Raw genomic sequence first — 72089 nt, forward strand, 5'->3', positions numbered from 1 at the left:
AGTGGGCAGAAGAGCTGAAGTCCCCAGGCAGAGCATCAGCTGATTCTCTACTCAGGAACTCCAGCGATAGGAAACCCCTGAATTGACCAAATATGGGACGTTGGGAGTAGCGCTTGAATGAGTCCCGAGCAAAGCGCTAGCTGATGCTCTGCTCGGGACTCAATAGGCAATGTGACAGCCCCTTGTGGTCATGTTCACGAACAGCACATCAAGAAAGAGATCAGTCACGTGGGGCTGTGTCGGAGCGTGATCATTATTAGAAAAGCTCCAGCACTTCCTGAATAATTCATGAAGTTTGAACTGCAGCATTCAGTAAAGAATTTTAAATGAAAGTACATTAGTAAGATACTTCGTTTCACATAAATATATTATTGCAATACAATTTTTGGTCCCCGGATAACCCCTTTTTTAGCAGTTTATTAAAAATGTCCTATGGTTTTGTGTCTACAGCTAAGATGGATGGCATTATGAATGCAAGATCAGACTACAGAGTTTGTTTGGAGAACACACACACACATATATATATATATATATATATATATATATATATATATATAGGAGCGCTTTTCAAAGTAGCTTAATATCTCATTTTAGATGAATGAAAACAAAAAAAGTTATTTGTGAAGGTGGACCTTCCCTTTAAGACCATGTTCTTCAGGCTAACATTTGCACAACTATTATGTGACCCTCTACATAAATCAGTAAGAAAGCAAAAAATGTAACATTTCTAATCATGTGAGAACGTCTAGGAATTATTGGACTGTTCCATCCCTAGGAAGATACTTACACTGCACAGATATCACATTCCTTGAGAAACTGCAATTTTCCGTTGACATTTGGCGTCCGCAGCACCAAGCCAGTATGTGTACAACACCAACAGGTTATCATGTTCTTCATCCCCAAAGGTCCTCAGAAATCTTCATCACCAATCACTCCTTCCATGTCTGCAGGCGGTAAGGACTCATAGAAGCCAGATTTCCATTTACTGTCCTTTAAATTGTTTTATCAGCTCCCCCCTTTCCCGTTCAAACTCTGGAAGAGATTTAACAAAACTAGTGCAAGGGAAAAGTTGAGGTATGACCGATGGCATTAGGTTGCTGCATTCCTTTTAAAAGGGCCTCTGAAAACAGTTAACTGAAATTTGATTGGTGGTTACCGGCAACAGCTACTTTTTCCTTGCAACAGTTTTTTTTAATAAATCTCTGAGGCACAGGAGCATAATATGGGTGCATTCCTGTGCCTGTATTACGGACGCAAATCCTAGTCCGATTGCAGGTTAATTCAAGAGAATAAACAAGCTGTAATAGGGGGTAAAAAATATGCACATATTACACTCACGTGAAACTGGCCGTATGCGTTGAAAATAAAGGGTTTATTAACAATTAAAGCAGTTTAGTTTTTATTGATGTATAATTCAAAGTTCAGAGTATGTGGTTCTCTTCTAAATTCCAGTAAAACGCTTTGACAAGCTATTAAAATGTGATATAAATTGACTAATATCAATACTTTGCATTAGCAGGTAAATATACATTTGTAGCAGGTCTATGGCTTAATTGGCTCTATAGTTCCTGCTTGAATATTAGACTACAATCACATTGTGTGCATTTTATTTTGAATTAAAAATGGATTCAACAGAGAAATTTTAAAAAGTTACTTTGATACGTCACAGAGAAATTAAGAGTTTGTTCGGTGGGAGTACGGGCGCTAAAACCCAATAAAACTAACGTCCATAAGCGCTTACCCGAGCTTTCTGCCCTTTCGGATGTGTAACAACGGACAGCTCACTAATCAATAAAAGTCAATGGGTCTATTCACACAAGTTTTTTTTTTCATGGAGCCTGTGTCTGTTGCAAGAAACTCACCGCATGTCCTATTCTGTGCACCAGACTCGCCCATAGAAGTCTACGTGTGCTTGGAAAAAAAAAAACAATTGACAGCACCAAATAACATCCATGTCCTGTCCTGTATTTCTTAGAAACTGATCAGTGAAACCCCCCCCCCCCAAAAAACACATTCTACAAGCCTGTCTTTAGCCTAAGGAGAGCCAACCACAGCCAAAAGGTGCAAATCTCTCGACCAGCGCTTCTCAAAACCTGGACTCCCACCGATCAAAACTTCTGATATGTCTCGGACATATCAAAATTTCTGTGAAAGTGCAGTAAATTTTTAGGCTTTCATTCTTATTTTCACCTATGGGTATGCCAAAAATCTAAAAAGGCTCAGGAACCCTATTTAATGTGTTGCCTTATTTTTTGAATTGCATTGATTGAGCATTCCTTCCCCATCCAACTGTAAAGATGCTTAAAAAGTTTTTTAGGGACTTGCCTATCCTTATGATAGGTCATGAATATCAGATCAGTGGGGGTCCGACTGCTGGTACCCCCACCAATCATACACATCCATAGCGGCTTAACTTTTTAAGCATCTTTACAGTTGGATGGGGAAGGAATGCTCAATCAATGCAATTAAAAAAATAAGGCAGTTCCTGTCCCATTCAAGTTAGTCGCTGTGGCCCCTTCAGTCAGCTGATCGGTAGGGGTGCAGGGAGTTGGACTCCCACTGATCTCATATTAATGATAGGTCAATCTATATAAAAGCCCAGGAAAACTAAACCAAGACATTAATGATAAAAGTAAACAGAAAATAAAGCTGCCCACAGTATTGGTCAGTGTACAGAAACTTCTGCGCGTTTCTGGAACAAACAGTCATGTAGACTGGTAAATGGAATGGCTGAGGGGAGGAGATTAACCAAATAGAGGTGGAACTTAACAATACGTGTGCTACTGCAGACAGGGTAGAGGGGGGGGGGGGGGGCTCCTGCTGCAGCCAGTTGTCTAACAGCCAGACAAGATTGTAAGGCATAAGAGGGGGTAAATGACTGATCGCTTGAGACACATCATGAAGAATTCTTTATATATTGCTCAGTTTAAATTGAAAGGAGACAAAAATAGTATCAAAAGGAAAGCAGGTGATTAAAGGAGGAATTGCTGGCAATGTTTTCATCTTTTTCTGATTATTCCTTTAAAATAACAATTTGTAGTCAGTCTAGAGTCTATAGACTACCGTAAACTCATGACTACTAAATGGCAATTTACTTGACTATAGAGGAAGAGGTGAGGGGAGTGGGCTGCTGTGCCTACTCGAAAAGTGGAAAGGACACAGCTGTTACTACCAAGGAGAACTTCATTATTACCACTGCTACCTTGCTCAGATTTGGTCACACAGTTTGGCCCCATGCACGCGACCATAGAATTTGTCCGTAATTACGGTCCGCAATTACAGACCCATTCATTTCTATTGACCACGGACACCTTCCAGTATATTTAGGGGAAGGTGTCCGGGCCATAGAAAGCCTCCGCGAAAGATAGGACATGTCTTATCCTTTGCTTTTTATGGACCGTGCTCCCATACTTTGTATAGGAGCACGGGCCGAAAACGCAGTTGGCTGTCTGCTGATTACAGGCACGGCTGTGTGCAATGGGCATTAATCTTGTACAATGTCATTTAAAAGGGGTATACCAACCGAAGACATTATGCCATGTGTGCACTCGGCAGAAGTCTCATAGTCAAATGAAGAGAAATGCACATGCAAAACTAGCTCTTGCGGTCATCCACTACTATCTGCCCCCTAATATCATAATTCAGGAATCACAAGATCCTTGCTCTCCCAATAGGTATTGGTCTATAAAAGATTTCCAGCATATCCTGTTCCTAATCTATGCCTGTGCAGATGGCTCCGGTAAAAGACTACCTTGAGGGTCATAACCTGGAGGTTCACCTAGAGCTTAGTCTTTGCCTCCTCATATGGGTTCTAGGTAAATACCAATGAAAAACCTTAGACTCCACGGTTTGAAGAAGTCAGCTCTTATCTAATCGAAGTCCAGAGGTTCCAAATGACAGAAATGTTATACAGAAGAAAAGTAATACAGAAGAAGATTTTATGTATATTTAAACTGTTAAATGATAATAGCCAGTGGGTATACACAACACTCCATTCAGAAACTCTCTATGACAGGAATATCTATAAAAAAAGTTTCTCAGAGATGTATAGACAAAATAAACTTCAGCTTAGAGTAGGTAGTAAGATGTATGCGCTCAGCTAGCAGTTCACATAAAGTGTTCAGGATGGAGAGAAGTCTCAAACTCATCTTGAAAATGGGAATCTGTAATCATTTTATTAACTCACAGGAAGCTGCCAAACATTAACAGCTGCAGCTACCGAACATGCCCAAAATAATTGTATTACAACGGGTAAAATTTGCTGCAAGTCTGGAAGAAATCTATGAGAGGATAGGACATGCTCTGGATTTATAAATCTTCAGCATGCCATTAAACCTAGAAATGAATGGTAAAAGTAAACAAAACTTAAAACTTGCTCACATTGTCAATCTGTAGGGCTTTCTGCATGTTCCTGAAACAAACAGTGTTGTAGCAATCCTGCAGAGAACACATGGGGTAATCTCCTGCTGTTCTGTTCCATTTTTGGCTGCTGAACAACTGAGGGGAGGGCTTAACAATGTGTCGTCCTGCAGACAGGCAGAGGCTCCTGCACCAGCCAGTTGTCTTATAGCCAAACAGAGGAGTAGGGGAAACGGTTGATCTCCTGGAACACGTACAGAATAATTCTGTATATATTCCTCAGTTTAATTGCAACATGAGACAAAATAGGATCAAAGCAGAGGAGGATATTAAAAGGGGTTATCCGGGGACCAAGAATTGCATTGCAATAATATATTTATGTGAAGCTAAGTAACTTACTAATATACTTGAATTAAACATTCTGTACTAAATGGTGCAGTTCAAACCTCATGAATTATTCAGGAAGTGCTGGAGCTTTTCTAACAATGATGATGCTCCGACACGGCCCCGCATGATTGAGCTTTTGTTCATGAGGTTTGAACTGCACCATTTAGTACAGAATCTTTAACTAAAGTATATTAGTAAGTTACTTAGTTTCACATAAATATATTATTGCAATGCAATTTTTGGTCCCCGGATAACCCCTTTAAGGAAGCAATTACTGGGATTTTAATTTCGATTTTTCGTGTTCCTTTAAATCCAGGTGGATATTTACCAGTGTGATGGGAATGCACCCTGACAGTCTACAACAAATGCAATAGGTCCCACAGTGTGCAGAAGCCCACCGAAAGGTACCTATAAGGCTAAACCTAGGCTTTTTGTAGAGAGATTTTCCAATTTTAACAAGTGACAGCAGAAGTTCACATAATTAGACTGATTTACAGGCAACAAGCTGTACCTCGATTGTTAAAATTGGACTCTCATCACAAAAATTCCAGGTGTAGCCCTGGCCTAATGAGGGGAGATTTATTTCTAAACAAAAAAAAATGAACTATTTTAGCTATAATCTTCAGCTTTTTGAAATAATTAAACGGTGATTTGACACCATAAAGTTTACAAGTGTTTATAAACAGCACATTATATAGTGTGTGGAGTGATCTTCACAGCCTACGTGCTCCAAACTACCGATTATTCAAAAACGCAAGGTATGGCAAATAGATCTTGACCTTCATAAGGGATTGTGGAAGCCATTTTTACAAGTCTGGTAAAGTCCTACCAGAATGACATTAGCAAATTTATTTTTTTGCTGCTTTATTAATGTGTATTGTTTTAGTCTAATCTATACTTGTTTTACTATTAACAATTACATATTGCAAACAATATTGGATTTGTCACAGAACAAAACATTGAATATTAACGACAGTGAAACAATCGAAAATGACCCCAAAGGGCTCAAGTTAGCAAAAAATAGGAAATTACTAAAGGAAAACACTTACCAAGTATACTGTATCAGAACTCAAAATAAACTGAGGAACACCTGCTTATGGCCCACTTCTTTCTTGTTAAGGGCATTTATGGCAGCTACTGCTTCTGCATAATTTAGCATGCGCACAGTGGCTATGCCCTTTTCAATATTTTTGAGATTCACAGAGCTCACTTTGTAGTCAAGAAAAAGGTCTAAAATTTCAGCAACTGTGACGGAAGCAGGCAAGTTCCTAATAAACAGTAAAGTTACTTCACTGTTCTTGGTTTCGTCACCTTCGTAGGCCATTTCCTCATCACAGCAATTTTCATTGTCCAGAAATTCCTCTGCTGGATCGTTCTCAATCAACGGTGTTGCAATATCTGATCCGAATGTGTCTTCTGATTCTTTATTTAAAGGTGGGACACTTTCCGAATCACAACACATTCCTACCTCATTGGAGTCCAGCGCTGTCTCTCCATTGGTTTCGACTGGTGGTTCCTTCACACTGGAAACAGGATTGGGTAATGGTTCTGAAGTAAAATCAGGTGCGTCATCTGCTTCAGTAACAATGGGGATATCTTCGTTAGCCTTCTTTAATGCCTTCATTTGTTCCTCAGTGATGCGGCTCAATAGGATTTTAATCCCTAGAAACGTTTGATGATTTACTTTTTCAGCATTAGATGCCTCTTTGTCATCTGTGAATTTTACCAATGCTTCCCCAAGACCGATACCTTTGTCGTCATGTAACAGATAAACGTCTTCTTCTTTTACAGTTTGCCCAGAAAAGAATTTCTGGACATCAGCCACAGTTACATCAAATGCAAAATTTCGCATATATATGTACTTTCGTTCTTGTCGACTTGGAGACTTTCTCCTAGTTTGTTTATCTTTACAGATTCTGACACTCATGCGTTGAATGAACTGCAACATATCCTTTTTGGAGATGGGTAATATAGTTATAGTGCGGCCTTTGAAGTCTTCACCGTTTAAGCAGATTGCTCTTTTATAACCCTTTTCGGTAGTGAACATGACAAAACCTTCTCTTGTTCTATTACCCTCTTTGTCAACTAGGAAGGTAATCTGAGAGTCTTTCATGTCATAATCATAAAATAACCTCTTGATTTCATTTTTCTCAGCTCTGTAGCTCAGATTAATAAGATGCACATAGTAATCACGTACATAAGGTGATATACGTCTAGTTCTTCTTCTTGGTGATCTGGATCTGCTCCGTCGTCTTTCATAGCTAGATGAACGTTGAGGAGAGCGCTTTCTCTTTGAAACAAGTTCTCCACCGTTTTTGGTCCATTCAACCTCATTAGAAAGCTTGAGTGCTACTTGTGAACCACAAATGGGCATATTGTTAAGTTTCAGTCCTTCACTCGCATCTGCACTTCTTCCAAACTTGACAATGGCATTGCCATTCCTCACTCCATTTATGAACTTCAAAAATAAGACATCTTCAACAAGAAGTCCCCTGAAAAATTCTCGGATTTCCACTTTTGTAGCTTTGGTTGACATTCCATGTATGTATATGTATGAAAACGTTGCCAAAAATTTCTTTTCAGGACCTCTTGGATTAACATCAGAGTTACTTGAAGCACTTGTTGACGGCTTTAGACCTATCTGGTATATCTCCAATGCACGTCTCATTTCTTCTTCATTGCTGTATGTTAGATGGACATATGAATCCTTCAGAAGACGTCCCGACAGGCTCAAGGCGTACCGGGCATCTTCATATGTTGCAAACACAATATAAGCCTCACCATATTTTCCACCTGTGATATACACACCTCCTCTGGGAATATTCAATCCGCAAAAGAACTGACGAATGTCAAAAGAATCTGCTACAGCAGGAAGACCCTGCAGCCGGATGATTAGCGACATTTTCCAGTCAAAAGCAATTATACCTGCAGATAGGGAAAAAAGCGCATTACACCTGTAATTTTCTGCCAAAAAGAGAATGGACACGTACTACGGATAAAAGCTAGTCTGACATTAGAACCGATGTTCACATAATCTAATATACAAGAGAAAAACTTTGATATAAGAAGTCAGGAGATATAGGTTTTCCATTAAGGACCAAATGTATATGTGATGACTTCAAACATATCACACGCTATGCGGTTTAAAAAAAAAAATACCTTCTAAATCCCTGTAAAAAAAAGTGTATTAAATAAAGCGAATTCATATTTCAATAGGACCTAAAACAATAAGAGACACAAGATACTTTATCTGCATGTATACACAGCGATTTTTGTTAGGTTGGAATTATTAGATTGGCTTAGACACTAGATACAGAAATGGTAAACATTGGGCCTCGGCAGAATTCGAGCCATTACGAGAACCCAAAGCAAAACTGCATAGATTACATGTGGTTTTGCAGTGGTGTGGCTCTCTACTATACATCACTTTACAATGAAAACGTACCCTTAGAAAAGTGATTTACAATGACTATTAGGCTGGGTTGGCAAAGTGAAGGAGAAAATGATCCAGCGCTGATGTTGGTTAAAAGGGAAAAACAAGTCCCATGTTTATTTAAGGAAATTATTAAAATCGGAAGGGAGACGCAGTCCCAAGGCAGAAAAGTAGGAGTAGTTAGGGTGAATGCCATGACTAAGAACGCAGACCGCGTTCGAAACGCGTAGGCTTGGGCATTCACCCTAACTACGCCTCGTTTACGTCTGAAAATAGGTCGTGTGAACCCAGCCTAACACTTACTAGAAGCTGCAGCACATCTGTGTGTGTCTTTCGCCTGTCTCAATCTACGCCTGCTCTCCTCCTCCCCCTCCCCATAGATTCCAATGGGCAGCTGTAATCTACTCCCTCAGTGAGCTCAAAGCTCGACAAGATGAGAAGGCAGTAAAGTGAGTGAACAGTTTAGGATGGGTGGGGGGGGGGCATGATAAGTAGAGAAAGTAGAATTTTTATCTAATAAGATATAACAAAAAGTTTCTTATATTCACTTATACTTTTGATTTACGCAAAGTTTGTTCAAAGGGAGATGCCCATTTAAGTTATAGGCAACAGCTTCTTCATTCTTACGAGCGCATTTAAAATAATCTAGCTCAGAGAGTAAATCATCAACAGGAAATTTTTTAACAGTTTTAGCAGTCGCGATCATCAGAAAGATGCCTGCTGTGACCCCTTGCAAATTATATTAGTAACTTTAGGGTATGTTCACATGTCGATGATTCTTGAAAACCATATTCGCATTGTAGTTACCCTCGATTATTGCATAAAGATTTCCTCAAATGGGTAAATACACAAAGCAATCATGTGAAATTAGCTATAGATGGGGCATGTTCTGCAACATTATATAAAATTCAGAGTGAAACTTCTCTTTTGGTGTAGAAAATGTCCCACATTAAAAATACTCACAATCCACAATGTATGATTTCTGGTTTATTCTATACTTTGCCCAGAAGCTGAACCAATCTTGTGTAAACTTCTGAAAACAATAAGCAGCACTAAAGCTTTGTTCACATTTGCACTTGGAGCCTCCATCGCTAATTCTGTCAGATTTGACGAGAGAAGTAGTGCTGCACGCAACACAAATTTTTCCCCTTAAAACGACAGACACCACAACGGCACCAATTGAAAGTTAATGGAGTTAATCGGCCTTCATTGTTTTCCATCCTAAGATTATGTTTATATTAGCGGCGTGGCTTACGTTTATAAGGAAAGCCGCGACACAAGTCTGAATATAGCATAACAATCAAAGGAACAAAAGTAAAAGCTCCAGAATTCGGTCATTACACTAACTAAAAAAACAAGTCTTCATGTTTATTTTCCATGTTTTAGGTTATCATGTTTTGCATCTTTTTTAACAAACCAAATATAAAAAATGGTTTCAAATAGTGAAAAGGCAGTGGTGCCACAAGCAAAAAGTGTACATATTTAGGCTAGGTTCACACTGAGTTTTTTGACGCGGAAACCGTGCAAAAAAGCTCGTCAAAAACGGCCCGAAAATGCCTCCCGTCGATTTCAAAGGGAGGCGGGGCGATTTCCTCCCGCGAGCGGTAAAACCGGCTCGCGGGAGAAAGAAGCGACATGCCCTATCTTCGGGCGTTTCCGCCTCTGACCTCCCATTGACTTCAATGGGAGGCAGAGAAAGCGTATTTTGCGGCGTTTTATGCCCGCAGCGCCCAATGGCCGCGGGCAAAAAACGCTGCGAAAATCAGCGTGCAGGGAGAGGGAATTCTGCCTCAAACTTCCAAACTGAATTTTGAGGCAGAAATTCTGCCTGCAAAATACTCCGTGGGAACATAGCCTTACTCTGGGAAAACCACACACTCACAGATGTTTCCATTTTGGTTTGTGGCGTTTAAGTGGCATTTTTGTAGTGTATTCTAAAAGCGATCAAATCATTGCATAGCAAAGTCCCATAGTGGGACTATATAAAAAAAAAGTTAAACAAAAAATCACAAGTAAAAAAAAAAAAAAAAAAAAAAAAAAAAAAGACAGAAAGAAGATTTTTTTTACCCTAAATGTAAAAACTTACACAATTGGTATCGCCACAACCAAAAGTTCAGATGTACACCAAAAAGATAATAAAAACTACAAGTAGTCCTGCAAAAAATAAGCCCATACAACAACATCGGCGGAAAAATAAAAGGGTAATGGCTCTTAAGAATACGGCAACACAGAAACTAATTTTTAATTATTAAAGGGGTTATCCGGGGATCAAAAATTGCATTGCAAGAATATATATATGTGAAGCTAAGTAACTTACTAAAATACCTTAATTAAAAATTATGTGCTAAACGGTGCAGTTCAAACCTCATGAATGATTGAGCAAGTGCTGGAGCTTTTCTAAAAGTGATGACGCTCCGACACGTAGGGATGTCCAGATACCAGAATCTGGACCTTGATACCGATATTTTGTGTAGTATTGCGATTTCAATACTGAAACGATACTTTGCCAACAGTAATATATATATATATATATATATATATATATATAAATTCTTCCATTTTCTGATGTGAGGCGCGTGGTGTGATGAATTTTGAATGTGCCTCACATTAATAGTAATTAACCCCATCATGTTTCTCAGTCATAATGGGTTAATGTGTGAGGTACATGATGGGGTTAATTACTATTAATGAGGCACATGGAGGTTAAACTCATCACACCTCGTGCCTCACAATAATTGATGGAAAGCAGTTTATTTTTATTTTTTATTTTTTTTACAGAGTACACATCATAAATGATCCCAAAAAATTGTTGTGCAGGTTATTACGGCCGCGCCAATACCGAATACGTGCATATTTTATGTAATGCTTACTGTAAAAAAGGTGTATGTGTATTTTTTTAAATTTAACATTACTCTATGTTTTTACTTTATTTTTAAACTTTAATGTACTGGCATATATCTATATTACAGTACATTAGCCTGTGTACGGATAGTACACAGACAGTTGAAAAGTCATACCTAAGCATGCTCTAACAGGAAATATTGTAAGACAGTCCTGGGGTCCTTCAATAGACCCTGGGCTGTCTGGCCATAAATGGTATGTCCCTCAATTGCGTCACAGGGATTCCTGTGATGCGATCCAAGGGGCATCCCCCCTTCTCATTTACCCCTTGAATGCTGTGGTCAGCTTTGATCGCAGCATTCAGGGGAACAAAGGCGGAGATAAGAGGTTTCTCTGATCTCCGCTGTTAGAACGGGTCTGCGGCTGTGTAATACAGTCATTGCCCCGCTCCTGACATTAAGTGCACGCGCGCTCAGCATGATGTGATGCGGCCGGCAGTGCACTAATGAGCAACGGTGCAGGCATTGAAGACAGAACATGGGGGTGTTTTGCAGTGCGCCCGCCACGTTGTCTTCAGTGCCGCCGCTCATTAGCACAGCGCTGGCCACATCGCATCATCCTGACGGCGCACACTTATCAGGACTCAGGAGCGGGGCAATGGCTGTATTACACAGCCGCAGCCCCGCTCTCATACATTCATGTATTACAATGCTAAGCTGTGCGAACTCCAGCGATAGCAAACCCCTGAATTGACCAAATATGGACGTCGGGAGCAGGGCTGGAGTCCCGAGCAAAGCGCTAGCTGATGCTCTGCTTGGGACTCAAGCAATAGGCAATGTGACAGCCCCTTGTGGTCATGTTCACGAACAGCACATGAAGCAAGAGATCTGTCACGTAGGGCCGTGTCGGAGCGTCATCATTATTAGAAAAGCTCCAGCACTTCCTGAGGTTTGAACTGCCCCATTTAGCACAGAATTTTTAATTAAAGTATATTAGTAAGTTTTTTGTTGTACAAAAGTAGTAAAACATAAAAAAACGTAGTATTGCTGTAATCGTTATGACCCACAGTGGTTATTTATACCGCACGGTAAACAGCGTAAATTTAAAGAGGCTCTGTCACCAGATTTTGTAGCCCCTATCTGCTATTGCAGCAGATCGGCGCTGCAATGTAGATTACAGTAACGTTTTTATTTTTAAAAAACGATCATTTTTGGCCAAGTTATGACCATTTTTGTAGTTATGCAAATGAGGCTTGCTAAAGTACAACTGGGCGTGTTTAAAGTAAAAGTCCAACTGGGCGTGTATTATGTGCGTACATCGGGGCGTTTTTACTACTTTTACTAGCTGGGTGCTGACGAGAAGTATCATCCACTTCTCTTCAGAACGCCCAGCTTCTGGCAGTGCAGACACACAGCGTGTTCTCGAGAGATCACGCTGTGTCGTCACTCACAGGTCCTGAATCGTGTCGGACGAGCGAGGACACATCGGCACCAGAGGCTACAGTTGATTCTGCAGCAGCATCGGCGTTTGCAGGTAAGTCGATGTAGCTACTTACCTGCAAACGCTGATGCTGCTGCAGAATCAACTGTAGCCTCTGGTGCCGATGTGGCCGACACGATGCAGGACCTGGGGCAGGAAGTGAGTGACGTCACAGCGTGATCTCTCGAGAACACGCTGTGTGTCTGCACTGCCAGAAGCTGGGTGTTAACGAACAGAAGTGGATGATGCTGATTCGTCAGCATCATACACTCCCATTCCTAACGCCCAGCTAGTAAAAGAAGTAAAAACGCCCCGATGTACGCACATAATACACGCCCAGTTGTACTTTTACTTTAAACACGCCCACTTGGACTTTTGCAAGCCTCATTTGCATAAATACAAAAATGGTCATAACTTGGCCAAAAATGCTCGTTTTTTAAAAATAAAACCGTTACTGTAATCTACATTGCAGCGCCGATCTGCTGCAATAGCAGATAGGGGTTGCAAAATCTGGTGACAGAGCCTCTTTAACACGCGGGAAAAAAAAAGTTTCGAAATCTCAGATATTTCTATTACCCCCCCCCCCAAAAAGTTAATCAATAAATTAAATGTACCCTAAAATGGTGCCATTAAAAAAATACAACTTGTCCCGCAAAAAAGTAAAAATAAGTTATGGCTTTTGAAATGTAATGATGATAAAACTTAAAAAATAAATCACTCCATCATTAAAGGAGTTTTCCAGCCAGTAAAAATTGATGGCCTATCCTCAGGATAGGCCATTTAAAACTGACGGGTCTGGGTCCGACTCCCGTGACCCCGCCGATCAGCTGTTTTGAAGGGGCCGTAGCTCTCGTACGAGCGCTGCTTCCCCTTCATTTCTACTTGCTCACTGAATCGTCGACAGACATGTACACACATTCATTTCAATGGGAGAAGGCTGTAATACCGTGAATCGCAGCTACATCTATGTCAACGATTCACAGTAAGCAAGTAGAAATGAAGTGAAAGAAGCGCTGCAGTCCCTTCAAAACAGTTGATCGGTGGGGGTCCCAGAAGTCGGACCCGACCCATCAGCTATTCATGGTTGCTTTTTCGTTTTCCACTCCCCGCCTCCCAAACCCCATAACTTTTTCATTTTTCCCATCAATTGAGTGGTGTGAGGGCTTATTTTTTGTGCACGAGAAGTTGTCTATTGGCACAATTTAAAGCACTATATAATGTACTGGGAAACTGAAAAAGACTCTTTGTGGAATGGAATTGGGAAAAACGGATTTCTTCATTTTTTCTAAAGTTTCGTTTTTACGGCTTTCAACGTGCAGTAAAAACTACAACTTAACTTTATTCTGCGGCACAATAAGATTCCGGTGATACGAAATTTATATAGTTTTTTTTTATATTATACTACTTTTACAAAGAAAAAGACTTTGTTAAAAAAAAAAAAAAAATTTAGTTTCACAACATTCTGAGCGCAATAACTTTTTTTAATTTATGTCGATTGAGCGGTGTGAGGACAAAACTTTTTGATCACTTATTACTTTTTTTTTGTGCTAAGGTGCCGAAAATCAACGATTTTGGTGTTTAATTTTTTCTTTTTTTTATAGGACTTGAGGATAAATGGAAAACATTTTTTTTTTTTTTTTTAAACTTTTAATACTTTTTTTTTTTTTTTGTTGATTTTTACTTTTGAAAACGTTATTCCCACTGGGGGATAGGAAACAGTGATCATTAGATCGTTGGTACAATACACTGTAAGGCTGGGTTCACACGACCTATTTTCAGACGTAAACGAGGCGTATTATGCCTCGATTTACGCCTGAAAATAGGGCTACAATACGTCGGCAAACATCTGCCCATTCATTTGAATGGGTTTGCCGACGTTCTGTGCAGACGCCCTGTAATTTACGCGTCGTCGTTTGACAGCTGTCAAACGACGACGCGTAAATGGACTGCCTCGGCAAAGAAGTGCAGGGCACTTCTTTGCCACGTAATTTGAGCTGTTCTTCATTGAACTCAATGAAGAGCAGCTCAAGATTTACGAGCATCTCAGACAGCTCGCAAAATGCGAGGAGCATTTACGTGTGAAACGAGGCAGCTGTTTTCTCTTGAAAACAGTCTGTCTTTTCACACGTAAATGACAGCTAGCGTGTGCACATACCCTAATACTAAAGTATCGCAGTGTATGGTCATTTTTACAGGCTTCTGTTAAAGGGGTTTTCCGAGATAAAGCCTTTATGTGTCAGCGATTTTAATCCCGGAATGTGATTACATTTGTAATGCACTTACTGTATCGAAATTGGCCCCGTTTATACTCTTAGGGTATGTTCACACGGCGGGGGTCCGTAACGGCTGAAATTACGGGGATGTTTCAGCCTGAAAACATCCCCGTAATTTCAGCCGTAACGGCATGTGCAGGCGCTTGAACGCCGCGTCATTTACGGCCGTAATTAGCGCTGCTATTCATTGGAGTCAATGAATAGCGGCTCTAATTACGGCCAAAGAAGTGACAGGTCACTTCTTCTACGCGGGCGTCTATTTACGCGCCGTCATTTGACAGCGGCGCGTAAATATACGCCTCGTGTGAACAGACAAACGTCTGCCCATTGCTTTCAATGGGCAGATGTTTGTCAGCGCTATTGAGGCGCTATTTTCAGACGTAATTCGGGGCAAAAACGCCCGAATTACGTCCGTAAATAGGCCGTGTGAACATACCCTTACAGACTTACCTCTGTGGCATAACCCTACTTTACCATCCTTATTAACCACGCCCGAACCTCAGTTTTGGCTGCGGCAGAGTGTGACGACGGTGGGAGATGTTTTAAGGGAGGGGTCATTTCTCACTTTGCATCAGTTGCAGGAACTACACGGTCTCCCTCATTTGCGATGGTACCGCTACTTTCAACTCCGCCGCGCTTTCCAATCTCAATTCCCATCTAATACTATAGCTATATCTATATACCCCCTGATAGGCATATCAAAATCACAAGGTCCAAATGAGGTCATATCTGCATTATACAACTCATTTGTTATCAGCGAAAGTGTTCTCAACACCTTTACCGGTATATGATGGGTGGAAACTACAAATCCCTGATCTTACTCCTGACGATAAAACTGATGTCTTAAGCTCTCATTTAACAGTCTCTCCGGTGACTAATAATAAACGGATTCAATTATATATTATTCACCAGGCATATTTAACACCTATCAAACTACAAAGAATGGGCAGACTGCCAACCTCGGCGTGTCACAGATGTTATGGTTTAGAGGCGGATTTTTGGCACCTTATGTGGGACTGCCCTTACATTTCTACCTTTTGGTCAGAAGTCTAACTTTCTCACATCCCTTCTAACAATCGCTTTGCCTCCTTCTCCCAAAATCGCATTGCTGGGCATTTTGGATGAAGATCAATGGACACATTATGCACGCATATTTTTGGGAGAATCTTTATTTCTGGCTGAGAAAATTCTAGCTATACATTGGATGGCAGACAAGCCGCCATCGCTTTCACAGCGGAAGACGTTGGTGAACACCATCATACCTTATGAAAAACTAGTGTATCAACATAGGGGCTGTCCTGAGGAGTTCCAGAAAATGTGGGGCTTATGGCTGGACACCACTGACTCTTGATATGGGAGACTCTTGACGAGTTCCTTGAGATTTATCACAATACTGTTTATTATCTGTTCTGATGGTTATATACTGTTCTATATTTCAGAATGTACTATAAGGTGGCACAGACAACTCGTTTTGTTCCTTATATTAATACTGGTTTATAAAACATCTTTGGAAATGTTGCTATTGCACTTAGAATATCTATAATATCTATGCTGTTATATCCTTTGATTTGTGCATTGAAAACCTTATGTCGATATGTACCGCATTTTTCGGACTATAAGACGCACCCAGGTTTTAGACAACAGAAAATAGAAAAAAAAATTATTTGTTAAAAAATAATTTATTCTGTTTCACCACATTCTGAGCCAAAACTTTTTTTATATTTTTTTTAATCGATTGAGCGGTGTGAGGGTTTATTTTGTTGCGGGACGAGCTGTAGTTTTATTGGTACATACGATTTTTTGATCACTTTTTTTTTAAAATGTCATTTTAAGCAGTAAGGTAACCAAAAAAACTATTTTGATGTTTTACATTTTTAAATTCACCGAGTTAAATATTGGTATATTGTAATAGACTGGACTTTTACGGACGCAGCGATACCAAATTATTTTATTTTTTACATTGTGCTTGGGGAAAAATGGGAAAAGGTGTTTTGTTTTTTTTACTTTTAATATTTCTTTTTTTTACACATTTTATTAGTTCCCCTAGGGGACTTGAACTTGGTTACATGTGGAGTTACTGAAACAGCGTTACTACGCCGTTTCCCTAACTCCAGTAGTGAATGGCAGTTACGGAAGCAGCATAGCATGCGAGCTACGCTGTTTCCCCTAACTACTGTTCAGTTCTATGGGAGTTACGGAAACAGAGTAGCTCAGCGAGTTACGCTGTATCAGTAACTCCACATGTAATCAAGTGGTCCACAGGATAGGGGATACATGTGACATCGCTGTGGGTCCGAACGCTAGGGGTCCGACCGCTGGGACCCCCAGCGATAAGGAGAACAGGGGAATGTAAGTCACCCAAAGCGCTACATGAGAAGCCTGGACTCCCGGGTTCTGTGTCCGGCTTATCTGTTCCGCAGCTCCATAGAGATCAATGTAGAGCCGCTCGTGCATGCACAGAAGAATCCCATTGATCTCTATGAAGCTGCCTGACATAGAACACAGAAGTCACAGCTTCTCATGCAGCGCTCCTGGTGACATTCGGTCCCCATTCTCCTTATCGATCACATATGTATCATGGCACAAGCCTTTTCAACTGCCAGGAACAGCGAAATTGCTGTCCCTGGCCGTTACAGCAGCGTGTCAGAAGCGGACACCTGCAGTGTATGGAGCGGGCTCAGCGCGTGAGCCCGCTCCATACATCACCCCCCCCCGCTCCATGATGTACCGGCACGTCATTGGTCGGGAAGGGGTTAAGTAATGATGCAGTCATGACTGCGGGCTATAAGACGCATGGACTATTTAGCAAGATTTATTCTTGCTAAAAACTGTCTTATAGTCCGAAAAATACGGTATATCTATTCTGTTTGCAACAATTTAAATAAAACGAATTAAAAAAAATTGGCCCTGTTTCTCGATGCTGCCATGGGGCACATGACTGGTGATGTCACTGTCTATGCCTGCTGTGTTTACCAGCTGCATACCTATCATGTGGTCAAAGAGTTAAAAGTTTCTGCCTGGTATACGACATCACTAGTGACGTGCCGTGTGCGGGCTGTGTGCGGACAGTGCAAGTGCTCTACAGCTCATACACTGTTCGTAGCAGTGACAGCGCCCCCTTGCCTGTTGGGGTGAAAAGACTGCAATCGCACACGCTCTCTCCTGCTGTGGCACTGTTCATATCTGATTGGACAGTGTCACAGCCATAGTAACACGCCCCCTTGCCAGTACACTCCCCGTTGACTGTTCAGGGGGTTATTTAAATATCGGGCACCAAATGTAACGGCACCGATATCTAAATAACGGAGGGAGGTAGAAAAAAATATGTAAAGTGCCCCAGGGTTTGTGCAGCCCTGCCCATTACGTGCTGCACATGTATGGGAAGGTGAAAAGTGCTCTTTAAGCTAGGTTAGTTCTGCAGTGTACAGCAATATTCCTACCACATTGGGAAAAAAGTGCTAAAACAGAATGTTAGGTCTGGATCAATCATTTCCAGGTCTAAAGGGGGTTTTACACTGGGCGATTATCGGGCATTCATAGTTTAGATGTGATTGATAACCGGTGGATCGACTCGCTATTGCTTCCAGCAAAACGACGGGTCCGGTGCACAAAAGAGAAACGGAAACCACGGGCACTGACTCCGTCATCATTGAAATCAATGGTGATGGAAACGGAAACCTCTGGTTTCCGACGGTGTTAGTTTGTGTCTGCTCAGGGTCCCGTTCTGACGGAAACTTCCGACAGAACGGGACCACAACGCAGATGTGAACGAAGCCTAAGCTGTGCGGCCGTACAGCTCAGTATCGAAATACACGAATGCACCGTACTGCACTGTTCGAGGGTGCACGTCATCAAAATAGTATTGATATTTAGATGCATCGTGCAACCCTAGCTTTGTATACAGAATACAAAGCAGCTGTATCTCAGAAGTAAAATTATTTTTAATAAAAAGTAATAAGAAAGTTGCACCAAACACACTGAAAACGTTTTTGTTCTTTTTATAAAAACTTATCAAAAGGTGTACATAGCCTTTAAAGTGTAGCTAAACGTTCGACAAACTTCTGACATGTCATAGTGACGTCTCAGAAGTTTGGATTGGTGGGGGTTCGAACACGGAGACCCCCACCAATCTGTAGAACGAAGCAGCTGAAGTGCTCGTGTGAGCGCTCATTATGATTTGTGTCTGTTCGGCTTTTTCCGGAAATAAATGTATCGGTGTACGGACTCAATACAAAGTCTATGAGCCCGTACTCCGATACATCGGCTTTCTGGAAAAAGCCGAAAAGAAACGAAGCAGCTGAGCGCTCACACCAACGCTTCAGCTGCTTCGTTCTAGCGATTGGTGGGGGTCTCAGTGCTCGGACCCCCACCAATCCAAACTTCTGACATGTCTCTATGACATGTCAGAAGTTTGTCGAACGTTTAGCTACACTAAGTTCTCTCTGTCAAGTACCTGTATGTCCATTATATAACCAAGACAATGAATCGTGAATTTTGTTGGATGAAAGCAAGCAGAGATCTTGAAAAACTTATTTTGAGTAATTCATTAGTTTGAAGAAGAAAAAAAAAAAAAAAAAACAGTATATATCCATCACACACAAACAACAATTATTCAATGCGGCAGTTTTTATCCTTTTTTGCCAAGTGGTTACAAGCCAACAAATCCCATACCTGTATATTTGTGGCTGCTGTTTGCTGGCTATTATGTTGTATAAGGTACCTGCAAATGTAAAAAAAAAAACAATAAATAAAGTGAGTCAAAAAAACATTGTCACATTAATGAAAAAAAATACCATAAAATAAAAATATTTGGCAAAAAAAAAGTTTCTGCGTGGCCAAAACGCTGCCTTTTTTTCAATGATGCTTCCAGAATACTTTTAAAGCACTCCTCGAGTCCATATAAATAATTTGACTATACAATTCAAATGACGTTGGCCCGTGTCCAGATGTGCCATCATCATCAGCGCTGGTACATCGGAGGTTAGTGAAGGGGGTGGGGGTGTCTCATATTTCCAAAAAAGCTCTCCATAGGGAAGTCTGAGACTGCAGCGGCCATTTTGGAGAGCATAAAACAGCGGACCGCAATGCAGGAACGGAGGCCAGATCAATCAGGAGTGGAGCAGCAGATATGAATAGTGAAATTTGGACTGGGGGATCGATTTAAAGGGGTTGTCAGGGCAGGGGATGATTTTTCATGAAGATGGCCTATCCATAGGGTAGGTCATCAGCATATGATCAATGGGGGTCCAGCGTCCGGACCCGGCACTGATCAGATGCTCCTCCTGCCCCTGGGCACCGGATGTTATGCAGTATTTAGTGCTGGAAGCAAAAGGCTCCATACACCGTATAGTGGCCGTGCGGCAGAATTGCAACTCTTCATCTATTTTTTAATATCATGCAAAAGAGAAGAAAGGCAGCACTCCAATGTTAGATTTCAAATGGTTTATTCACCCATATGTGAAAAGGATGCAACGTGTCTGCTGCTCAGCGCAGCCAATGTCAAGCAGTAACACTGCGGTGTTCTCACATATTTATACAGCCCACAATAGGTGAAGCTATAAATTAAAGGGTAACTAAATGTTTAACAAACTTCTGACATGTCAGAAGTTTTGATTGGTGGGGGTATGAGCACGGAGACCCCCACCAATCGCTAAAACGAAGCGGCAGAAGCGCTCGTGTGAGCCACTTAGTTTCTGTTCGGCTTTTTCCGCAAAGCCGATGTAGCGGAGTATGGGCTCATAAACTTTTTATTGATCCCGCACTCCAATACATTGATTTACAGAAAAAGCAGAAACTAAGCGGCTAAGCACTTAGACGAGTGCTTCTGCCGCTTCGTTTTAGCAATTAGTAGGGTCTCAGTGCTCGGACCCCCACCAATCAAAACTTCTGACATGTCACTATGACATTTCAGAAGTTTGTTGAACATTTAGTTACCTTTTAAAGTGTAGGTAAATGTTCGACAAACTTCTGACATGTCATAGTGACATGTCAGAAGATTGTATTGGTGGAGGTCCGAGCACGGAGACCCCCTCCAATCGCTAGAACGAAGCAGCTGAAGAGTTCGTGTGAGCGCTCAGCTGATTCGCGTCTGTTCGGCTTTTTCCGGAAAGCCGATGTATCGGAGTACAGGCTCATAGACTTTCTATTGAGTCCGTACACCGATACATTTATTTCCGGTAAAAGCCGAACAGACACGAAGCAGCTGAGCGCTCACACGAACTCTTCAGCTGCTTCGTTCTAGCGATTGGAGGGGGTCTCAGTGCTCGGACCCCCACCAATCCAAACTTCTGACATGTCACACTTTAAGAAATGTCCAGAAAAGTCAAATATATTTTATTGCCCATACATTACATAAAAACCTACACATATTAGGTAACTACACAACCGTAATAACCTGAAGAATTAATTTGACAGGTTAGGCTTCGATCACATCTGCGTCGGACTTCCATTGGTCAGACCTTTCCATCAGGGGAACCCAGAGATTTCCGTTTGGCATTACCATTGATTTCAACGGTAATGCTTCTGTTCCAAATGGTTTCTGTTTTTTTTTGGCAGAATCAACAGCGTAGTCCACTGCACTATAGATTCCGCAAAAAAACTGAAACCTTACGAATCAGAGACAAAAGGAAACCATTTGCAACAAGAGCATTACCATTTAAATCAAAAGGTAATGCAAACAGATGGTCTGACGAAATCCATGAACGGAAGCTTGATGCAGATGTGAACAAAGCCTTAAGAGGCTCTGTCACCAGATTTTGCAACCCCTATCTGCTATTGCAGCAGATCGGCACTGCAATGTAGATTACAGTAACGTTTTTATTTTTAAAAAACGAGCATTTTTGGCCAAGTTATGACCATTTTTTGTATTTATGCAAATGAGGCTTGTAAAAGTACAACTGGGCGTGTTTAAAAGTAAAAGTCCAACTGGGCGTGTATTATGTGCGTACATCGGGGCGTTTTTACTACTTTTACTAGCTGGGCGTTCTGACGAGAAGTATCATCCACTTCTCTTCAGAACGCCCAGCTTCTGGCAGTGCACAGACACAGCCGTGTTCTCGAGAGATCACGCTGTGACGTCACTCACAGGTCCTGCATCGTGTCGGACGAGCGAGGACACATCGGCACCAGAGGCTACAGATGATTCTGCAGCAGCATCTGCGTTTGCAGGTAAATCGATGTAGCTACTTACCTGCAAACGCCGATGCTGCTGCAGAATCATCTGTAGCCTCTGGTGCCGATGTGGCCTCGCTCGTCTGACACGATGCAGGACCTGTGAGTGACGTCACAGCGTGATCTCTCGAGAACACGCTGTGTCTGCACTGCCAGAAGCTGGGCGTTCTGAAGAGAAGTGGATGATACTTCTCGTCAGAACGCCCAGCTAGTAAAAACGCCCCGATGTACGCACATAATACACGCCCACTTGGACTTTTACTTTTCAACACGCCCAGTTGTACTTTTGCAAGCCTCATTTGCATAACTACAAAAATGGTCATAACTTGGCCAAAAATGCTCGTTTTTTAAAAATAAAAACGTTACTGTAATCTACATTGCAGCGCCGATCTGCTGCAATAGCAGATAGGGGCTACAAAATCTGGTGACAGAGCCTCTTTAGCAAGAAACATGAATGGTATAAAATATATATATATTTTTTTTCTATATTCACAAGCGAAAATAAGTTACACAATCATTTCTTTGTACCTGTAAACTGCACAAGAATAAATATACAATTTCAAGTTATGGCTGCTGAAAGGCAAAAACGAACAAATGTAGCTGGTCAATATGGCATTTTCAGGCCTGGTCATTAAGGGGTTGAACGATTTGGAGAAGAGAAACAAGTGCAGACCATTGCGGCAGTTCCTCATAACTGCCAGTCTCCTCTATAGACCAGCTAATAACTGAAGTGACCTGAGCGGTTACTATTGGCAACCACAGCACATACAGGAGGCAACACCATGCACCACGAGTAACCTGCCATATACACACATGTACCACAAGTTCTCTCTCTGTAGGTCACACATCTGGGCCTTGAAACTGCGGCCGAAACATTAACAGTAATAAACATAATAATACGAACCATAAAGTTCGTGATCAAGGCCCAGACACGGCACAGGTCTGCAGTCCTCCTCCACTGTGACTAACGACGTCTAAAGAAAATGGCGGCCGGGGACGGTGCTCCCACTACTGCGCATGCGCGATTCCCCAGACGCTGAATTATGCTTTCCCCCCGCAAACACGCATGACTAGAAATAAAAAGTCGCAGCAAGTGAACTTAGTGTGTGTCTATATACCGATATTAATTATTCTATGCGCAAATACTTACACTTCGGAGAGAAATGAAATACGACTGGAAACACCGGAAATTGAAAGTATTTCTATAGCAGGCAGTAAATATGCAGCATGCTGACTGAAACTCTCCACACAGAACACTCAATTATAGCCAGCTATAGTTCCCCGACGTACTGTATACTAATATACTATATAATTAACCGTTAGCGCCAAATAACTAATAACAACCAACAAAATGTCTGCCTTCTGAGCAACGACTGGAACTTTTGGATGACGTCAATGGCGCGTCAAACTAGAAAATTCTAGGCGTTGCAAGGATTCGGAGACAGTGGGCGCCATTTTGGACTTCTAAAATCTCGCGTCCGGAGCTGCGGCGTTCGTCTTTTTTTGGGTACTAGGGGGATATTTGGTAAATATGAGCCGCGCACATTGTCACGTTAACTCCGTTGGAATGAACGGTATAAGATCTAGGAGTGTGCGACCATAGTCTTCCCGCCCTGTTTCAGTACTCGGAGCCGGGCGCTGAGTTTTGTGAGGTAGTGTTTATGTTGGTTCGGTTTGTGACCGATGTATTAGGCGGCATTCTTTGTGCCTGGTCCTTTTATGTTGGTTGGTGTCGGACATTTGCAGGTCATGGCTGCTGTTATATTGCCTGTGCTGGGAGTTGCAGAGCATCGACTGGTGTAATTGCAATGTTTCGCCTACAGGGGGATGTGTGAGTCGGATTCGTGTTGTCTACTGAATGAAATAGAAACTTCCTGCTTTCCTCAATGCTGAACTTCCATCCCAGATCTCGGCCACCAGGCTAATATTTAGCGCCGAAAACCGCACAGGCTTGTTGGGGATTTTTTTTTTTCTTTTTTATAACGTCCTATTTTATGTGAATTTTTCTCAACCTTGCCAGGTTACCACTGAAAGTTTCCTCTGGTACAGGATTGCTTTTTATTACGTGAGGGAATTGCTGATGGTGATAGATTCATTGAAGGGGTTTTCCAGAATTAGAAAAATAAGGTTTATAGGGGTTATCCGGGTTGTAAAAAAATTTTAATAAACGACTGCAAATGTCCTGAAATAAAATAAACAAACACTGCTCGCTGATTCTTTTTCCCAGCGCTGACGGTCCTACTGGTGTTTGTTTACGTGAAAGAAGCATGTGACCGCTGCAGCCAATCAGGACTCAGCGCTGAGGTATTGTATTCCTGACATCCGTCACTAGGTGTTCATGCCTGGATTGTAACACATGACTGCTGAGCCCTCTGATTGGTTGCAGCGGTCACCTGCTGCCTGTATGAAAATAAACACCTTGAGGAACACCCTGGATCGCCAGGGCAAAGAATAGGTGAGTATTCTCATTTTGGTTTTTTGTGGGTTTTTTTTTAGAATGTTTGCAGCCGTTCGTAAAAAAATTATAATTCAACAACCTGGATAATTCATTTAACCCCCACCCCACAAAGAAACTGTTCTTTTTCTGGTAATGTAGCTTTAGCCCTTTTCTAATCTTAGACAAAGCCCTTCAAGGCTGAGTTCAGACGTTGCGAATTTGACGCAGATCACAACTTTTTGCATTGCAAAGGCTAACAAAATCTGCGACGCATGAAATTAGCCGAACTATTTAACCTTGTATTGATTGTAAAGATGGCCAGTCACATTAGAATAATGTTGGCCAAACCGGATAGGTCAACTATCTGCGGGTCCGCTCGCACTGCCTGTTTTGGTACGGATTTTGATGTGAAAACCACGTCTCAATCAGCGACAAGAAACACCCCAAATCACCCCTTTTGATTTCAATGGGAGGCAGAGGTGTTTTTTTTTTCTTTTCCCTGGTGACTTGGCTGCTTGCGGGAAAAAATCGGCATGCTTTCTCTTTGAGCAGTTTCCCCTCTGACCTTTCATTGAAATCAATGGCGGAGGGGGGGGGGCCTGTGGCGCTCATTCAATGGCTTAAAAAAAAAAGGCTGGCAGGAGAAAAGAAGTGCTGGCAATTCAAAATCTGCCGCAGGTTTTTTTTTTTTTTTTTTTGTACCTGACAAAAAAACGCTGTGTGAACACCTAGTATGGATAAGGCCTCTCGACTCACCCTGACAGCAGATGTCGGGGGGAGAAGGATTAGGCAGATGGATTTCAAGGTGCCCGAGCCTTATTTTCTCATGTGAGCTGCCGCTTGAGGTGTCTGGCAAGGGCTATACATGCACGCTCGGCCTTATGCTGGGTTCACACGACCTATTTTCAGGCGTAAACGAGGCGTATTATGCCTTGATTTACGCCTGAAAATACGGCTCCAATACGTCAACAAACATCTGCCCATTCATTTGAATGGGTTTGCCGACGTACTGTGCCGACCTGTCATTTACGCGTCGGACGCATAAAATGACTGCCTCGTCAAAGAAGTGCAGGACACTTCTTTGGACGTAATTTGAGCCGTTTTTCATTGAAGTCAATGAAGAGCAGCTCAAGATTACGGGCGTCAATGACGCCTCGCAAAATGCGAGGAGGAGCTTTTACGTCCGAAACGACGCAGCTGGTTTCTCCTGAAAACAGTCTGTAATTTCAGACGTAAAAGCCAGTTCTCGTGTGCACATACCCTTACACGTGTATGGGGGGGGATCAGAAGCTATAGCTGTTCTAATGGGTACGGCTAGCCTTGAACTTGATCACACCGGTAGCTATAGGTAGCGCTATATATCTCCACTTCTGTTTGGGGGGGTGCCAGAACTTCCTGTGTGAACAAGGACTTTGTGTGCAGCAATATATGTTCTGTTATAGAGCTGCTGTAAGAACTACTTTTCTTCTGTTATTTGAGAGACCTTGCAGTGTGAATTCTTTTTCCTCTCAAGGTACTATACATTTATATCTGTTTTATTTTATTTTTACAGTTAAATTCCAAAAGAGCTTCAGAATTTACACAGGTAAGAAGACTGTTTTAGGCTGTCTTTTGTGCTTGGAAAGAAGACCGTGAGGCTGAAATTTTTATATTTGTTTTTTACTTTCAAATTTTATTTTTTAAATCGTTATTTTTTAAAGGCAATGTGAAGCTTCATCCCCACCCTGTTTCACGCTGTGTATGTATTTATTGCATAATCCAGTTGCTACAATAATCTGGTTTTACAGGTTTGGTTTGTGCGTGTTTGTTTTGGATAGGCCTCTCTCTGGCCTTCTCCTCAGACCTTTGTATGTTGCTTTGTGTTACCGCTTTCAAGCAAAAAAACATTTTTATACAGTAAAAAGGTCAAATGTGGTGTTGTATATTAATATTTTTTTTTTTGTGCAAAGTATTTAATTCCTGTCGTGCACTTTTCTTTTTAGGTGAAATTCTTTCAGACTCTAAAAATGGCTGTAGTGATCCGCTTACAGGGGCTTCCGGTTTCTGCTGGTTCGGTTGATATTCGGCATTTCTTCACTGGTTTGCAAATTCCTGATGGAGGAGTGCATATTATTGGTGGGAATCTTGGTGAGGCATTCATTATATTTTCAACGGATGAAGATGCTAGACGAGCCATGAGTCGGACTGGAGGTGTTATTAAGACCTCAAATGTTCAGCTTTTTCTTAGTAGCAAGACAGAAATGCAGAATACTCTAGAAATGAGCCGTAAAAGTAAAAAAAATCCGAAGCATCCGGCTGTACCACCGTCTGGTGATGTAAACCGATCAGCAAAGGTGAAGAAAGGAGCAAATAAAAATAAATTCGAGAAAAAGAGTTTTGATTCTGACTTGGACGGCAGTGGCTCAAAACATGGCGAAGCATACAAGCAAAAATATGACAAAAAAGAAGCGAAGTCTCCCAATGAAGAAATTTATGTGTTTTTATATGGGCTACCGTACAGTGCGACGGAGGAAGATATCAGGCGTTTTTTTAAAGGCCTAGATGTAATTGATATTATTTTTCTTTTGCGACCTAATGGTCTTAAGAATGGAAATGGCCTCGTGAAATTTGGAAGTGCAAAGGATGCTGATGCAGCTTTGAATTTTAATAATGAATATATAGGTAATCGGTTTATAAATCTAAAGCTAACGACTGAAGATCAGTGGGTGAATGCTGGAGGCGAAGTTGGTGTGGCTTACTCGAAACAATCCAGGAGACGAACAAGGTCTAGGTCACCGCAAAACCAACAATTTTATGTGCATTTGAAAAATTTATCGTATGCGGTAGAAAAACAACATATTAAGCATTTTTTGGGCATACCTGATATGGCAGACTCCCAGATCAAATTTCTGTTTGATGATCATAAAGTTAGGACGAGGGAAGGCTTTGTTATGTTAACAAGTGAATGGCAGTATGAGAAATGTCTTGGTTTGCACAAAAACAACTTAATGGGTCGACAAGTGTTTGTCCTCCCTATCCCTCGGAAGGCAATGTTGGAGTTAATAGAGTCTTATGAAATGCAAGCTCTCCAAAAACAAGAGAGCACGTTTAACGATTATCCAAGACAAGAGCCATCCAGTCTAAAGAGATGTATATACTTAAGGAATTTTCCCTTCGATGTGAGTAAAGCTGAAGTTCGAAAGTTCTTTACTGGATTTCCTGTGCACGAGGATGATATATTCTTGCTTTTTGATAACAAAGGAGTTGGATTGGGAGAAGCCCTAGTAAGGTTCCCTTCTGAAGAACAAGCATTGCTTGCTGAGGGCTTGGATCGTCAACTGTTTTTGGGGACAGAAGTTCTTTTGAGGCGTATTTCTGATGAGCAGTTGAAAGAGTTCGGCGCGTTCATTGATACTCCAGTTGAAACGCCCATGGCACATTCACCAGTCTATAGAGATGAATACATCAATACTCCACTACCAGAAGCCCACGAAAGGTCTTTTGCATTGCCTGAATATGACCACAGGGAATTTAGAGCTTCTCCAGAAAGGCTACGTGACTCTTATCCGATGGAGTTTGGTGGTAGAGATGAGTCTCTTGGCAGGTTTGACATGGAAGACGCTCCTATTGAATACAATAGCTCTTTCCCAACTCCTTACCAAAGCGGTGAGGTCAGGTCATCAGGGGCAGTAATACACATGAAAAACATACCATACACCGCTACCGTTGCAGAAATTTTAGATTTTTTCTATGGTTATAACATTCTTCCCGACTCCATAGATATAAAATTTAATAAACAGGGAAAGGCCACGGGACTTGCAACAGTCTGCACGGATAACTACGATGAAGGAGTGGCTGCTGTAAATGAGCTTAATGAAAGACCTATTGGAAAACGTACGGTTATTTTGAATTTGTCAAGGATCTGAAAGTAGACGATGGATTCGATTTTTAAACCCCTTTTTACCACTGAATCGCATGTTTCACAACGTTCTCACCGTCCATGGAAATTTTTGTTCTAAAAGTCTGGACACTTTTTCAGTTTTAAAAAATTGGTCATCAGGAGAAGCAAAATAGATTTCTGTTCTCAACACATTCCACATTTTGTCTCCAGTAATGCTTGTTCTGTATCTGTCTTGGATTAAAATGTTGACCTATAAACAATGCAAGAATGTCTGGAAATTATTTTTTTTCTTCGCAAATAATGAATGAATACACCATTCTTATAAGCCAAGAATACCTTATAAGTTATGAGGTCTATATTTGTCTTCACTTTAGGTGTTCTTCTCTGTGATTGGGAGATATTTTTTTAATATTGAAAAGACCCTGTTTTTTTTAAATATTTTTCTAAGAAAAACATTACATTGTTGCAGGTATTGTGCATTTTTTGCAGACTTCCGATGTGTACAGTAGATGGTACATCCGTAACCTGCGTTTGTGATATACATGGCGGCCAGTAGTTTGTTGTGATGGGTACCAGTACCTGGAAGCCGTTCTCGCTACTGGTTTTAGACTTTTTTTTTTGTCTTGCAGGGTCTGCTTTTGAGCAGTCCCTGAATATTTCCTTACTAACTTTTTCAAAACTCTCTGGTTGGCTAGTTATGTTAAGAGGCAAGTTCTTGTTGAAATCTAGCAAAACTGAAGGTCAGCTGTGTGAATTATTCTGGTGTTCTATTGGAGAACATTTCAACGAAAGCCCTGTGAATTGTCTCACGTTCGTTACCATACAGTTTGAAGTCCTACAACCTAGGATCAGGTACAAAGAATGGAAATGATAGCCAACACTTTGGACCAGGCTGGCTGTATGTAGCATGGAAACCAGTTTTCTGTTTAATAGGGGACAGTATTTTTTCTTATCTAAATGATTTTGTATTATCGATTTTTGGATGTAGAGCAGGGGTTTGTTGTTTTTTGGTGGAGCAATTGTAACGTCTACATTGAAATCTTACCAAATCTGTAATCAGTTTGTTTTTAACATGGCTAAAAAATGCCATTGGTGCAACCATCAGTCAGTCATAATGCTATTGTGTTGTGAGCAAAATATTTGTCCCCATCCCTTTTCTAATAAGGAGCAAATAAGGTAATTCTGCATATGGCTTTATTTTCTGTATGTTGTAAGGTAGTAAATGAAACTACAGGACAATATTCTGCATTGAAACGGTTACGTAAAAATTAGTATTATCTGAAATCCTATTCGTGGACAAGTTAATGTAGTACTTAAACTAATGCCACGCTTCACTCTGCAGTATAATGATCAATTCTACAGATGCAGGACTAGTCACATCAGTTTTCTGGATTTGAGTTTCAATTTTGGTTTGATCCATCATGGGCAAAAGGAAGTTTTGAAATATTTGCCCAACTTTTATTCGGATGTTACAATACATCGAATCACAATGTTGTAAGATCAGCAATGGTACGTTTGTCCACATTAAAATCCGTAGTGGCAAGTTTCTTGGGTACATCTGTAAAGTTTACTGCTTTGGGAAATAAAGAGGAGACCGTGGTAATTGAAACCGGTTAATGGAATTTGAACTTGGTAACATCGATGGTGATATGGTCTTCGTGAAAAATACCTCAAGTAACACTGGATGTGTTCATGTGCAGCTTTGACTGGATCACGAATACGTTTGCATTGGCGTACAGCACATGGCATCATTGTGGGCAGCTGCAGAATAGTAATCCAAAAGCATTTTTTAAGATTTTTACCACTTCCAGGAATGATGCAGTTGACTAACAGAACTGAATATAAAATTGGACCCAAAATAGGGAGATGAAGAAAATGTTTTTTTGAACATCGATGCAATGTGGGAAGATGTTGGCGACCCGTTTCACATCTGTTTTTTGCTATACCAAAGCAAGATCTGTTAGTGAAATGTCATGTGATAAAAATAAATACTGAATTTAGAGCTGACCAACTATGGTGAAAATCTCACTTATATGCCTTTATAATATTTACCAGATTGTACAAAATGTGTCGTGTTGTTTTTTTCCTTTGATTTCGATACCAGTGTGAAATGATTGGCAAAAAAAAAAACTACAAAAGCACAATCTCTGTGAATTCCTGGGTCACTGGTATAAACCTAAGGTCCTGATACGGCTCCAAGAATACAAGTCGAATGTGTCTCAATGCGTCGCCATCAAATCTCACCTGATCATTTACCTATGGAATGAGTTTGAGCAAATTGATACAACAAAGAAATACAATACACTGCAGTAAATGTACAAAGTGCATAAATAGAATCTCTTAGTAGCCAAAGATAATTATATCGCTAAAATGACACATGGCCTAATTATTTTATATTATTGAATTTCAGTCACACTGAGCAGCGCAAACTGAGTTCATCAGTATGCTTCGTTAAGTCTCATCACTAGTCTATTTACCTTTTTCTTGGTCTTGCTGAAATTGCAGGTGTTCGTTTTTTGTTTTTTTCAGTCTGGAGGAGGGTCCGCTTGCTTTCTCTGGCTTTTTTTTTATTTATTTTTTTGTGTGTGGCGCAAGTAATGTAACCTGAACAGGATCTCTTCACTCGCAGACTGTCACTTGTGGACTACAAGGGTCATAAAGGAATACTCTCTAATAATGAGATTATGGGTTCAGTACATAGCAATATATTGTAAAGAAATAAATTCACGTATAACCAGACAGAACAGGAGCAGCGGCACATGTACCGCAAACTCAATGCCCTTGAGGACAGCAGAGCAAATGCATTTCTACATGCAATTCCATAAACCGGATCAGGCAGTCACACCAATTTTATAGAGCCCTGCCCCTAAACCGTGAGGCACCGCTTTAACTATGAGTTTCTATAGCCACGCCGGCATACTGTTTTAGCTCCGCTGTCAAATTGCTGGTTAATAGCAGCATGTTGTGGGAAAAACATCTGTTTACCTGAAAAATCATGTGGCCATATAAGGTGTATTCATTAACCTCTTCCCGACATTTGACATATACTTCATAGCTGGGAAGGGGGAGTATGGAGCGGACTCACGAGCTGAACCCACACGACGCGGGTGTCGGCTGTATAATACATCCCAAACTTCAGTGTAACAAGCGGGCTCCAGCTTGTTTAAACTGTTAGATGACGCGGTCAATAGCGACCGTGGCCCCCTTTGACAGCCCATCGGCCGCAACGAGGTCGTGGGGTGCTTAAGGTTGTCATGGCAGCCTGGGGGCCCTCAGGTCTGCCATCTTTGTGCTCCTATTCAGCCCCGCCAGAGGCAGTGCTTAAAGAGGCTCTGTCACCAGATTATAAATGCCCTATCTCCTACATAATCTGATCGGCGCTGTAATGTAGATAACAGCAGTGGTTTTCATTTTGAAAAACGATCATTTTTGAGCAAGTTATGAGCAATTTTAGTTTCTTAATGCCCAACTGGGCGTGTTTTTACTTTTGACCAAGTGGGTGTTGTACAGAGGAGTGTATGACGCTGACCAATCAGTGACCAATCAGCCTTATACACTTCTCATTGTTCTAGCCCAGCTTCTTTCACTGTACAATCACACTGCTGTAGATCATGCTGGGCTGGAACAATGAGAAGTGTATGAGGCTGATTGGTTAGCCTCATACACTTCTTTACAACACCCACTTTGTCAAAAGTAAAAACACGCCCAGTTGGGCATTAAGAAACTAAATCTAAAATTGCTCAAAAATGATCGTTTTTCCAAAATAAAAACCACTGCTGTTATCTACATTACAGCGCCGATCAGATTATGTAGGAGATAGGGCATTTATAATCTGGTGACAGAGCCTCTTTAAAGTGTAGCTAAACATTTAACAAACTTCTGATGTGTCCATGACATGTCAGAACTTTTGATTGGTGGGGGTCCGAGCGCTAAGACTTCAGCTGCTTCGTTTTAGCGATTGGTGAGCGTCTCGGTGCTCGGACACCCACCGATCAAACTTCACTATGACATGTCAGAAGTTTGTTAAAAGTTTAGCTAAACCTTATATTAGAAGCCTGTAAAAATCACATTCGACTGCAATACATTAGTATTTCTGTATATTGTGCATTTCTGGTATAAAGAGAACCTTTCACCTGGCCATATGTGTGCAGCATGTAATGGGCAGGGCTGCACAAACCCTGGGGCATTTTACACTTTACCCTCCGTTATTTAGATATCGGTGCAGTTCTATTTGGCGCCTGATATTTAACCCCCTGAACTGTCAATGGGGCGTGTCACTGCTGCGGATAGTACAAGTGTTCAGGAGAGGAGAGCGCGCGCGCGCTCTCCTCTTCAACTCTTGCACTATCCGTAGCAGAGACATGCCCCCTTGCCAGTTTGGCAGGCAAGCACAAGACTGATCTATCGCAAGAGATCAGTCTTGTCCTTGTCTGGCGAGAGCTGAAGAGTGAGAGCGTGCGCGCGCATGCGCACTCTCCTCTCCTCTCTCCAGCTCTTGCACTGTATGCAGTAGTGACACGCCCCCTGCCATTACATGCCCCCTTGCCAGTTCGGCAGACTAGTACAAAACTGATCTCTCACGAGAGATCAGTCTTGTCTGCCAAAAGCTGAAGTTAGAGCGTGCGTGCGTGCACACGCTCTCTCTCCAGCACTTGCTGTGATACTGTCCGTAGCGGATTGGACAGTCACAGCCATGTTACACGCCCCCTTGCCATTACACGCCCCATTGACGGTTCAGAGGGTTATTTAAATATCGGGCGCCAAATATAACAGCACTGATATCTAAATAACGGAGGAGGGTAGAAAAAAAAAGTAAAGTGCCCCAGGGTTTGAGCAGCCCTGCCCATTACAGGCTGCACATGTATGGGGAGGTGAAAGGTTCTCTTTAAGTCGCCTAGGGGGACTAATAATAAAATATTTTGTTTTTATGTAAAATATAAATTATTATTTTTTTATTTTTTTTTAAACCTTTCCCCCCCTAAAGCAATGTAAAAAAAAACTATAAACCGAAGAAGAAAAGATGCAAATTGCCATTTGAGTATCAAAAATATGAAATCTTTAATAACAAAAATCTAATACATATATATTTAAAAAGGTCCACAAACACACTAAAGAGGACAGCCCAATCACATGCTCTGAAAGACATATAGTAAGCATAGTTATTATACATAGATACAAAACTGCACAAAGATATATAGTAAACAAGCAGTATTCTACGCCATGTACATCGTATTACACAACAGATGGGTAGCCCATGATGTGGTGCACAGACTGAACAGTAGATTGGTGTCCACCCGATGAGTGTTTCGGCACTCTTGCCTTCGTCTGGGGGCCTAAATGCGTGTTGGGGTGGATGCCAATTTATTGTTCTGTCTGTGCTTATTAACTTTACTATATATCTTTGTACAGTTTTGTATCTATGTATAATAACCACGATTGGTGACTCCCCATATTGACCCTCCAGGCCATACCTATGCTTACTATTTAATGTCTTTCAGAGCGTATGATTGGGCTGTCCTCTTTAGGGTATGTTCACACGGCCTATTTACGGACGTAATTCGGGCGTTTTTGCCCCGAATTACGTCTGAAAATAGCGCCTCAATAGCGCTGACAAACATCTGCCCATTGAAAGCAATGGGCAGACGTTTGTCTGTTCACACGAGGCGTATATTTACGCGCCGCTGTCAAATGACGGCGCGTAAATAGACGCCCGCGTAGAAGAAGTGACCTGTCACTTCTTTGGCCGTAATTGGAGCCGCTATTCATTGACTCCAATGAATAGCAGCGCTAAGTACGGCCGTAATGGACGCGGCGTTCAAGCGCCTGCACATGCCGGTACGGCTGAAATTACGGGGATGTTTTCAGGCTGAAACATCCCCGTAATTTCAGCCGTTACGGACGCCCTCGTGTGAACATACCCTTAGTGTGTTTGGACCTTTTTAAATATATATGTATTAGATTTTTGTCAAAGATTTTCATATTTTTGATGCACATTACATTTTTAATGTATTTTCTTCTTCGGTTTATATATCTAGCTATGATGCAAGCTATGTATGTTTAAAAAAAAACTACCTGTCCATGTAAGGGCCTGTTCACATCAGCGTTCGCTTTCCGTTCAGGGGTTCCGTCGGGTGAACCCCGCAACGGAAAGTCAAACTGAAACCACAGCTTCCGTTTCAGTCACCATTGCTATTAATAGTGACGGAAACATTGCTAATGGTTTCAGTTCGTCACCATTCCGGCATGTTTCCGTTTTAACGACGGAATCAATAGCGGAGTCGACTGCTATTGATTCCGTCGGAAAAACGGACACCTGCCAGAATGGTGACAAACGGAAACCATTAGAAAGGTTTCCGTCACCATTGATATCAATGGTGATACAAACGGAAGCTAAGGATTGACTTTCCGTTGAGGGGTTCACCCAACAGAAACATCTGACTGAACCCCTGAACGGAAAGCGAACGCTGATATGAACCGGCCCTAATCCATATTACTTGGTGGATGATCACTACTATAGTCTTTGGTTATAACAATGTAAAAACATTATTGGTGTCACTGCAAAAAAAACACAAACCGCCAGAATTGCTGTTTTTTCGTCCCCACCCTAAGAAATTAGAATACATGTAGCTCAAAATGGTAACCATAACTACAGCTCGCCTTGCAAAAAACAAGCTCTCATATTGCTCAATCGACAGAAAATCAAAAAGTTATGGCAGTCAGAATATAGCGACACAAAACACACTTTTTTTTTTTTTTTTTTAACAATTTCGCTTTTTCCTGTTTTTGTTTTTTTGTTTTTGTTCCTTGGTATTGGCCGTAATCGTGTTGACCCACAGAATAAATTTAACATGTCTTTATTGCATGGTGAACGCAGTAAAAACTTTAAAAAAATAATCAAGGAGTCTCTTATTAATTTCCCCATTCCACTCCACAAATAATTTTCCTCCACTACATTATATGTTACAATAAATAGTGCTATGAAAAACTTCAATTTGTCCTGCAAAAAAACAAGCTATCATATGGCTATATTGATTGGAGAAAATAAAAAAAGTTATGGCTTTTGGAATGTGGGAAGGTAAAAGCAAAAATGAAAATCTGAAAAATGGCTGCAGCGGGAAGGGGTTAATGGCCGCACAATTTTGATGTTAAACAGTTGTTTCACTCTAAAGAGAGCTGCACGGCGCCACATGGCACAGGTCACCAACATAAGGTATTGGCAGGTATGCTCACCTATATTACAAACAACCTCCGGGACAACTCTTCTGTAGGCAGAGAGGGATGTAAAAGTCAGCTGCAGCTAGGTCCCCGGAAGTGACGGAGGATACCGCAATAAAATAGCCAAAGTTCTAAGGTTCAAGAAAATTGCCTTTTTTTTTTTTTAATTGGCCTGATAAAGATGCTCGTACAGCGTCGAAACACGTAGCCACAATAAAGTGCTTATTATACAACTATTGTCTGGATTCCATTTGATGTCCGCAATGCTATGTTTGGGTCCATTTTTTTTTTTAACTTCAGAGCTTTGAGCTGCACAGTACCGCCACATCCATACCGCTTCATGAAGCCTTACAAAATGGCCTTCATATGTTAAGGGTAATTGGTAAAATCTCCTTTTAAAACTTCATTATATTTTAAAAAATTGTTTACAATAAAAAAAAATACATATAAAGTCAAAGTAAAACTGCAATACAAGAAATTGCTGAAGTTTAATGCTCTGGGTATCTACACTTGAGGCAATATATTTTTCCTTTTGTGTCACTTTCAAGACCTAAATGGAGCAGGCAGACCAAAGCTTCTGGTTTGACACAATTGGTCTAAAGTATTATGTAATAGTTCTAGAGAAGCACTTTCAAAACTTTTTAAAACAATATAAGGCTATGTTCACACGGGGTATTTTGCCGAGTTTTTTGACGCGGAAACCGCGTCGCAAAACTCGGCAAAAACGGCCCGAGAACGCCTCCCATTGATTTCAATGGGAGGCGTCGGCGTCTTTTTCCCGCGAGCAGTAAAACTGCCTCGCGGGAAAAAGAAGCGACATGCCCTATCTTTGGGCGCTTCCGCCTCTGACCTCCCATTGACTTCAATTGGAGGCAGGAGAAAGCGTATTTCTCGCTGTTTTATGCCCGCGGCGCTCAATGGCCGTGGGCGAAAAACGGCGTGATAATTGCTAATTGGGAAGTGCAGGGAGAGGAATATCTGCCTCAAAGTTCCAAAATACTCCGTGTGAACATAGCCTTAGGGTTTTGCAGACTCAGCAAATTCTTAATATGTTAATTATCCCCAACAACTACTTTACAAGCAGAAGCAATTCAATATAGGGGAGAAGTCAAATTCCTGCACATGGTGTTCTGCATAAGGGTATGTTCACACAGAGTTCTTTTCAGGCAGAAAAATCAGATTTTGCAGCAGATTTTGACCTGTCTGCACTCTCTTTGCTGTGCTTTTTGTTGTGTTTTTCATACACTGCCGCTGAGCGCTGCAGGCAAAAAAATGCAGCAAAAACCGTTTCTCTGCCTCCCATTGATGTCAATGGGAGGTCAGAGCCGGAAACACCTAAAGAAAGAGCATCTCACTGTTATTTTTTTGTCGCTCATGGGGAAAAAAAAACAAACGCCTCCGCCTGAAATCAGGTCTCTTTTGGCCTTTTTTGTCGCGGTTTCCGCATCAAAGACCGTGCCAAAAAACTAGTGTGTGAAATAGGCCTAATACAGGTACTTTAAAAGTAAACGTAGCTTTTTAGAGTCGCATCAGAAGTTTTGATCAGTGGGGTCCGGTGGCTAAGACCCCAACTTTGCTGGAACGAAGGTGCAGAAGCGCTAAGCTGAGCACTCTGCACCTTCGGCTGTGATCCACTATTCTCGTTAGGCTGAAGGCGGGCTCATGGACGTTCTATGTCTAAAAAAGCCTGTCTTTAGCCGATCACATCTGATCGCTTTTGCTGCTTTGTTTCATGCGATGGTAGGGGTCTCGGTACCTAGATTTTCACTGATGAAAACTTTTTAGGTCTCTGGCATATGTGAAAGTTCAGTTATTTTTTTACAACAGTCTATACAGTGCCTTGCATAAGTATGCCCCGCCCTTGCTGTTTTTCCTGTCTTGTTTCATTACAAACTCTAATTAAAATGTATTTCTCGAAGTTGTGTACCATGCACACTTCTTTTGAAAGTGAAAAATATGTTTTACTGTGACGCAAGCAATAATTAAGACAAAAAAAAAACAACCTTAAGGGGGTTTTCCAAGTTCATGAAAGATAAAAAAAAAAAAAGGTAAATCTGACCTGATGATAATACTCATGGGTTTTTACCCTTTCAGCCTTATAATTACATTTTGGCCGCTATCTGCATCCCTGTTGCACACTATTTACATCACAGGGCTGCTGTTGTGGAGCATGGCATTTCCTGCCATGCAGTGCTCTCTATCACGCTCCACCCTCCCACTTACTCGTTTGCAGTTCTCAAGGCCCAGGGAACTCCACAAGATAATGAAAGATTTGGTGCTCAGAATATAAGAATATTCATCCAGCTGATTCGGTGGCCACCTATGTAAACACTTGTGCTGTTCTGTATCTGTTAGGCTGGATTCACACGAGCATGTTTGGTCCGTAAATGACAGAACGTATTTCGGCCGCAAGTCCCGGACCGAACACACTGCAGGGAGCCGGGCTCCTAGCATCATAGTTATGTACGATGCTAGGAGTCCCTGCCTCTCCGTGGAACTACTGTCCCGTACTGAAAACATGATTACAGTACGGGACAGTTGCCCCGCAGCGAGGCAGGGACTCCTAGCATCGTACATAACTATGATGCTAGGAGCCTGGCTCCCTGCAGTGTGCTCGGTCCGGGACTTGCGGCTTAAATACGTTCCGTCCATTACGGACCAAACATGCTCGTGTGAGCCCAGCCTTAGCGCTGCAGCCCGCAGCGTACAGCGGGGACCATGCATGTGTGTTCACTGCTGCTAAAATGATCGGCCCCTGTAAGGCAATTCACTAGTGACGTATTTTTAAACTGGTGTGTGACTATCAGCTTCTTCACCATAGGAAGATGTACGGGATGCCACCAGAGTAGGAACTAAACATTGTCACGTGATGCATGTCCACTTCTGGAAATGAGGGCACTATTCTAAAAGTGAGTAATCTACAAAGTTTATCTTGTGTCCAAGCAGACAAGTTGATCTAGGAAAACCCCTTTAATGTGCATATATATCCCCCCCCCCCCCCCCAAAAGGTCACTACTTTGTGCAGCCCCCTTTTTGCTGCAATCACAGATACAAGTCTCTTGGGACTATGTCTCTATTAGTTCAGCGCATCTAGACAACTGGGATTTTTGCCCATTCTTCCAGGCAAAACTGCTCCTACTCTGGGTTAGAAGGGTTGTGTTGGTATACAGTAATCTTCAGGTCATGCCGCAGATCTGGGCTTTGATTAGGCCATTCCAAGACCTTTTATACCCTTTACACCACTCCAGTGTAACTTTAGCAGTAATAAAGGGTAACTAAACGTTCAACAAACTTCTGAAATGTCAGAAGTTTGGATCGGTGGGGGTCCGAGCACGGAGACCCCAACAATCGCTTAAACGAAGCCGCAGAAGGTCTCTTGTGAGTGCTCAGCCACTTTGTTTCTGTTTGGTTTTTTTTCCGGTAATCTGATGTAGTGGCGTATGGGTTCATAGACTTTCTATTGAGGCCATACTCCGCTACATTGATTTCCAGAAAAAGCCGAACAGAAACGAAGTGGCTGGGTGCTCACATGAGCACTACTGCCGCTTCCTTTTAGGAATTAGTGGGGGGTCTCGGTGCTCAGACCCCCAACCAACAAAACTTATGACATGTACTATGACATGTCAGAAGTTTGAGCGTTTAGTTAACCTTTAAGGTCCTTGTCCTACTGGAAGGTGAACCTCCATCATCCAGCTTAAAATTTCTGTCAGGCTTTCGCACAAGAATTGTTTGCACGCCCTTCAGTGTTAGGGTATGTGCACACACAAAATCAAAAACTTCTGAAAATACGGAGCTGTTTTCAAGAGGAACAGGTCCTGATTTTTAGACTTTTTTTTAAGCAAACGTCTTTTTACGCGCCTTTTTTTGAAAAGCGAGGCGTAAAAAAAAATGCCTTGTCGGAACAGAACGCCGTATTTCCCATTGAAATCAATGGGCAGATGTTTGTAGACGTTCTGCTACCCGTTTTTTTTCGAGGCGTAAACGCCCCGAAATACGCCTGACAACACTCCGTGTGAACATACACTTAGCAAAAAGTTTCTGAAAATACTGAGCTTTTTTCAAGGGAAAACGGTTCCTGATTTTCAGACTTTTTTTAAACAAACTCACGTTTTTTACGGCCGTTTTTTGGACTGTTTTTCTATAGTCCATGAAAAATAGCTTCAAAAACGTCTGAAGAAGTGGCATGCACTTCTTTTTCGCTGCCTTTTTTTAACGTGGCCGTTTTTCAAAACGGCCACATGAAAAGAAGCCGGGTCGGACCATAACGACCTTTTTTCCATTGAAGTCAATGGGCAGATGTTTGAAGGCGTTCTGCTTCCGACGGAACGTTTTTCGCTGCGTTTTTTTACGCGTAAAAGAAGTGAAGGTCACTTCTTGGGACGTTTTTGGACTCTAGCGAAAAAAGCTCCAAAAACTACCGTAAAAAACGCAGCGAAAATCGCGAGTGGCTTAAACGTCTGAAAATCAGGAGCTGTTTTTCCTTAAACAGCTCTGTATTTTGAGACTTTTTTGCTCACTGCATGTGAACATACCCTAATGGTTCTCTGTGGGATGTTCAAAGTTTGGAATACTTTTTTTTAGAAATTGGTCTCTGACCTGTTTGGAGAGCTCCCTGGTCCTCATATTGCTGGCTCAGGGGGTCTTTCAGAACAGGTGTTTTTATGCTGACATCATTTGGCAGGTCATGTGACACTTTGCACACAAGGGGTCATAATTCAACTTTTATTTATTTTGGTTTTTTTTTAACCGGGTATTTTTCATTTTCCATTGTAACGATTTGGGCTATTTTGTCAGGTCCAGTACATTAAAATCCATTTTCATTCTGGGTTGTAATGAAACAAAACAGGAAAAACACCAAGGGAATGAAGACTAGCAAGGCACTGTATACTGTGAATAGAGAAGGGATGTTGCATTGTGCCGATATGTATTCAAACTGAACTATTGCTATTACTATTCACAGAATACTGGCGACTGCACACACCTGTCCTCCGCTGAAAGAGCCACTCAATCCTACTCATTTGTGGGTGTGTTCACATCCTCTAATTGTGTCTTCTCCTAGTTTCAACCCTTGTTTGAATTGATGAAGTCTGTCGTGATTTCATTCTGACCACTGGTCTAGAGCGGCAGTTTATGTTCAGACCACAGGTCAGTCTCTGTCCCCCAGCTTCCCAAAAAAACAAACAAAACTGAGGCATGTTGTGAAATGTAATAAAAGCAGTGTGAGGCTGTATTGGCGGCACGTACAGGAGATGACTTCCGACATTCAATATAAAGGTAAAACATCAAGGATCGTGGCTGGCCCTCTAAAAAAAAAAAACTCTATTGCATGAGCTCAGATATTGGTTTTTTGATGTTTTGTTCCATGTATGCTATATTTTCTTAATAAGTTACCCAGGGACGACTCCATTGTATAGGCAGTGACTCCATACTCTTGATGGTATATAACTCCTCATCCTTATTTTTCTTTTAGGATGTTCAGTGCAAGCTTTCATCTCTTCTACAGGCTTCCGGATTATTTTGTCTCATCACTGGGGATCTCGTGTAGAGCTTCCTCTTAAGTTACTTGTTTTCTTGAAGCATCCATTATAACCATCCGTGTAATCTTTCTGTTGTACAGGGGCATTTCTAGTGTCTAAAAAGATCAGGGGCACGAGCTCCAAGGTATGTTATCCAACTCTCTGCCCTGAACCCCCCCCACCCCCCCAAAAATACTTTTACACAGTTTGTAGCAGATGAAGAGTCCGGTTCGGGCTTGAAACGTGTAATCTTGTGCACTGCGATTACTTTTTATGCAATAAAACTCTTTTATACATGAAGACAGAGGAGCCTTTGCATTTTTCCCCTGAGGAACAGCACCACAGAGAGTCTCAGAGTAATTACTCATTTTTATTCCTATTGAATTACCGGCTTCCTTCAAGAGACCTGGGAACGACTCAAGGCTGACCGTTCCGTGGATGGGATACAATGACTATAACGTGTTTAGTAGTTGTGCCTCACTGCACAACTAAAAAGGTGAGCATACTGCAAACCACACCACCCCCTCCAAAAAAACCTAAGGAAGCGGGTCTCTCTTTTTTTCCACCCTATCTAACGAAAAAAATACTTCAGACAGCATAGTTATAAGGCCGGATTTACACGAGCGTGTTACTTTTGTACGCGCAAAAAACGCGTCTTGCACGCGCAAAAGGTACTTAACAGCTGCGTATGATTTTTCACGCAGCCGCCATCATTATGACACCGTTTGTAAACAGAAAAGCACGTGGTGCTTTTCTGTTTTCAGTCATACTTTTTACTGCTGTTGCGCGAATCACGCGCGTCACACAGAAGTGCTGATTTTCACGCACCCATTGACTTCAATGGGTGTGTGATGCTCGAACAACGCACAAATAACGGACAGGTCGTGAGTTTTACGCAGCGGACACACGCTGCGTGAAACTCACGGACAGTCTGCACGGCCCCATAGACTAACATAGGTCCATGCGAGGCGCGTGAAAATCATGCGCGTTGCACGGACGTATATTATATTTCTCTAAATAAGCCCTCAGACTGGGTTCACACAACCTATTTACGGACGTAATTCTGACGTTTTAACCTCTAATTACGTCCGAAAATACGGCTCCAAAGCGTTGGCAAACATCTGCCCATTCATTTGAATGGGTTTTACAATGTTCTGTGCTGACGGTCATTTTTTTTATGCGCCGCTGTCAAAAGATGGCGTGTAAAAAAGACGCCCGCGTCAAAGAAGTGCCTGTCACTTCTTGAGACGTAATTGGAGCCGTTTTCCATTGGCTCCATAGAAAAACAGCTCCAATTACGTCCATAATGGACGCTGCGAAAAACGCCTGCACATGCCATTACGTCTGAAATTCAGGAGCTGTTTTCTCCTGAAAACCGCTCCGTAATTTCAGGCGTATCGGACGTGTACGTGTGACCATACCCTCAGAGTTTGAGATCGTTAAATAGGCTTCTATACTCCAGGTCATGAAAAAAATCAGTGCTGTAGGGCCTGGAACCTGCGTTCATAGATAACCCTTCCCCCAAGTAATATACTCATAAACACTGTGTTTGTAAAAAAAAACTATATCTCTGAATAATAGTCATTCTCTTACCAAGTAATACCACTAGGCAAGGGCTACATATTTATTGAATAATACCACCTTACTGTTGCTGAATGAGACTACTACTATATTATGACCAATTATAACTACAGAGTGATTGAATAATAGTCATACAGTTACCAAAAAATATCACTATACAAGGATTAAATAATATTACCACAAAGTACATTACCAATATCACCATGCATTGATAATCTGGTGGTCTGATACCAGTACTTCATTGCCATTTTGCAGAGTATAATCATGCTATACTGTTAAATCTAGTGACCGGTAAAGTCTTCTCAGAGATGAAAAGTGAAAGTAAACAACTTACTCAATCTGGCCCAGACCTCATGACTACTTGTATCTGTCTTTGGATCTCCGTTTTTCCAGCACATCCCCATCCCCTCATCGTTTGCCTCTCAGTAATAGTGACTCCCATAAGAGTAGTGGCCCACATTGTAATGGTGCCCCCTAAAAATTAATGTGCTCTCCACACTTTAATAGTACCCCCCACACACATTAATTGTGCCCCTTTAGTTCTTCCACACCGTAATAGTGCCGTCACAATATTGGTGCCACTGCCATCTTAGTGCCCACCACACAGTAATTGTGCTCCTTTAGTGCACCCACTCAGTAATAGGGCTCCCCCAACAAATACAACTAAGGGTATGTGCACACGATAACTGCAATTACGTCTGAAAATACAGAGCTGTTTTCAAGGGAAAACAGCCCCTGATTTTCAGACTTTTTTTGAGCAACTCACGTTTTTCACATCCGTTTTTGGAACTGTTTTCATTGGAGTCTATGAGAAAACGGCTCCAAAAACGTCCAAAGAAGTGCCCTGCACTTCTTTGACGCGGCAATCATTTTACGCGTCGTCGTTTGACAGCTGTCAAACGACGACGCGTAAATGACAGATTGTCTGCACAGTACGTCGGCAAACCCATTCAAATGAATGGGCAGATGTTTGCCGACGTATTGGAGCCGTATTTTCAGGCGTAAATCGAGGCATAATACGCCTCGTTTACTTCTGAAAATAGGTCGTGTGAACCCAGCCTAATACCTAGCCCTTTTCCTATGACTAAGGGCTTATTCAGACAAACGGAATATACGTCCGTGCAACGCGCATGATTTTCACGCGAGTCGCACGGACCTATATTAGTCTATGGGGCCGTGCAGACAGGTGCGTGAGTCCGCTGCGCAAAAGTTACGACATGTCCGTTCTTTGGGCGTATTTCGCGCATCACGCACTCATTGAAGTCAATGGGTGCGTGAAACTCACGCATGCCACACGGAAGCACTTCCGTGGGACAAGCGTGATTCGCGCAACAGCTGCAAAAAGGATGAATGAAAGCAGAAATCACCACGTGCTTTTCTGTTTACAAACATCCAAACGGAGTGTCATAATGATGGCGGCTGTGCGAAAAGCACGCAGCCGCGCATCATACGGGGCTGACACATGCAGCTGTCAAGTGCCTTTTGCGCGCGCAAAACGCCACATTTTTTGTGCGCGCAAACGCACACACTCGTGTGAATCGGGCCTAACAGAGCTGCCCAGGTCTTCTGCAGCCTATGAGACTCAAGACAAGTACTGGTCATACAAGTGTGACCCAATTGAAAGTGGGGATTATCTGGGGCGGTCATCGTGCCAGGTGCTCTAGATGCCACTGCAGTTGTATTGATTGGAAACTGATCTACAATCTCCATTTTGTTCCTTTTACTATTTGAAAAATGTTTGAATTAAAATGAGGTTTTTTTAAACCGCTAATTAAAAATGCACTTACAGATAAAACGAATTGTGATTTGCAAAACATGCCCTATAGTAGGTTTCATACCATTAGAACCACTTACCTGATATAATAATGTTATAAGAGTTATGTTAATCTATAGGACATTGGACACCTCTCCATACAAGCTCTGCAAGGTCTGGCATTAGAATACAGGCAATAGGGGAGATGTAACAAAACTAGTGCAAAGGATAAGCGGAGTAGTTCCCTATAGTAATTCTTTGGAAAATGAAAACAATGAACTGATTGGTTTCCATGAGCAACTACTCCACTTTTCTTTTGCACCAGTTTTATAACATCTTTCCAAGATTTATGACCTCTTGTATTTATCATCTTGCAGTTTTCAGCCAATCTCTGCGGAGTACTAACTCAGTAAGGGGGTGCCATTTTGGTCACTGTGCTGTACAGTCCAGTAACATGCAGAAATAGTGACACTGGGGCCATTTAATGTTACAGTTGACTTATTTAGACTACCTAATAAAGTTAAAGCGGTTATAATCCACAAAGTAATAAAAAAATTTTTTGGCATGAAGCAGACTGAAGGCTTAAACCTTGTTGGACTGCAATACCACACAAAAACCGTGGACTGGTGTGGCACTGTTTTTTAAAGAAAGCCATGTTATTCTAATTCTCGAAAACCCCATTAAAGGCTATGTACACCTTTTTGAAAGGGATTTTTTTTTTTATTAAAAAAAAATAAATCTGTGTGTTTTGAAAATATATCATTCGTTTTTATTAATACTTTTTGAGATGCAGCTTTTCTCAGGCTTTTTTCCCAGGTCACATTCACATATGCCATTTATTTATCATTTTGCCCCCACTACTGGAACATTAAGGCTTTGTTCACACAGGGCGGTTTAGTAGTGGATTTTCTGCCCGGTTTTGCGTGCGTAAAAAATTGCAATCAATAATTGTGGAAATTGACCTGCGGTGTGGAAACTTAATTCAGCAGCATGTCCATTTATGTTTTGAATTTGCTGTGCTTTATGTTGACTTTTCCCCATAGACGTTTAAGAGGACTTTAAAAAATAGCAGTTCAATATGCATCAAATGATTTGTTGCGGAATTTACTGAGTATTTGCACAAAAAAAAAACGCTGTAAATCCGCAGGTGCACTTTATAAAATAAAAGTTGTGAAAAATGAAAGGAAGGAAGAGGAAATACCACCATTTTGTATTCAATCACATTATATTGAAAACTATACAAATACAGAAAATAAAAATGATTGGTAACTTTCATAACAAGGTGAAATGAAATGTAAAGATCGTACACACATGCGATATCATTGAATGTGCTAACAAGTCTCTTACACATATAAAGAGTTCAAAATATAAATTACAGAATCCAGACTAGTTTGCCCAACAAGAGACAATGGTAGTCAAAATAAATAACCCTGTCGTAACATGGGTAGGCTGGAGGCAGAAGAGAGACATGAAGGAAAGTGGAAAAAGGTGAGAACATGAGGCTGATACAGGAGGACAGAAAAAGAAAGTTTAAATAAATACCCATCTATACTTGAACTTAAAGTGTAGCTAAACGGTCGAAAAACTTCTGACATGTCAGAAGTTTGGATTGGTGGGGATCCGAGCACCGAGACCACCGCCAATCGCTAGAACGAAGCAGCTGAAACACTCGTGTGAGCGCTCAGCTGCTTCGTGTCTGTTTGGCTTTTTCCGCAAATGTATCGGTGTACGGACTCAATACAAAGTTTATGAGCCCGTACTCCAATACATCGGCTTTCCGGAAAAAAACAAACAAACGAAGCAGATGAGTGCACACACGAGTGCTTCGTTCTTGCGACTGGTTGGGGTCTCCGGGCTCGGATCCCCATCAATCCAAACCTATAACATGTCAGAAGTTTGTCGAACGTTTAGCTATACTTTAAAGGCAATTAATAATAATTACAGCTCAAAATTCCGTGACCCAGGGATCAAATAGAGGATTACTCCAAGCAACCAAATGCGATGGAAAGAGTAAGTGTCCGGAGTTTCTACGTTTTCTAAAACTACCAGTTCCTCCATTTGCATGATTTGGTTCAGAGATTAGACCCATTAGGCTCTAGAGGGTGGTGTGGGAGATCTTCATAGCCTAGGGATATTTGTCTCATAGCCATTAGGAAATGTAAACGGTAAAACCTTTCAAGCAGAAGACAACGAACCCGGCACCATAGATAGAAAAGCAAGTTCAAGAGAATTAGTGACTGAGGAATTACATAGGGAATTAAAAAGGAGAATAATGGCCTGTGAATCATTGTGCCCTGGTCAGTAGGGCAGCGCCAAGCTAAAGTGGAGATCGAAGGTTATTTTTTATGCAAACGCATCGTGGTTCTATACCATCAACGTGTCAAAGTAGCCTTATCCCGATCCTGAGATGAAAACTATTTACCCAGCAGTCTTTTCCAGGCTGTATTAAACGGAATATTATCCTGTAATATCCTGTCTCCCATCAGTAATCCATAGAGTAAAGAGATGAACTAATGTGGGGCATTGTGTTTGGTGCAAAGATTTTCAAATGGTGTGAGAAATTGTCTGAGCCGATGTGGACGTGAAAGAATTGTAAAAACTATGGAGTTTGTTATAAATAAAGCAAGCTGAGCCCTGTAATGGAACTGGTAACGGGATCCTGAAGAAGGGTTTCAAGACCCTGTGGGTGGAAAAATGATGAATTTAAATGTGGTTAACATCGGTGATATATCGCTGCCGCAGTCCCTAGTGGAGGACCTGTCGGGGTCCTTCTCCTTTAAGTGGGCCAGAGACTCGCTTCAATACTTGGGGGTCCAGCTCTCCAGAGATCTCTCTCGCCTTTATGCAGTTAACTATCCTCCCCTCCTTCAACGTTTAAAGAGCGATTTGGATTAGTGGACGAAGGGCACCTTCATTTGATTCGGCAGATGTGCAATCTTCAAAATGAACATTCTCCCTTGGATATTGTACTTCTTCCAGGCCCTACCGGTCCACATTCCCCGCACTTTCTTCCGAGCTTTGTTGTCCTTACTCCACCGCTTAATTTGGGTGGGGAAACCGGCCTGTATACCCCGCTCCACGCTTTTTCGCTCTAAGAGTGAAGGGGGCGTGGGGCTCCCTGACTTTATCTCCTACCACCAGGCCTTGCACTTGGCGCGCATCCTGGACTGGTTCCACCACACGGAGGTCAAACAATGGGTGTCGATGGAACAGTCTTCTATGGCTATCCCCCTGCAGGCCCTGCCTTGGCTGGGCAGGGATACCCCTCTGTCAGCAAGGACACACCCGACGATAGGGCCCTCACTGGCAGTTACGTCGAAGGTCTTTCCCTGGAAAGAGATCTCCCCTTCTCCGTTCCCCTTGTTTCCAGTCTTGGGTAACCCGGCGTTTCCTCCAGGGCGGGAGGGGGGTCCATTTAGGAGCTGGTTGCGGGCAGGCAGGGATCCCGCCTCTCATTATCTGCATGGGGAGTCATGGATGACTGGCCCGCAATTGACGTCTTTGACAGATCCTCTCCCCCTCACTCCCTGGCAGGTCACTCAGCTGAGACACTTCCTGGTGTCCTTGCCTAACCCTGCGGAACATGCTCGGGACAAAACTCAGTTTGAACTCCTCTGCGTGGGCACCGGCTCGATGTGTCACACACTATCCAGAGTATACTCCCTACTGATCTACCCTCTCCACACCCACATATTTGCTACGGTGGGAAAGGGACTTGGGAATCACACTCTCGGCTGAACAACAAGATAGGGTATACACAATGACACATAAATCGTCCATGGCCAGTAGGTATCAGGAAGCGGGATTTCAAATTTTAACGTGCTGATATAGGGTGCCTTCCAGATTACATGCCATGATTCCGGCGGTCTCCCCGCTGTGTTGGAGATGTGGTGACCAGGTGGGAACGATAATACATGTCTTTTGGGAGTGCCCGAGGCTGACTGCCTTTTGGTGAGAAGTGTGGCGTATCACCTCCAAATTCACGGACTTCCCACTCCCGTGCACACCAGCCTTCTTCTTGCTCCATCTGTGCGAGGTTCCGCTGTTCTCATATCGTCGCTCTGTGGTCCACAATCTGATGAATGCTGCCAGGGCCTGCATACCAGCGCTGTGGAGACAATCTTGTGCGCCGTCGCTCAGCTTGTGGTTCGATAAGATACAGGAGATCATGAGGATGGAGGATCTCACGGCTTCTATGGGAGGTACTCACGACAAGTTCATCAAGACTTGGTACCATTGGTTCAGGTTCCAATCATCTTTGGAGTTCAGGAACATCGTAGCCTCTTGATTTGTACTTTCTGCATGACATATCACAACGGAACTCGTCCCTTCCTTTACCTCCCCTGTCGTTCCTCTTTTCTTCTTTCCTTTTTCTTACCTCTTTCTAAGATATGTTTCACTGTGGGCCTTAGTGCATGTCTGCAGGTTCAGGATGCATGGGGTGAGTCCCAATTATTGTTTAACATTATTCTGTATGTACACCTACCATTCAGGATGTCCACATATGCCGGCCTGCGTGCCGAAGTACTATATGGTTGCATATTCTTTTGGCATTAACGTGTCATGTTTGTAAAAATTGATAAATAAAAGAATTTATAAAAAGAAAAGAAAAAACATCGGTGATAACCAAAAAACTGGGATTATCAGTCCCCATAGGAAACTGAGGGTTATGTGAAGATAATTTAAAATGTTTAACAGTGGAATTGAATAATGATAGGACTGTTATACAAAGTGGCGTAGGAGCTGTAGTAGATGGAAGAGGGTATCCATAGCATAAATAGTAGTGGATACATATTTAGATGTGATTCTAGGGCTAGCCACAGCTTGGAGGTGGAATTAAGAAGAACATCTACAATACATGTGAGAACAGAAGCCTTGTGATAGAGAGATAAATCAGGAAGACCCACTCCCCCATTCAGTTTAGTATGCACCAATAAAGGGTGGGTTAGCCGAGGTTTGCAGTGGCCCTATACAAACCGGAGTGACACAGTTTTTAGTTTAGATAAAAAATGCCATAGGAACCAAGAGAGATCATCTGGAAGAGGTACAGGATCTTTTGCAACGTGTCTATTTTGAGAACATTAATTTTTCTGAACCATGATAATGGAAGTTTCACCCACTCCAAATATCCATTGCCCCCCTGGAGAGGAGCATTATTTACAGCGTATAAATTGGATGGGTGCATTGGAACATTAACCCCTGGGAGACCAAGCCAATTTTGGCCTGGTGGACACAGCCCCTTTTTTCAAATCTGACGTGTTCCACTTTCTGTGGTAATAACTTTGCAATGCTTTCACTTATCCAAGCTATTCTGAGATTGCTTTCTCGTAACACATTGTACTTTATGGAAGTGGTAAAATTTGGTCCATACACTCAGTATTTACTTGTGAAAAACACCAAAATTCTGATTTATTTTTATTTATTTTTTAAATTAGAATTTTTCGCAATTTAAATGTATCTTTTTTTTAAGACAGCTGGTAATACCACACACAATAATAACCAGTTAACATTTACCATATGTGTACCTTTTGTTTGTATCTTTTTTCTTTTTTTTTTTAACGTACTTTTTATTTTACAGGATGTTATAAGGCTTCTAACTTTAGCATCAATTTCTCAGTTCTCAAGTGACTGAGGGGCCTAAATATTAGAAACCCCAATAAATCACCCCATTTTAAAAACTGCACCCTCAGACACAACCCAATTTTTATTGCCTACATTCTGCAGTTTATAGAAATTTCCCACATGTGGCCCTAGTATGCTACAGGACTCAAACACAGGCCTCAAAATCAAAGGAGCACCTAGTGGATTTTAAAATATATTTTAGGCACTATGCCAGGTTTGAAGAGTTCTTCTGGTGCTAAAACATAGGAAACACCCCAAACGTGACTCCATTTTGGGAAACTACGTCCCTCAAGGAATTAATCTATGGGTATAGTGAGTATTTTTACCATATAGGTTTTTTGCTGAATTTATTTAAAAGAAGCCATGAAAATCTAAATTTTTCAAATAAAATGTAGTTTTACCTTACATGTTTTCATTTCACAAGGGTTAAAGGAGAAATAGCACTTCAACGTTTGTAAAGCAATTTCTTCCGAGTACCGAAATACCCCATATGTGGTTATAAACTGCTGTTTTGACACACAGCAGGGCTCAGAAGGGAAGGAGAATCATTTAGCTTTTGGAGCTCCAATTTAGCTGGAATGTCTTTTGGTTGCCATGTCAGATTTCTCAAGGAATTCATTTAGGGATATAGTGAGTATTTTGACTCCATAGGCTTTTTTTATAATTGGGATGTGAAAATTAAAACCTACATTTTTTCCAATAAAATTGTCGTTTTAGCTCAGATTTTTTTTCATTTTCACAATGGATAAAGGCGAAAAAGCACCCTAAATGTAAAGCAATTTCTCCCGAGTGCAGCAATACCCCATATGTTCTCGTGAACTGCTGTTTGGGGACACAGCAGCGTTCAGAAGGGTAGAAGTGCTATTTGGCATAGAGATTTTGCTGGTTTGGTTTTCAGGGGCCATGTCACATTTGCAAACCCCGTGAGGGACCAAACTGTGGAAACTCCCAAAAAGTGACCCAATTTGGGAACTGCACCCTTCAAGGAATTTTGACCCCACAGGATTTTTGCTGAATGTACTGGAATTAGGCCATGAAAATGAAAATTTACATTTTTTGGAATAAAATGTAGTTTTGGCTAAAAGGTTCTTGTAATGTCCATGGTTGCGGGCCTTCAGCTCCAATCTCCTCTTAACAGCCGCAGCCACGAGTCGGCGAGCGCTGGCCTCAGCCTTAGGAGACGCCAGCGCTCGCGTCCACTCACCTAAGCCGATTCCCGTAGGGTGTGCTGGCACGCTCGTGCCCGCTCTTAAAGGGGCAGCGTTCACACCGGACTTCTGATGAACTTGAACCCGTGAGTAACCTGGACTATAAGAGGGCTCCAGTCCTCTACTTCTATGCCTGAGCATTGATGTTTCCTGGGTTTGTCTATGTGATGGCCTCCTAGTGTTTTCCAAGTAAGCAGGCACACTGCTATCCTTCACTGGTTGCTATTGGCACAGGAATAGACAGTTTGGGAGAGAATTTAGTGGTAGAGGGAGATTCACCTAGGATTGTCTCTCCAATCAAACCTAGGTGCTGGAGTTTCCCGGCTTTTGAGGGCATTGTTGCACAAAATGTCCCTTGTGGCCAAAGTACAGACACAATCCATTTGAGCGTCTGCATTGCCATTCCTGGTCAGACAATCGGAGTCTATCCACCTGCATTGACTCCTCCGGAGGTGCAAAAGGAGAGGGTACTAGCGGCCTTTGAAATTTCGATGCCAGACGACAAGATCTCTTCTCCCGATGGACATCCAGAGTGCGCTCTTGGATCCGCATATCGATCCGGGTTGCCAGACGTATTAAGGCATCCTAGGTAGCAGGAAGTTCTCGAGCTGCCAGTAAATCCTTAAAAAGTAGCCACTAAGGCCTCATTTTTACAAGCCAGCTCCGCTGCCAGCGTATGGAAGGAGATGGCGTACTCCCCTACAGTTGACTGCCCTTGATTGAAGGTCAGCAGTGAGGCAGCTGCAGAGGATGTTTGACACAGTTCCTCGAACACCGTACGGAAAGTCTCTAGGGTTCGCCCATGCCAGGGCTTTGCCATCGAGGAGAGAAATAAACGCTACCTTGACGTCATCAGAGAGGAAGAGATGGGCACGTAGCCTAAAGTGGATGGTACATTGATGAAGTCTCTACAGGCCCTAGGTTCTCTGTCGTAGCGAGGTAAGAGGCAGCAAAATTGTAGACCCAGGGCAGGCAGGAGGGGTAACAGTTAGTAGAACAGTTGAAGCAGCCAGAGGAGATGCAGTAGGATGATCCAAACAGTTGATTATCAAATTTACTGCCTGTAGGAGCTGATCCTGGTGTGCCCGGAAGTCACGCATGTCCGTTTGCATCACCTGGACTGTCGTCAGCGGGATCCATGGACTGAGCGTACTGTCACGGTTTTGGGGTATGTAGGCCCACTAGGCCACTTCGTGGCACCTGGCCAAACAACAGTCAATGGAAAGTCTAGCACCAGAATACCTGTACGTGAGTCCAGACAGACACGAGATGTAGCAGACGCTTTGGCACAGATGGTTCGTGGCACAGATTACGCTTGTCGTGGCAGATGACACTGGATGTGGCAGATGATACTGGACGTGGCAGATGACACAAACACAACTCCAACACTAGACTTCAGCTCATGAACAAACACAGTTACAGGATGCAGGATACGGGAAAACTGGGAAAAGGATACAAGTAAGGGACCATTTGCTTAACCCCTTCAGGACACAGCCGATTTTTTCAAATCTGACGTGTTACTTTATGTGGTAATAACTCCGGAACGCTTTTACCTATCCAAGCGATTCTGAGATTGTTTTCTCATGACATATTGTACTTGATGTTAGTGAAAAAAATTGGTCGATAAATTCAGTATTTATTTGTGAAAAACACCAAAATTTAGAGAAAATTTGTGAAAATTTGCATTTTTCTTAATTTAAATGTATATGCTTGTAAGACAGATAGTAATACCACACAAAATAGTTACTAGTTAACATCCCCCATATGTCTACTTTATGTTTGCTTCATTTTTTGAACGTCCTTTTATTTTTATAGGACGTTACAATGCTTAGAACTTTAGCAGCAATTTCTTACATTTTCAAGAAAATTTCAAAAGGCCATTTTTACAGGGACCAGTTCAGTTCTGAAGTGGCTTTGAAGGCCTTATGTACTAGATAGACCCCATAAATCACCCCATTTTAAAAACTGCACCCCTCAAAGTATTCAAAACAGCATTCAAAAAGTTTCTTAACCCTTTAGGCGTTTCACAGGAATTAAAGCAAAATAGACGTGAAATTTACTAATTTCATTTTTTTTTGCCAAAATTAATTTGTGATAAAAAAAATTGTACCACAGAAGGTTTTAGCCAAGAATTGCAACTCAAAATTTATTACCCTGATTCTACAGTTTTTAGAAATATCCCACATGTGGCCCTAGTGTCCTCTTGGACTGAAACACGGACCTCAGAAGCAAAGGAGCACCTAGAGGATTTTGGGGCCTCCTTTTTTTAGATTATATTTTAGACACCATGTCAGGTTTGAAGAGGTCTTGTGGTGCCCAAACAGTGGAGAGCCCCCAAAAGTGACCCCATTTTGGAAACTACACCCCTCAGGGAATTTATCGAGGGGTATAGTTAGCATTTTAACCCCACAGGTTTTTTGCTAAAATTATTGGAAATAGTCTGTAAAATTGAAAGTCCACCTTTTTTCTCAAAAAACGTAGACATTTTTAATTTTTACTAGAAATAAAGGAGAAAAAGAACCCCAAAATTTGTAAAGCAACCTCTCCCGATTACGGGAATACCGCATATGTGGTAATAAACTGCTGTTTGGACCCACGGCAGGGCTCAGAAGGGAAACAGCGCCATTTGTATTTTGGAGCACAGATTTTGCTGGAATGATTTTCGCTGGCATGTCGCGTTTGCAACGTCCTGGAGGTACCAAAACAGTGGAAACCCCCCAAAAGCGACCCCATTTTGGAAACTACACCCCTCAAGGAATTTTCCTAGGGGTATAGTGAGCATTTTGACCCCACAGGTTTTTTGCAGAATTTAGTGGAATTCGGCCATGAATATGAAAATTGACTTTTTTTCTGAAAAAACGTAGACATTTTTAATTTTTACTAGGAATAAAGGAGAAAAAGAACCACAAAATTTGTAAAGCAACTTCTCCCGATTACGGGAATACCGCATATGTGGTAATAAACCGCTGTTTGGACCCACGGCAGGGCTCAGAAGGGAAACAGCGCCATTTGGATTTTGGAGCATAGATTTTGCTGGAATGATTTTCGCTGCCATGTCGCGTTTGCAACGTCCTGGAGGTACCAAAACAGTGGAAACCCCCAAAAGCGACCCCATTTTAGAAAGTACACCCCTCAAGGAATTTTCCTAGGGGTATAGTGAGCATTTTGACCCCACAGGTTTTTTGCAGAATTTAGTGGAATTCGGCCATGAATATGAAAATTGACTTTTTTTCTGAAAAAACGTAGACATTTTTAATTTTTACTAGGAATAAAGGAGAAAAAGAACCACAAAATTTGTAAAGAAACTTCTCCTGATTACGGGAATACCTCATATGTGGTAATAAACTGCTGTTTGGACCCACGGCAGGGCTCAGAAGGGAAGTAGTGCCATTAGGCTTTTTGAGAACAGATTTTGCTGGAATGGTTTTCGGTGTCATGTCACGTTTACAGAGCCACTGAGGTGCCAGTACGGTGGAAACTCCAAAAAAGTTACACCATTTTGGAAACTACACCCTGAAAGTATTCATTTAGGGGTATAGTGACTATGTTGACCATGTTGTGTTTTTTTAGCTAGAATTACGGGAGAACATAAAACTGAAGGAGCGCCTTGTGGCTTTTTGGGCCTAGTTAGATGAATTCCAGGCACAATTTATTTGCAGACTTTCTGAAATGGCTGAGCAGAAAATACTGTCCTTCAGTATTCATCTAGGGGTATAATGAAGTATTTCGTTTTTCAATATTCATCTAGGGGTGTAATGAAGTATTTCGTTTTTCAGTATTCATCTAGGGGTATAATGAAGTATTTAGTTATTTTTTTAGGTTTAATTCCAATTCATAAATGGGCAATAATGTACTAGTATTCATCTAGGGGTATAATGAAGTATTTAGTTATTTTTTTAGGTTTAATTCCAATTCATAAATGGGCAATAATGTACCGGAAATAGGGATGAAAGGCCAAAAATGGGTAAAAAAAAAAAAGAGAGTAAGGGCAGATTCACACGAGCGTTGCGTTTTTGCGCGCGCAAACAACGCAGCATTTTGCACGCGCAAAAAACATTTGACAGCTGCGTGTGTCATCCGTGTCTGATGCGCGGCTGCGTGATTTTCGCGCAGCCGCCATCATAGAGATGAGGCTAGTCGACGGCCGTCACTGTCCAAGGTGCTGAAAGAGCTAACTGATCGGCAGTAACTCTTTCAGCACCCTCGACAGTGAATGCCGAACACAATATTGCAAAACCTGTAGAAAAAAAAGAAAAAGTTCGTACTTACCGAGAACTTCCCGGCCGTTGCCTTGGTGACGCGTCCTTGGTGACGCGTCCTTGGTGACGCGCCTCTCTTGACATCGGGCCCCACCTCCCTGGATGACGCGCCAGACCATGTGACCGCTGCAGCCTGTGCTTGGCCTGTGATTGGCTGGAGCTGTCACTTGGACTTAATTGTCAGCCCGGGAGGTCAGACTGGAGGAAGAAGCCGGGAGTTAGCGGTAAGTCAGAACTTCGTTTTTTTTTCTACAGGTTCATGTATATTGGGATCGGAAGTCACGGTCCATGGTGCTGAAACAGTTTAACTCTTTCAGCACCATGGACAGTGACTATCTCCTGACGTCGGGTACCGATAAATTTTTTGCCGGGTTCGGTACGCTTGTCCGGCTTCGCTCATCGCAAAGACACTCCGTTTGGATGTTCGGAAACAGAAAAGCACGTGGTGCTTTTCTGTTTTCATTCATCCTTTTCACTGCTGTTGCGCGAATCACGCTCGTCCCACGGAAGTGCTTCCGTGTGGTGCGCGTGATTTTCACGCACCCATTGACTTCAATGGGTGCGTGATGCGCGCAATACGCAGAGTTATTGAAACTGTCGCGCTTTTTGCGCAGCAGACAAACGCTGCGCAAAAAGCACGGACTGTCTGTACTGCCCCATAGACTTGTATTGGTCCATGCGTGCCGCGTGAAAACCACGCGGCCCACACGGACCGAATACACGCTCGTGTGAATCCCCCCTAAGTCATAAAATTAACAATTTAGGGAGGAATGGTAGGCGCGAAAACAGTCCTTCATACACAATCCTGGCTTATCAGGACAAGTGTCATTTCGCATTCCGTTTTTATAACAGACACGAAATTTTTTGTATGGTCTTCACTATTTCTCAGTGGGGGGGCACTTCACTTGGGAAGACTGCTCGGTCTTTGAAAAGTAGTTGTTTTATAACTTTTTCCTGGTATTCAAGATACCGTGCTTGATTCCCTGACTTCCGATAAATAATAAAAGAATTGTACAGCGCTGTTTGTATGAGGTGCACTGCAGTCTTCTTGTACCATACGCGGGACTTCCTCATTGCGCTGTATGGCTGTAGCATTTGATCTGCCAGGTCTACGCCACCCATGTGCTGGTTATATTCCTGTATACACACAGGCTTGAGGGCGGTGGCATTACGCCCTCTTACTGGAACAGGGGTGCTGCTGTCCCCATGAATAGACGTAATGATAAAAACATATTTTTTATCCCTAAATTTGGTCACCATCACAGTCCCATTAGACAATGACCTGCTATCACCTGGTCTCAGTTTGTGGTCGACCAAATTTTTTGGGAGGCCTTTTTGATTCCTCCGTATTGTGCCACAGGCGACTGTATTTTTATCAAATAGGCAGTGGAACAGTGGGACGCTAGTATAGAAATTGTCTATATAAAGGTTATAACCTTTATCTAGCAGGGGGTACAAAAGGTCCCACACAATTTTGCCGCTTGTATTGAGGACAGGGGGACACTCTGTTGGGCAGATTTGGGAGTCTTTTCCCTCATAAATTCTAAATCTGTGAGTGTACCCACTTTCACTCTCACAGAGCTTATAAATTTTGATCCCGTACTTTGCCCTTTTACTTGGCAAGTATTGCCTAAATCGTAGCCTTCCTTTGAAGAGCACGAGTGACTCATCTATGGCAATATTTTTATTAGGGGTGTATGCCTCTGAAAATGTTTCACTCAGAAGTGAAATAAGCGGCCTTATTTTAAATAATCTGTCCTGGTTGGGGTCACCAGGCGGCGGGCACTGGCTGTTGTCAGTGTAATGGAGGAATTTCAATATTGCCTCAAACCGAGTTCTCACCATTACAGCCCTGTACATTGGAGTAGCATACAGAACGTCGTTCGACCAGTAGGACCGTATGGTGGGTTTCTTAATAAGCCCCATATTAAGAAGGAGCCCCCAGAACTTTTTAATTTCTGGAGGACATGTTGGATGCCACTTCTGGCCTCTAGCGTAATATGACGCAGGGTGACTGGCCAGATACTGTTCGGCATAAATATTTGTTTGGGTGACCATTAGGTTCACCAATTCCTCCGTGAAGAAAATTTGAAAAAATGTTAATTCCGTGTACCCAGCGGTATCAATTTTTATTACTGGGGCAGAAGTGAATTCAGGAATTTGGGGTGAAAAAATATTTGGGGGCAGTGACTGTCACTCTGCCTACTCCGCCTTTGTGGGGGTTCCTCACTATCGCTAGAGGATGACAAAATAAGGAAGTGTTCCTCATCCTCACTGGCGGTTTCCGTGTCTGTGTCTGAACACAGCATGGCATAGGCCTCCTCCACAGTGTAATTCTGTTTAGCCATAACTTTATACTTTTTAACAATTTTTTTAAAATTTTATGACAAATAAAAAAACTACGTCTGAAATGTCATCAGAAACCTGGTGTATTCGTGTGTATATATATATATGTAACCTACCTAAACTACTACTAAAATTTTTTAGATTCTTTAAAATTTAAACTTTTTATTTTATGCTAAAACAAAAAATCACGCCTAAAACGTCAGCGCAGGAAGGGTTAACACTCTTTTTTGGACGTCTTCGTACGATATATATAGAGTATATTTATAACCTATATATATATATATACTATATAACGTATATATGTATGTATATAATATACACGTGTGTGTGTGTATATATATATATATATATATAAAATAATCACCTATATATATCCTACACTACTACCTATAATTTTCTTAGATTTTTTTTTAGATAATTTTTTTTCTTTTTTTTCTTTTTTTAACAAACAAAGTAACTTTTGGCAAAAGGGGAGGGGAGGTGGTTTGGGCAGCACTATGGGGTTAAAAAACGGGTTTGTGTGCTGTATTTCACTTGTGAGGGGACGCACTAAATTCACTCTGGTCCGATCTCCTCAGAACTGTCACAACTGTGATAGAAATTAGGAGATCCGTCACAGAGGAAGGGCGGCAATTCACTTTTCTGATGTGATTGGTCAGTCTGGAGTGACTGACCAATCACAGCGATCCACGGGGGGGAGAGCCGTGATTGGTCCCACCGCCGATAGCTGTGACGCTCAGCTGTCTGTGACAGCTGAAGTCACTGTCCTGTCACCGTTTGTTTACAAGCGGTGACAGTTTAACTGCAGGACGAGAATGCTAGTCCTAATGCGGCAACGACCCGCCGCTCAGGACGAGCATTCTCGTCCTGCGTCTTCAACCAGTTAAACTAACATGGGAAAACAACAACAATGCAGGGAGTCCAGGGTGAAAAGGGATTGGGTAGGGAACACTTCAGATGTGTGCGCACTGGCCCTAGAGGAGGCAGAGGAACAGTGCAGCTGCATGTGCTGGCATCTCCGAGGAGGGAGAAGCCGGCAAGCTCTCAGTGTCCTGTGGTCGCGGCTGCCGTTTAGTATAACGTGCCGGCAGTCAGCGACCCCAGGCACAACACTGAGGTACCAATACAGCGGAAACTCCTGAGAAATGACCCCATTTTGGAAACTACAACCCTAGAGCATCCCCAACTAGGGGTATAAATAAGAAGTAGTATTTTTGTTTGGAGTTTTACTGGCATATTTTCGCTGTGTGGATTACATCAAGGTATAATAAGGTGGTATAATAAAAAGGGTACATAAATAATAAAATAAATAATATATAGATCTGTGATACGTCTTGAAGCACTCCTTTATGCACACTGCACCTTTTATGGGACCTTCACTTCTTTGCAGTTTGGGGAAGGTTGCTGAGAAAGTGTTGTCCTGATACAATACAGGCAGCCTCGCTTCAAGCAGATGTGCTTGGGCCCTCCCGTTATTGGTTTCCAAGTAAAAGTGCCTTTATAATCACCTCTTGATAATTAAAGATTGTCCCTGTCTGGCCTGCACGTAAACTTTATACAATGACATCTGTACAATGTGCACAGCCAGTTATTCGTACCACACCCTTGTTTTCTACATGGCACTATACGGCTTCAGCACTTCATCTGAGAGATCAACCCCTCCCATGTACTTATTATAGCCCAGGATGCAATCTGGCTTGGCGGGTGCTGTCGTTACTGTGGGCACAGGGGCAGCTTGTACAGGAACAGGGATGTTGCCATTACAGTGTATTCCTGTCAAGATAAGGACCTTAAACTTGACAAACAATGTGTTCACTCTGCATTGCCGCAGTAAGAACAATAGACCCCCAAATGGGGCTATTCACACGGCCAAATTTTTGATGGCCTGGTGTACCGTAAACCGGGCCCTTCAAAAAAAAATGCCCTGTTTTGGGCCGTTCTCCGGGCCGCACGGCTCCCATTGAAGTCTATGGGGAAGTGTGAAGCACGGTTGTCACTTGGATGTGATCCGAGTGACGTCCGTGCTTTCTGCTGCTGCTCGCTCGCTCCCTTCTCACAGTGCGAAGTGCATGTGAGAAGGAGGAGGAGGTTTTTTTTCTCCCTATAGGAGCGGAATCCCTAATTCCCGGGCCACAGCGTTGCCGAAGCTGTGGCCAGGGATTCCATTCCAGGAGAAGTCCCTGACTTCACTGTCCATATATGGACAGTGACGTCAGGGACTTCTTCTGGAGCGGTCCGCCACTCCTGAAGCGGAATCCCCGGTGCTGTGACCGGTGATTCCGCTCTAGCAGAAGTTCCTGACATCACTGTCCATGTATGGACAGTGACGTCAGGGACTTCTTCTGGAGCGGTCCGTCACTCCTGAAGCGGAATCCCAGGTGCTGTGGCCGGTGATTCCACTCCAGCAGAAGTCTGGGACTTCTCTCGGAGCGGTCCCCTACAGTGGCACTATCTGCAGGAAGGGGGGGGGTGCCATCTACTGGGGGATGTCATCTACGGGACGCTATGTACAAAGGGGCTGTGTGGCACTACCTAGATGGGGGCTGTGCGGCACTACCTACAGGGGGGCTGTGGCAGTATCTACAGGGGGACTGTGGCAATATCTACAGAGGGCAGTGTGTGTCATTATCTACAGAGGGAAGTGCAGCAAAAAATGTACAAATGAAATTCACCCATTTTTAAAATGGACAGGGAAAAAAACGGAAGCAAAACGGTTCAAAATCGGCCTGTTAAAAACGGAAACACGGCCCGGAACGGAAACAAAACGGCGGCAAATAGGCAGAGAAAAACCGACCAAATCGGTTGTTTTTATCGACTGACACTCGGACCCTGTCGTGTTAATAGAGCCTAAGCCCTTATTCACACGACAGGGTTTCCCGGCCGGGTGACGGCCGTTCATAAAACGGCCGTCACACAGCTGCAGTAGGAACAATAGACCCCTAATGGGGCTATTCACATGACCTGGCCGTCCAAAAATGGGACATGCCCTATTTTCAGCCGTTTACCCGGCCGCCCGGCTCCCATAGAAGTCTATGGAGCTGGGTAATACACGGCCATCACTGGACTGTGTCCCCCTCGACGGCCGTGTCTTCCGTCGCTCGCGCTCTCTCTACTCCTCACAGTGCAGAGTGCATGTGAGGAGGAGGAGGGTCTTTTTTTGCTACCTACAGGGGACTTGGTGGCATTACATACAGGGAGCTGGGTGGCATTACCTGCAGGGGGCTGGGTGGCATTACATACAGGGGGCTGGGTGGCATTACCTGCCGGGGGCTGGGTGGCATTACCTGCAGAGGGCTGGGTGGCATTACCTGCCGGGGGCTGGGTGGCATTACCTGCCAGGGGCTGGGTGGCATTACATACAGGGGGCTGGGTGGCATTCCATACAGGGAGCTGGGTGGCATTACATACAGGGGGCTGGGTGGCATTACCTCCATGGTGCTGGGTGGCATTACATACAGGGGGCTGGGTGGCATTACCTCCATGGTGCTGGGTGGCATTACCTGCATGGTGCTGGGTGGCATTATCTACAGAGGGCTGTGTGTGGCAACAAATTTAAATGAACTTCATCCGATTTTAAAACAGACAGGGAAAAAAACGGATGCAAAACGGGTCAAAATCGGCCGTTAAAAACGGCAACACGGCCCGGAACGGAATTGGAACTGATGCAAAACAGATGCAGAACGGCCGATTTTATCGGCCGATACTCGGACCCTGTCGGGACCCTGTCATGTGAATAAGGCCTTATACTGTAACGCTATATATAAGTACTAAAAATTTGGGCTAAGGCCCTATTCACACGACAGGGATTCCCAGCCGTGTGACGGATGTTTTTTGAACGACCGCAGTAAGAACAATAGACTTAAAATGGGACTCTTTACACGGCTGATTTTTTGAGATGGAGCATGCCCTATGGGGCTGTGTAAAGCATGGCTGTCAATCGGATGTGATCCGAGTGACGGCCGAGCTTTCTGCCGCTCGCTCTCTTCCCCTCCTCACAGTGCGAAGCGCATAGGAGGAGGAGGAGGGTATTTTTTTGCTCCCTGTAGGAGCAGAATCCCTAATCCCTGGCCACAGCGTTGCCGAAGTTGTGGCCTGGGATTCCGCTCCAGGAGAAGTCCGTAACTTCACTATCCATATATGGACAGTCACGTCAGCGACTTCTGGAGCGGTCCCCTACTCCTGAAGCGGATTTCCCGACGCTGTGGCCGATGTTTCCGCTCCAGGAGAAGTCCCTGACTTCACTGTCCATATATATGGACCATAATAGAAAGAAGAGGCAGCACTCCAAAGTTCGTATGAAAAATGGAAAAGGTATTTATTCACCCATCAGTGCAAAAAGATAGCAATGTTTCAGCTGCTCCATACAGCCTTTGTCAAGCAATAATACAACTAACACTTCAGTGCATTTATACAACCCACATTGGGAGGAGTCAACATCACAAATTAGCATATGGTAAAAAGCTTCAAATTTTATAAAAGCATAATCAACTGATCATACCGGTACATCGTGTCAAGATAGTGTAACAGCATGTGCATATAGGAATATATCTGAAAATATCAGTGGAACAATGAAACATCCATAAGAATACCATCATTATTCTCCAAAACATAATTACAAACTTATGTGGAACAGCTGTAGGTTCGCAGGTACATAGAAAATAGTACATACATATGGTTAATCACTGTCACTCACCCAAAAGCGCGGGGATACAACACAGGTAGGTTCAGTGCATCACAGTGTTCTATTTCCGGTGTCCATGGAGTACAATGGCGCACAAAGAACATCACGTGACATACAAATCACATGATCGGCTGTCAAGTCCATGAGTCTCCGCATCAAATAAGACAGCTGGTAACCATGGTCACAGCGGACAGCGCGTGTGCGCACAGAAGCATCGCAAGGCATATACGAAAAAACAAAGTTATGTCCGAGTCTAGCTATTAATAAGAATACTTTGGCCCAACTCCAAAACGCTCATACGGAGCAAGGAGTCTAATGTATCAGCAAGATCTGACAACGAATCATCGCGCCACAAAATGCTACATTATATAGGGCTCTATCAATCCAGATATAAGCAGAGGTAAAATACCAAAAAACACAAATATATACATAAAGAACCTAGCGCAAATGTATCCCTCAGCCTGGGTCAGCGTTCAGTGAGGGGGTCCAATTCAAAGACTGTAAGCAAACCTATAAAAATAGAGAAAAGGTATAATCAAAAAACAGTCACAGATATATGATACCTTGGTGCCACCTGGATAAAGTCAGATTGCAGGAAGTGGATACAAGCTGGTGCCGGATTGCTGGAAGCAGGCTGGTGCTGGTTTACTGGAAGCAGGTTGGTGCCGGATTTCTGGAAATAGGCTGGTGCTGGATTACTGGAAGCAGGCTGGTGCCGGATTACTGGAAGCAGGCTGGTGCCGGATTACTGGAAGCAGGCTGGTGCCGAATTACTGGAAGTGGCCACAGCATAACAAGGTACTGGATACCCGACTGGTCACGGACACAGGATGCAGGATACCGACTGGTCACGGACACAGGATACCAACTGGTGCCCGATACAGGATGCAGGATTCCGACTGGTCAAGTACATAGGATGCCGACTGGTAACGGACACAGGATACCGACTGGTAATAGATACAGGATACGGAACCTTTCCATGCTAATACTAGGTTAGTACAACGTTGCTCAAGCACTGGAATATTGGGCAGAGTAACGTTTTCGGGTGTTTTTCGCGCTGCCTCCAACGCGGTTTCCACGTCAAAAACAGCGCCAAAATACTACGTGTGAACTACCCCTTAGACTCTTTCACCTAAGGAGAAAAGTATTTGTGAAAGACAATGGACAAACCCTTGGATTTGTGAAGTGGATTAGTGTAATGATGCCCAGAGTTGCAATATCTATTAGAACATTTTGGGACTGAGGAAGATTTGAAATTTATTTTAAACATTGCAATTAATACCTTATGTTTATAAAAGTGGCAGAGTATCTTGCTGCAATTCTCCGGGCCTTCGAACCTTGCACATTGAAAGAACATAAACTTAGCTTAGCCATGGTCAGGAAGGATAAAAATGGGAAAAGGGGAAGATTAGGACAACGACAGACAGCGCAAGTATATAAAAAGTAATAATGCAAATACAGTAGTGTTTAAAAAAATGGCAGTGAGTTTAAAGCAAATAAAGCGCAAAATCATTATAATAACTTTTATTTGCCTATATGCAAATGCACTAGAAATACTACACATTCAATTCCAAATCAAAACAATAACAACATTTATCCAGTTTGTGTTAATACTTTACAGAAAGTAAAGAAAAAGGAATATTAGGGTGTTCAAAAAAATAACAGTGCCAGCATTTTTCTTTAAAAACGCAAAAATTTAATGTGTAAACTGAAAAAATGTTTCAAATGTCACTCTACTGAACTAATATTTAGTGGCATAACCATTGTTTCTAAGAACTGCTTGACATGCGTGTTGCATGGAGTCAACCAACTTCTGGCACCTCTGAACAGGTATTCCAGCCCAGGAAGATTGAACTACATTCCACAGATCTTCTGCATTTTTGGGTTTTGCCTCATAAACCATATTTTGTATGTCACCCCACAAGTTCTCTATGGGATTGAGATCTGGGGATTGGGCTGGCCACTCATTACCTCAACTCTGTTTGTCTGTAACCAAGATGTTGTTCGCTTACTGGTGTGTTTTGGGTCATTGTCGTGTTGAAACACCCATTTCAAGGGCATTTCTTCTTCGATATAGGGCAACATGATCATCTCAAGTATTTTGATATATTCAAACTGATCCATGATCCCTTGTATTTGATAAATAGGCCGAACACCATGGTATGAGAAACATCCCCGTATCATGATTTTTGCACCACCATGCTTTACTGTCTTTACAGTGCACTGTGGCTTAAATTCAGTGCTCAGGGGTCATCTGACATTCTGTCTGCGGCCACTAGACCAAAAAAGAAAAATTTTGCTTTTATTAGTCCACAAAATCTTGCACAAGTTCTCTTTGGGCCAGTCAATGTGTTCATTGGAAAATGTTAACATATTCAAGACGTCTTTTTTTTCAACAACGGGCCTTTTTCGGGGAGCGCTTGCTGTTAACTTGGCTTCACTTAATCGTCTTCCGATTGTAGCATTGCTCACTGGTAACTTCAGATCTTCTTTGATCTTTCTGGAGGTAATCATTGGCTGAGCCTTTGCCATTTTGGCTATTCTTTGATCCATTTGAACAGTAGTTCCCCCGCTTCCTTCCGCGTCTTTCAGGTTTTTGTTGTCGCTTCATTGCATTTGAGATCATTTTAGCTGAGCAGACTATAATTTGCTGCACTTCTCCATATGTTTTTCCGTCTCCAATCAACTTTTTAATCAAAGTACGTTTTTCGTCAGTACGTTTTGCATCAGAACAACGTCTGGAACGACCCATTTTCCCCAATTTTTCAAAAGGAAATGCACTATAACCAACATGTGCAACATTTGCCACCCTCCTACCTTAAATAAGGGCCAAAATTTACACCTGTTATTCCACAGAATGAATGACTTCACCAATTTAACTCCTCACTGCTATTATTTTTAACAAGCCCATTTGAATTAATCATTTAATTACTCCGCATGTCCTAATTGTAGTCTACTTCACTTACAAGTAAATTATTTTCTATGTAGAAATATCACTTCTACCAAAAGCATTGATTCATCAGGTTAATGATGTTGGACTGTAGTTGTGCTGGAGGAAAATGCCCAGATATCAACACTAATAGACAGCAGTTTATAAATGGTTCCACTATGAAACCTCTGGGAAATATACAACATGACCAAAAACTCATGGAAGGAGGAAGCCTAGGCGTTGCCAGCCCCCTTACCAGTCCAACAGTTTAAGGCACATAAATAACAGTTTATGAAGTAACCCTAACAGCAGTTTTAACAATTAAGGGGAAGGGCAAGTATAGTAAAAGGGAAAAGAAAAAAAAAAGGGGGAAAGAGGAAGGAAGAGGGGGAGTAGATGAGGTGGTAACCTATATTGGACTCAAGGAGCGATAAATAAAAAAGGTTATCCTAAGGGGCCTGAAGAAAAACACCTGATGACAAGCATAAGACGACGTATAACAAGGTTGAATCTAACGATAAAGTCCAGGCCAAATCCAGGCTCTAGGACCAACTATCCTACCTACACTTGTGGGTAAAAAAGAAAGGCAAGAATATGCAATCAGTATATGCCTCACAGTGCGGGAACAGGCAAATATGCAAAATCACAAACTGTAACACTAGGGTTTTATCCTGGCCCGACTTCGATGGTGGTGACTTTCCAGGCGTTCTGAGGCAATATATAACAAAAAAAAAGGGCATTTGAAAAATACAATTCTGAGGGTACAGCTGTAGCCTTTGTAAATAAAATCTGCAAAAAAGTAATAAAATCAGCAAAAATGCAAAATGAAAGGCAGGTGGCCAAGGATAGTAAAACAAATCCACAAAAAATCTTCAAGTATGTAAATGAAAAAAAGCCAAGGTCTGAAAATGTAGGACCCCTAGATAGTGGTAATGGGGAGTTGGTAACAGTGGATCAAGAGAAGGCAGAGTTACTAAATGGGTACTTTACCTCTGTATATACAAAAGAAGATAGAGCAGCTGATGTAGCCACTGTAAGTGCTGTTAATACATCAATTAATATACTGAATTGGCTGAATGTAGATATGGTCCAAGCTAAGTTAAATGAAATAAATGTGCACAAGGCCCCAGCACCAGATGGGTTACACCCTAGAATTATTAAAGAGCTTAGTTTAGTTATTTCTGTCCCCTTCTTCATTATATTCAGTCATTCTCTAGTGACTGGTATAGTACCAAGGGACTGGCGCAGGGCAGATGTGATGCCTATTTTCAAAAAGGGCTCTAGGTCTTCCCTGGGTAATTATAGACCAGTTAGCTTAAAGAGACTCTGTCACCACATTATAAGTGCCCTATCTTCTACATAATGTGATCGGTGCAGTAATGTAGATTACAGCAGTGCTTTTTATTTTGAAAAACGATCAATTTTGACGGAGTTATGACCTATTTTAGATTTATACTAAAGACTTTCTTAATGGACAACTGGGCGTGTTTTCGCTTTTGACGAACTGGGCATTGCAAAGAGAAGTGTATTACGCTGACCAATCAGTGTCATACACTTCTCATCATTCCCGCCCAGCTTCTTTCACTGCACACAGCGTGATCTCGCGAGATCACGCTTTGACATCACTTGCTCCCACAGGTCCTTCACCTCCGCGTCGGAAGAGAGAAGAAACATAGTCTCCAGGTGTCCGAGGGGGTAGATTTGAATCTGCAGCAGCATCACAGTGTGAAGGTAAGCATAGTGAACTCCCTAGAGACTCTACCCTCTCGGACGCCTGGAGACGATGTGTATGTAGGAGATAGGGAATTTATAATCTGGTGACAGAGCCTCTTTAACATCAATTGTGGGAAAAATGTTTGAGAGGCTATTGAGGGATTATTTGACAAAAAATAGAATTATAAGTGACAGCCAGCACGGTTTTACGAATCACAGAAGTTAAAAACACAAAAAAGGCCAAACTCACAAATTTGGCATTTTACCTGTGTTTTTAACCTTATTCTATGTCCCACTTTTTTCTTTGGTGTAGCTTGAAGGACAGAAGTTGTCAAACCAACCTAGTTTGTTTTTATGAAGAGGTGAGCAGAAGCCTAGACAGAGGGGCCGCTGTGGATATAGTGTTTTTGTATGTTGCAAAGGCATTTGACACTGTCCCTAATAGACGTCTAATGGGTAAATTTAGGACTATAAGTTTAGAAAGTATAGTTTGTAATTGGATTGAGAATTGGCTCAAGGACTGTATCCAGAGAGTTGTTGTCATTGATTCCTACTCTGAATGGTCCCCGGTTATAAGTGGTGTACCCCTGGGTTCTGTGCTGGGACCACTATTATTCAACTTATTTATTCATGATATAGAGCAGGGGTCACAAACACGCGGCCTGTGGGCCGCATGCGGCCCCTGATCCTGCCATTTGCAGCCCGCGGGTCACAGAGCCGCTAGTATAGGCTCTGCTCCAGGACTCTGTGGAATCCCCTGACATCGTTGTCCATATATGGACACGCGATGTCTGGGGTTTCCCCAGAGCCGGAGTCCCAGGCAGAGCGCTAGTATAGGCTCTGCTCCGGTACTCTGTGGAATCCTCTGACATCGCTGTCCATATATGGACACGAGATGTCTGGGGCGTCCCCAGAGTCGGAGTGCCGGGCAGAGCGCTAGTATAATATTACCACTTTACAAAGCACTAGTGTGGCCTCATCTAGAATATGCAGTTCAGTTCTGGGCTCCAGTTCATTGAAAGGATGCCCTGGAGTTGGAAAAAATACAAAGAAGAGCAACGAAGCTAATAAGGGGCATGGAGAATCTAAGTTATGAGGAAAGATTAAAAGAATTAAGCCTATTTGCCTTGAAAAGAGATGACTAAGGGGGGACATGATTAACTTTTATAAATATATGAATGATAACATACAAAAAAATATGGTGAAATCCTGTTCCTTGTAAAACCCCCTCAAAAAACAAGGGGGCACTCCATCTGTCTTGAGAAAAAGAAGGTTCAATCTGCAGGGACGACAAGCCTTCTTTACTGTGAGAACTGGAAATCTATGGAATAGCCTACCGCAGGAGCTGGTCACAGTAGCTTCTTTAAATGGGCTTAAAAAAAGGCTTCGATAATTTCCTAGAACAAAAAAAATATCAGCTCCTATGTCAATGTGTAGAAATGTTTCCCTTCCCTTTTCCCATCCCTTGGTTGAACTCGATGTGTCTTTTTTCAACCGTACTATGTAACTATGTATCTACCTGGAGAGATGATAGGGCAGTTACTCGAAGTAGCAGACACATGGCACAGATGAGGCTTGGCGTGGCAGTTGACACTGGACGTGGCAGATGACACTGGATGTTGGAGATGAAACCAGATGTGGCAGATAATATCAACGTGGCAGATGACACCAGACGTGGCAGATGAGGCACACACAACTCCAAAAAAAGGCTTAGGCTCAGGAACAAACACAGCAACAGGATATGGGAAGTAAGATACGGGAACACTGTGAGCAGGATACAACAATGGGATCATTTGCATAGACGAACACAGGAATACAAACAACGCTCAGGCAAGGAGAAGAAGGAGCAGAGCCCTTTTTAGAAGTCCAGGGAGTTACTGGGTTGATTGGGAAACTAGACAGGCGCATGTGCTGGCCCTTTAAGGTTGGGAGTGAGCGCGCGCGCACTCTATAGGAAACAGGAGAGCACTTCCTTCAGCCGTGTGTGTTGATGTCTCTGAGGGGGGAAACGCTGACATTAAGATACAGTCTTGCGGTTGTGGCTGCCGGTAAGTGGGACGTGTCGGTGGTCTTCCATTTATAACCTTAATGGATCCGCATCAGGTTGTAAGCCCCGCGTAAGTCCAGCTTGGTAAAAATCTTGGCTCCACTAATGCGATCAAAGAGCTCAGAGAACAGCAGCAAGGGATGCTTGTTGCCCGTGATTTAGTTAAGACCACGCTAATTAATACAGGGTCGAAGAGATCCATCTTTCTTTTTAACGAAAAATAACACGACTCCGGCCGGAGAAAAAAACTTCCGGATGAACCCCCTCTCAAGGTTCTCCTTGACATAGGCCGACATGGCCTGAGTCTCTGGCAAGGAGAGAGGATAAACCTGTGCACGAGGAAGTAAGACATCTGGGAGCAGTTCAATAGGGCAATCGTAAGAACGATGAGGAGGAAGAACTTCTGCCTCCTTTTCACTGAAGAAGTCTGTGGAACCTGCATATTGTGTAGGTAGGCCAGAGAGTGACTGGATAGCATGAACCTGTGTCAGGCAGCGGTGGAGACACTTGGAGCCCCATTGGAGAACCTCTCCAGAGTTCCAGTCGAGAACCGGAGAATGTAAACGAAGCCAAGGCAGGCCCAACAGAATAGGGTTGAGGGCAGTGGCGGATTAAGTAGACCATGGGCCCTGGGCTGTTACCCAAACTTGGGCCCCCCTTCCTCACCGCCGCCCTGCCGCGCCGTAACTATTTTTAACACTACCTTTTTGGGCAAGCATTAACAGTGTTACGATTTCCCTAGTCACAGGGCTGTGTCCCTACATACTGAGAGTATCACACTGTGCAGGGACACAACCTCCTGACAAGGGGAATTGTCTATCAGTCCTGGACTGCAGAAATACTTTTTGTGAAATACAAGGATTCCTATAATAAACATGTCAGGAGAGGTGACAGATTCTCTATAAATCTAGTGACTCACAGGTGACGACGTCTCAGATTCTAGTAGTTTTTTTCCTCTTTTCTTCTCCATCCGGTCCAGCGCTCATGACGACTTCTCCCGGCCATGACTCATTTCTGCAGAATTTGCCACTCAGACGTCTCCTCACTTTTCCAACATTTCCACACCTATAAACGAAAATAACGTTATCATGGTGCCACATAATGTACCCCTAAATATAATAGCACCAAACACTGCGCGCCTGAATATAATAATACCACACACTGTAAAACGCCACATACACACAGCCCCCAGTACATAGTGCCACACATAGCCCCTGTAGATATTACACACCCCCATAGATATCGCCATACACAGCCCCCTCTATATATCACACATCCCCCCCCCGTAGAGCGTTACACACAGCCCCCTATAGATAGTGCCATACAGCCCCCCTGTAGAGAGCGCCACACAGCCCTCCCCCTCTTGTAAATAGCACCAAAAAGCCCCCCCTATAAAGAGCGCCACACACATACCACTGTGGATAGCACTACACAGCCCCCCCTTGTATATAGTGCCACACAGCGCTCCCCCTTGTATATAGTGCCACACAGCGCTCCCCCTTGTATATAGTGCCACACAGCGCTCCCCCTTGTATATAGTGCCACAGGGTTATGTACACATTTAAAAACTTTATATTATAATTCTATAATTATAATTATATATATATATATATATATATATATATATATATATATATATATATAGTATGTGTGTGTATTGTGTGATTGATTGATTTTATTAAAAAATATTGTAACTTTTTGAGATACAGGTGCTAAGATTATAATTTAGCGCAGGGCCCGTTTCACTGATCCCGTCAGTCCTGCTGACCTGACGGATACAGGATACAAAGCAGCTGTATCTCAAAAAGTGAAAATATTTTTTAATAAAACGTAATTACAAAGTTGCACCAAACACACATTTTTATTTAAAAAAAATAAAACCGACGTGATTTTTGCGACGTTTTTTTCCGTAGACAATGCAGGTTTCGTTTTTTTATCGTTTTTATACACACCTTTTTTGCAATTTTAGAATTTTTATTCATAGTTTGAAAATAATAGTAAAAAAATAAGCTTTTTTACATTTCAGCTATTTTTTTTTTGGTAATATAGTTTTACCCTAAAATAGACCTTTTATTTGTGATCGTCATTGTCTACCGTAAATTTTTATATATTACATGTCTATATTAGGGTAATTGGGTCAGCGCTGGCGTTACAACAATGATTGGCGGGGGGGGACGTTTTTTTTGGGGTGGGTATTTTATGTGTATTTATTATAAAAAAATTTTTTGCACTTTACTTTACAATTTTTTTATTACTGTGGTCTGATCCTCAAAGGTCAAAGAAGACCTTTGGGGAACTTTATATATATTTTTTCTTTTACACCATGTTTTTCCACTGTAAATGGGGCTGCACAGCAGCCCCAGTTACAGGGGAAATCAGCCCTCTCATAGTGACGATTGTCACTAATAGGGCTCTGCTGGGTCTAGTTAGACCCAGCAACAGTCTGCCAACTAACGGCAGACTAACGGCACCCGGGTGCCAACTAACGGCACCCGGCGATCATGTGACCAGTCACATGATCACCGGGAGGAATAGAGACAGCGCCGCAGTGAAAGCTGCTTCTATCCTCTCCTCAGGGTCCCCGGCAGTCACTGACAGCCGGAGACCCGACATTCAGCTGCCCGATCGCGCGGGCAGCAAGTTAAAACCCGAGCCGTAGAAAGTCTATGGCTCGGGTTTTAACGACCCGTTCCTGACCGCTGGCCGTAAAAATACAGCCAGCGGTCGGGAACCAGTTGGGCAGGAGGTTAAGCCAACTAACCTCAGCGCCGGTGACCGCCCGCCCGGCTCTTCTCTTGCTGCTTTGTAGTAACAGAACAGCCGTCCGTCGCTGTTCTGTTACTCAATTGCGGCGGCCCGCACTTGTCAGGAAGGCATGTCCTACCCCTTTCCCGGCCAATTCCCTGCTTCTCCTCATCTTCGGCAGTTAGCAGCGCTAGCGCGCTGAATATATTTATAAG

General features: G+C 42.5%; 2 protein-coding genes across 5 annotated transcripts; one reads left to right on the top strand and one right to left on the bottom strand.

The window, feature by feature from the left end:
* Nucleotides 1-1371: 1371 nt before the first annotated feature.
* LOC142651367 (RNA-binding protein 12B-like) lies at nucleotides 1372-23384 on the bottom strand. Of its 2 annotated transcripts, none has more exons than XM_075825970.1 (4): nucleotides 22847-23384; nucleotides 19444-19492; nucleotides 5796-7671; nucleotides 1372-4335 (listed from the first exon to the last, which is right to left on the bottom strand). In XM_075825970.1, the coding sequence occupies exon 3, from the start codon at nucleotides 7646-7648 to the stop codon at nucleotides 5816-5818; it is 1833 nt and encodes a 610-aa protein (XP_075682085.1). In that variant the 5' UTR covers nucleotides 7649-7671; nucleotides 19444-19492; nucleotides 22847-23384; the 3' UTR covers nucleotides 1372-4335; nucleotides 5796-5815. The 2 variants fall into 2 exon arrangements, with proteins under 2 accessions (XP_075682085.1, XP_075682084.1); XM_075825969.1 differs by lacking the exon at nucleotides 1372-4335 and having other exon boundaries at nucleotides 4759-7671; nucleotides 22847-23012; nucleotides 23093-23384.
* LOC142651366 (RNA-binding protein 12B-like) lies at nucleotides 23360-28527 on the top strand. 3 transcript variants are annotated; one of them, XM_075825966.1, is made up of 3 exons: nucleotides 23360-23467; nucleotides 25932-25964; nucleotides 26362-28527. In XM_075825966.1, the coding sequence occupies exon 3, from the start codon at nucleotides 26386-26388 to the stop codon at nucleotides 28282-28284; it is 1899 nt and encodes a 632-aa protein (XP_075682081.1). In that variant the 5' UTR covers nucleotides 23360-23467; nucleotides 25932-25964; nucleotides 26362-26385; the 3' UTR covers nucleotides 28285-28527. The 3 variants fall into 3 exon arrangements, with proteins under 3 accessions (XP_075682081.1, XP_075682082.1, XP_075682083.1); XM_075825967.1 differs by lacking the exon at nucleotides 23360-23467 and adding an exon at nucleotides 23542-23594; XM_075825968.1 differs by lacking the exon at nucleotides 23360-23467 and adding an exon at nucleotides 23965-23985.
* The last annotated feature ends 43562 nt before the right edge of the window (nucleotides 28528-72089 follow it).

Source organism: Rhinoderma darwinii, chromosome 5, assembly GCF_050947455.1.
Source record: "Rhinoderma darwinii isolate aRhiDar2 chromosome 5, aRhiDar2.hap1, whole genome shotgun sequence".
Classification (NCBI taxonomy): domain Eukaryota; kingdom Metazoa; phylum Chordata; class Amphibia; order Anura; family Rhinodermatidae; genus Rhinoderma; species Rhinoderma darwinii.

Coding starts and splice junctions, on each gene's coding strand:
- LOC142651367 (XM_075825970.1), bottom strand. CDS start 7,648: ATGTCGCTAATCATCCGGCTGCAGGGTCTTCCTGCTGTAGCAGATTCT.
- LOC142651366 (XM_075825966.1), top strand. CDS start 26,386: ATGGCTGTAGTGATCCGCTTACAGGGGCTTCCGGTTTCTGCTGGTTCG.